We start from the raw sequence: 72089 nt of genomic DNA, 5'->3' as shown, positions 1-72089 counted from the left end.
TTTGGTCTAAGGACAGCTTCACGACTTCCCTATCCACCCGTGGTGGTGGTGGCGGCCTTGGTTGCGTCACACTTTCTTCTTCCGAAGCCTGGGAAGTGGATTCCTTGTGCCTTACGTTGTGTCTAGGCGGCATTCTGATTCATTTTCACTCGAGTTGTTAGCGTACTTATTCAAACCCAAAAATAGTGATGTGATGTACTTGAAAGAAAAATTTGATTTTTTTCTACAAGTAGGGTCCAAGGAATGACCACACAATAGCATTGTAGGAAAACAGCTGCGCAAGAAAAGACATAATATAGTTGCACAACAAGATGAAAGATACTTGGAAGAAAAATAGAACGGACAAGTACATTCACGCAATAAGGTAGAAAAGAGTAGAAATAGCTCATTGCAAGATAAGATAATAAAAAAAAGGTGCGAATTCCTCATTAAATCTCAAAAGGTCTTAGTACATCGAACGAAAAGGAGTAAAGCAATGCGAAAGAAAATGATAAAGTAAGTAAAGGTTTTAGAATTCTCAAAACATGGGGAAAGGAAAACAAAAATCACTATTCGATCACTATTCATCTCCGCCCTCATCCTCTTCCGGTTCTTCCGACTCTCCGACACTTTCCGCGTTTGAGCTCTCTCCCTTCCCAGATGGTCCCATCTCCTCGTCTTTCTGCTCGTCGCTTAAGGGCGAAGGAATTGAGGTGAGCATCTCTTCGACCTCCCTTTCGACCCTTAGAAGGGCCGAAGTGCGCATCCTAAGTGTCCTCCTTCGGGGAACGCGAGCAACGTGCGGCTCCTCGTCATCGCGATACTTCATCCGGCGCGCTACTCCTGGCGAGTACTTTTGCGTTGGCAGATGGAGTGGAGGTCCGTCGGCTGCAGCTGACATGGCCGGAAGTAGGACTCCTATTAAGCCAACGAAGTCTCCTCGAGGCGTGTACTTGGGCGGGCTGAACCAAGTGTATGACACTGCGGCTTGGGTTGTCCACTCGCTCCAAGGGGAGGGTAGCATATGGATAAGTCTCATGATCCCCGCGTGATGGGTGGTTCCATACGCGTAAGCGTCCAGCCAGTGGTCGTAGAAATCGGTGACATAGTTCAGGATGAACTGTTTCCCGTCCCACTCCAGCTCCTCGTAGCGCTCCACCGGAAAATTCATATTTTTGGCGTAACGGCGACGCATCAGGGCTTGATAGGGTTGAACCATCTATAAGAAGAAAAAGTCAGCATCGTCCCAAAGGGGTGGAAAGGAATAACAAGTGTGTGTGTGGTTCCAAATGGAGCGGTGAAAGGATGTGTATAAAAATCAAAAGATGGCGCGTTTCTAAGGCAGCTATTCGCGCGTTTCCTTTCACGTTTCGTCGAGTCCTTACATACATTAAGTGCCTCATACTAGTCATTCCGCGTTTCTACTGTTGATATAAGCGCTGTGATCGTATAGCTAAGTCATGCTAGGTATCAAGTAATTCAGGCCCATGTTTTGCAACCATTGTAACATAATCTCACGTAATCACATTCGCATTTCACAGTTTCACAAGTTCACACACAATATTTGACGGATCACCATTCGGGAAGCATCGCTTCACATTTACACAATATTTCCAAACTCCTAGGAGTCATCCTATGGCATGCTTTCTATGTTCACAAAAATAACATTTTCCACCGAAATTTTCAAGAGCAATATATTTCATCCAAAAGTCATAGTAATATTTTGTACCTCTTTCTTCGCGGTTGAACGGGACGAGTTGCGGTGTTGAGCCTTCCATATTTAGTACGTTAGTAAATGGGTACAAGGATAAATTTTATTTTTTAAAATTTTGAAAAGACTCTTAGGTCCAGAGCGGAAAGAACTGAGGCTCTGATACCAACTGTAACAGCCTGGGTTTCTAGGGTATAATAAATACGGCGACTGCTACCAAAACGGACTTAAAAACAATAAAAACATAGGCTAGGGTTTCATTTAAAGAGATTTGACCAAAGTATTAAAGAAACTATCAAAGCAATAAGTCAACGGTTTAACCTAAAAAATCAATGAAGAATAGATACCATAACTATGATAAAAAAATCAAGGGTTCGACATAAATTCAACAAAACCACAACATGTCTCAATCTTCTAAACCAAAGGGAACCAGTTCAAAATAACCAAATGATACTAAATTGTTTCAAAAATTCAGCGAAAACGACCAAGAGAAAGTGAAGCCATGTATGAAGACACGACTACACTCGAAGTTCACAATATCCATCTTAATTAATTAAATGTACTCAACACCAGCCACCGCTCGTCGCCGTTCAACCTGCACATAAGGAAAACACATGCAGGGCTGAGTATTTTGAAATACCCAGTGAACTCGTTGCCAAAATATTTAATTAGTTATGCTACCCTTACCATAGTGAACTCGAGTTTTACAAAATAAATATCATCGAGTATCACAAAAATATTTTCATAGACTGACCAGTCAAACAAACTCCCCACTTTCTCAACAATCCATCAATCACAACATTTCCATAGTGCGACGAAAGTGTGGCCACACTTTTCGCCCACGAGACCGGCCGACTAGCAAGGACGGCTCCCGATCCCACCGTGTACACAGCCTGGTAGGGTTTGCGGCCCTACTCAGACCCGAATTCGTTTATACATATCCATAGCCCTATAGCCCAATGGAGCGAACTCTCAAACTGGGCATCAGGCGCACAATATCATAACAAAACAGACATAGGCATGGCATAACAGTTGAACCGCCCTTATCTCTCCACATTCATAAATTTGCACATAAAAGAGTTTAAAAATAAAGCCCACCTCGGCTGCTTAGATTTCAAGTACGTTTCTCTCTTTCGTTATCCGGCTTCGCAATTGAGGTTTCACCTTTTAATCACATAGGCACAATCACAAATCAGTTTCAACATCAACTCCTAAATCATGCATGTCTCAACGTTTCCCCTTTTCCCACCGATCCGATTTACATTTATCAATCAAAACAAGACATATTCATCATATATGTTTATTCACTCTTAAATCTTAGATCTAACATCAACTTATGTCACACATGAGTGTCAATCACACGTCACAAAAACACGCATGAACACACGCACGCATACACACACACACATACATTTTCTATGTCCCACATATCCCACTCTCGCTCAAACCAGATGCATGAGGGTTCAAGAATACCGATTAATCGGTTAGAAAGAAGAAGATTAATATGTACGTACCTTTTTTGTCAAAACGAACGGTAGAAACGAAGTAGAGACTTGATTCTTCAAAAATCTTGAGGCTCAAACTCTAACTCTTCTCAAAAGATGAAGGATTATTGGAGAAAAGTAGGAGAAATTTGAGAGAGGGGGAAAAGGGAGGGAGGCGTGTAGTTTGGGGTGCGGGGCGATTTTTTTGATGGCTAGGGTTAGGTGTTTCTCTTATTTATAGGGTTTGATAAAAATCTTTAGGTAATTAGATAGAATATTTGGGAAGATTTGATTCTACACAATTAAATAAAATAAATATTGTGAAGTAGAGAAGAAGATACAAAATGGCGTGAACTAGAGTTGGAGAATATGAAATTTTCGAAAATCTTGGCTACTTATTTAGCCAAGATTTTGTTTGATATATTTTTCGGAGTAGAATAAAATATCACGGAGCAAAATAAAATAAAAATCCTCCCATTGGAAAAAGGTAATAGGCGTGTATTATGGGGTTCCTCCCATATAACTAAATAAGATATGGCAAGATCTCCTTGAGGTATGGTAAGATTTGGTAGAATATTTAATTCTAGGTATGGAAGGAAATCAATAAGGGATCAATTAAATAATAAAATAATTCTTCCTTCCCAAGAATAGGTGATTTTCGAAAATCACCTTAAAACAATCATGGGTGTCGATTTTTCTCATTAAGAAATAGAGAATAATTGGGTTTTGGATTTAATTTGGATAAATATCCCAAGAATTAAATTAAATCCGGAAAAATAGGATTTTCCCCCAATAAGGTCAAGGGGTTCGAAAATTTCAAAAAGATAAATGTGGTTATAGTATTTATGGAAATATCCTAATAATCCCACTCACCCTTAAACAATTAAATCGCCACATAATTCCACTTTTAATTCAAATATTCACAAGCCACGTCATATACTCATCAAGTTTTACTTTTCAAACTCCGACGCAACCCTAGACACAACTTGGTCATAAGAGCTCATGCATTAAATTCATTCATCAATTAATTCACGTCTCCCACGTCATCAATAAAATTTTACGGCTCTAAAATTAGGGTTCGTAATTTCGGGATGTTACAATTACAATGCAATAACCTTGGGAAACTAATGACAATAGTGTAGTATAGAATTACACAAATCTACGGTGAGATGAGTGTTTCTTGCTAAATACCGAAAGAAATGATCCAACAAATTGTTTATTTTGGAATCCATGTATATAATATTAAACATAAATTACTACTTCATATGTCCTATAATAGATATCACACTTTCTTGTTCTATAATAGATGTTACATTTTCGTTTTTGAAAAAAGCTCTCTCACACATTAATATAAAAAATACTCTGTACTATTTTTTCTCTCTACAAAACATCTCCGAAAATCACGTGTCATTCTCCAAGTGTGTCATCTATTATGGAACAGATGGAGTACTAATATGCATTGTTTTGACTTATCAATAGATGTGTGTTTTTCGTAACCTAGTAAACTTGATATCTTGTGCAATAGTAGTAATTATGTCTAGTGGTGCTAGGAATATTATTGCATGGAGAGTGTAGGTTGATAATATCACTAAAAGGTGTTCATAAAGATTTTATTATACATAAACTTATCTGATTGGAATTTATTCAAAGTATAATAATTATGTCTTGAATTATATTACTCTTGGTAAAAGATACTCCATCTGTCTTAAAAAATAAATAGACTAGTATTATCATTTTGGGTTAACTCCTAAAACTAGACTTAGTCTAAATATGAAAGTTTTTAACCAATTACATATCACTAATAATGTGAATTATGTACAATTCATTAACCCTATATCAACTATCTTTTTATCTCTCTCTTATTTTACCAAGTTTGTCTATTTTTTAAGAATGAAAGAAATATTAATTAATTAAAGTCAGTTGCAAACTTAAATCAATTAATAAATGTTGAAATTATAAACACAAGAAATAAATTAAATCAGAAAGGAAGCCCCAAGTACTCGTAGTTCGGATTTGGCCGAGCACTCAGTATTGATTTTTATTGCGGTTCAAAATAATACTGCCTCCGTCTGTCCAAAGATGTCCTATTTTGCTCTTTTTGGATATCCGTGATTTAAAGTTCCATTTACTCGTTTTTATTTTAGGTAAATGGACTCCACCATTCAACTTACTTATTACAATCACGTTCTATTATAAAACTATAAAGTACTCCTTCCGTTTCATGTTAATTTAGTCATTTTTATATTTTAGGAAGTTTCAAGATAATTGAGTCATTTGTATTTTTGACATTAGTCTTTATTTTTTTATTTTATTCTCTCTTAGTTTATTCATCATCCATAACATAGTATTCTTAATATTCTTATTAAAAAGAAGTGCATTTATTTCCGGAAAAACGGAGGGAGTACTCCATGACAATCCTTTTATTAAAAAATTAGATAAACGTACGATCCAATCTAAATGGATGTGGAAGCAGCCACGTCTCCCTAAATGGATTCGCATCTGTGTTAAAGTACCACCAGTGTATCCATACCCAATAATTGGCCCCACATTTATTTCCCTCACTCCCATCTCCGGTTTCGGATAATTTTCTTATAAAATTGAATTTGTTGTGATTTTTATTACCTTCGTCCAAAAAAATGACACTTTCTTTTTTTTTCATTTTATAAATAATAATAATATTAATAATAATAATAATTTGGTTCGATTTGAACGGGCATAAACCGTGAACTAGACATTAATATATTTTTAATGTTTTAAATTTGCTTTGCCGCAATTTTACTTTTTATGTGGATGAAATAAAGACTATATTGTGTTTGAAAAGTCAGACTGCAAAATCAATTACGACCATAAATTTGTTTGCGTTTTTCTCGTGTGATAAGAATAGCATGGTCAAAGTGACTCTGTTATTGCCAAACTTAATAAGAAAAATTTTCAAGTATAAATACTTTCTTCTGATATTATACTTTTGAAAGACTTTTCTCTTCCCAAACCCATGAAACAGTTCACAAATATATATAGCATACAGACAACATATATTATCTCTAAAAGGAAATAAAATTGCTAGGTTTCAGAGAGGATAATAAAAGAAGAATAAATACCAACATTGGAATATATATGCCGCGAATCCCGCTAAAAATTTATAAAAGTTTTAATAATTTTTTTTTTTGTTGAATCTATGGAATCCAACTATATTAAAATGAGACCGATAATCATATTTGTCTTTAATAATCAAATTTATGTTATTTTTCAGTGGAAACCATATCTGATGTAATGCGATGACAAATGAGATTTAGCCAGATTCCATAGCTAGACGAGAAAAATGAACAGCTATTTAAGTTCGTGGTATCATATGTCAAGTTTAAATTTCATAGAAAAAACAATTTTTTAAAATATTTTGTGATAGTCATTACACATACTAATATTCTTCTAATTATTTGTTCAATTAAAAAAGGGTGGAAAAAGAAAAAGAAAAAATGCGGTGACACGGAATACTTGGAAGAAGACGTGTGCCGTTCGAAATGTGCTAGTGCATAGTATTGTCACTTTCTTTGAACACATAAGACAAGAAAAATCAAGAAATATCAGATACGTATGATATTATATATCAGTATTAATTACATTTACAACCAATTTTTAGTATCTTTGTAATATTACATGCTGTACCCTCAACTTATTTGAAATTTCGTTGTGCTTCACTAATTCTTTTTACGAACCACTTTTGCCATCAAATTATTTCTTAATTTATGAGAAAATCTCAGGGTCTGTTTCAGATATTACAAATTCGGGGTTTTGAGCTATTTTTTGCTTCTTAAAAAGATTTTAGCAGATAATTTCTTTTAAGATTTTTAATATAACGAAGTCCAAATTCATACAATAATGCATGTGAATAATCTTTTATCAAAATCTCCATTATAAGATACAAAATTATTACATGAACAGTAAACATCAGAAATTGATCACTTTTTGGATATGAGAATTTTGATAAATTCACGTGTTTGTGTTGTGTGTGTGAGTAAACACATAGAATTCAAATCAATAATTGGAAGAATCAGCCAAATCATGATAATACTGAGAGAGCCATTTTGATATGATGTGGACTTCTCTTTTCCTTACTTCCTTGAGCCATTTTGGATCTTCATTTGTTGAGAATCTAAGGTCCACGTGGTGCGCACCTGCAATAGTATCACCATCAACTACTTGTCATATACTATCTTAATACTATAATTAATGAAAACAATTTTTTAACCTATATTTTCAGATCATTTTCCCATTTTAAATCACATTAACATGTTATGAGCCGATGAAGCCCAATAAAATGCCCAAAACAATACTTACCTTTTTTAGCAACAATAGCAACCACAGTCTTTGAAATATCTTTTAGCACCCTGCCATCAACAAACGTATCACATAAAAAACATACTATTAATATTTTGAAAAAAGGCAATGATGAATAAATTCATTAAATAATAAAGTATAGTACCCTCCACCACTCCATGGATCCCTTAGCCCATTAAAGAAGATGATGTTGCTACCAAAGCGTTTCAGAACCCTGTGAATATGCTGTAAAAAAGAAATATTTTTAGAAAATGAATTTGAATGGGCCAGAAAGTATAAAAATGGGCCGGAAAATGGTTGTTACACGGGCTCCAAACTCTGTGGGGGCCCAAGTGGGCCTGGGCTCAATGTTGAACCTATCTTTGCAAAATTGAAGTCGATCGTTGTAGCTGTAATTGGACGGCGGGAACATGCTATCTACGGTGTTGCCGTCTGTTAGTAGAATCATCTCAGTACATGCCTGAAATAGTTAAATTTCACCATTTATTTAATTTCATCATTTTTTTCTATAAAATATTTCTAATTAGGATTTTCTACAATTTTTAATGGGTCTAAAGTAATTGTTGAATTTATATGATCATGGTACATACCTGCCATGTCCAACCACCGAGGCCGTGGGGATCGGAATCATCAGCCAGATCGAAACACGTGGCATCTCCACTATAGTTGTAGTAGATGTTCGCCGCACCATATAATTTCTCGAAGGTGTTGTTTCCAGTTTTCGGATCGTCAATTGCTTTGCACATCTGTTTTCCAATATTTTCGTGATTAGTAAAACCAAACCTTATCCTATTCCATTCTAAGACCGGGTACACTAAAACCTAAAATAGAATAGGTATTTTACTCCAATAGTATTAAAAAACCTATTCTATTTTTGGTTTTTGAGAAAAAAATACTTATCTTTAGGTTTACATTAAACCAATACTTAAATTTTTTTCAAATTTTGTGAGTAAAAAAGGCATAATATAGAAAATATTCTTTTAAGTTTGAGTTTAGTATAAATGGTTGGAGTAAAATCAATATTTAATGTGTGATTTATACTAAAATGAGTTTGAGTTTAGTGGAATGGTTGTAGATGCTCTAAGCATATTGCGTGATTATTAAGTCTGTACCACGTGGGGTTATATTTTCAAAGTTAGTATTAAAATTACATTTTATTAATGCTCATTGTCTGTAAAAAGGATGAAAAAAGAGCTCGCTTGATATTATTAGTCAAAAGAAATTTGTAACTATAAAATAAATATTACTTTGAAAATACTGTTCACTTTTTCCGTCATTTATAATCCCATTTTGACTCAGCCAGAATTTTAAGAAATTGTTTGACTTAATGAATAAAATAGAGCAATGAGTTTATAAAATGTGAATCCTACTTTTATATATTTATTTTATTATAAAATTCGAATGTAATGATTTGATTGAATAGTTGGATCTATCTATCTTAAAAGGAAAAAAAAAACCAAATTTTACTTTAAATTATAGACATCCAAAATAAAAATACTTATGTTTACCTGTTTGACAGGATAGGCAGGCAATGGGTTAAGGAAATTGGTGGGAGTTGGATAATCCGTCATTGCTGTGTATGTAAATGCTGTACCAAGCCAACCTTCAAGATACCCTGCACTTATATAATTCCTATATATAACATAGTACCACATTATTACATAGTAGTATAAATATAATATAATTTCTAATGGTAATTGATAATTGATTCGAAAAGCATTCTTAAGGTAATTGATAATTGAATAGAAATGCATTCTTACTTGCATATTCTGAATGCCTTTCTGAGAATTTCCAATCCACCAGGCTTTGCTGCCGTGTCATCAATTTCTTGCCACGATCTTTTGATCACTTTGTAACAATTCTCACTCTCACTCTGCAGTTTCATAAGTACCAATCCAAATCATTCATTTTCAGATAATTATTTATATCACATTCACAAAACCCACAAATATACATACACAATTATACATGGTCCCAAAGAAAGACTTTCTAATTGATTCTTTTGTCGTTCATTTTGGACCAATGGCTCATAACCTTATCATGCACTCATCTTTAACAATTTCAATACACATCAAACCGGTCTATTTCTTTTTCGATTAACAACACGACATAGACTAGTACCAAATCACAATTATCATTGATCACAGTGTCTCGTTTAGAAAAAGCTAGTAAAACATGATGAATAGATGTAATTTACCCTGAAATCTTTGGTGATGATATCATTGAAACTAAAGGGAGAAGTGATGTTGTCAAAATTGAGGATTGGTGCAGAAGAGGACAATGCCCCAATAGCTACATGAGGATACTTCAATCTAAACCATGCCGCCAGCACTGCCACAACATATGTATAGTAATGTACTAATTAATTCGGAATCTGAAAAGTATAAATTAATTGGAGAAGAGATACAATACATACTTCCACCATAGGAGCCTCCGAAGACAATAACAGGGGAATCGGTCGCAGACAAATTGTGCTTGAGATCAAGCACGAGAGTCGCATAATCTGCCAATGCCTGCGTGGAGCTCAACCAGCCCAGCGTGGACGAATTCGAATACGCTAGTGTTTTATTCCCGCCAAAAGGTATAGATTTTCCGTAGAATCTATGCTGCAGTTAATTTGAGTAAAAGCTTTATCGCGCACGAGAAAGAAGAGAGGGGTATGGAGAGATTAATGACAGTAACAACCTCGATGAAGACGAGAAGAGCATTGAAAAGGGGGGCTGTTTCGAACATGAAGCCGGTGTTCTGAGCGAACCATTCGATGTCGCCTTCGTTGCCGGTGTAGACGAAGATGGGGGAGTTGTTGGCGGCGCCGCCCCAGTGTTTGTGATTGATGAGATAGCGCTGCTGGAACGTGTGGTAGCTCGGTGGATTGTAGTTGAAGTGATCCAGTATCTGTGTGTAGAACTTTTCTTCGTAGAGTTTGGCTTTGGATTTGGATTTGGAGTGGTTCACCGATTTGATTGCTGGAGATGGAAAACCAGGCGATGTAATGATGGAAGAAGATGAGAGTTGAGTCAATGCTGCAAACCACACCACAACCACCCAGATTGCCATTCTTTACCAACACAGTGTGTTTGTGTTTGTGTTTTTGTGATTCATTTAGTCATGGCAGAGGTTGGGATTTTAGACAAAGTTGGGTATCCTTGCTGCTGGATGATTGGATGAGCCATCTTTTTAAAAAGTAAATTTCTAACTGCTGTCGACACCTTTATTCATTTTTAGGAGTATCTTTTTTATTAAAAAGATTATTTTAAGGCAATAAAAATCAAAATAAGAGAATAATTACTAGAATTAGAATATACTACTACTACTACTACTACTACTACTACTTATATCTTCTATGCATAGCTGGAATTGAATTTTAAAAAAGGTTGTGTAATAATTGAGAGAAATTCATTTAAGCCAACTTTATATAGCATAGGGTCATGTTAGGGTGATATAAATATATAAATGTCTAATGCAAAGATATAATTGATATGCTCATCTTATAAAAATTTTAATATGTTAAGTTGATTAATTAGCAAAGTTAGTACTAGTACAATAAACTAGTTAGTACGAGTATTTGATTACATCCTATCATATGTATTATGTAATATCAACAATAAAGACGTTGCTTCTAATTAATGGGAGTTGAAAAGTGTGCATCTATATAATTTAGAATGACTTTTGGCACATGTAGTTTTCACAAGCACCCAAATTAAACAACTGTCTAGATCTGTATCTGTCTTGTTTCATTCATCCCAATATTCAGTAAACAAGTTTAGGCGATTGATTCAATTGATCAGACTTACTATAATTAATCAATCTTGTTTTGTTCACTATAGACCACTCATATTCCAAAGTTTATGCTTACTATCTTCTTCTAACCATTGAAATTTTAAAGTCAGCAGTTCCACGCAAAACAATCACAATGCATATGGAATATCGATTAAAACTAGAGAGATATATACAAAATCCCAAAAATATATATGGAATTTATCCCATTTTCTTACATAAATAAAAATAAAACCTTGTTTTTGTTTGGCACTGAGGTGTATATTCTGTTCGCAGCATTTATTACAAGACAAATATGTATTCCAAAACGACAGCTATAAATTAATAATAAAACCATGCTTTCAATTCGAACTAAACAAGACATAAACCGAAGAGCGATGCCAAATGCTTTCTGTATTGTCGGTATCACCCGATCTATCTTTTTCTTAAATATTTGTACCAACGCAATGCAACAGCATCCTGTGATAAAATTCCAAAACAAGGCTATGCTGCGTCCAATAATTCTGACTCTCTAAATTATTTCACCTACATTGTCCTTCACTAAATATAACTACAGTACATATGTTAGGACAAATTTCAATGTTTTGATCACTTAATTTCCACCTAAAACCGTACAAGATATAGATTCAATATTAATTTAACTCTTAGAGACATAATTAAATCATTCCAAATTCAAATTCAAAATTAAAATCAACATACTGTGTAGTATATAACAAGTAGTACTTCCCTTTAACAAAAATATACACAAAGCAACTTACAAGAAGTGGAAGACGAGTTTGTCACGCCTTCTGCTACGCGGATGTCACGCCTTCTGCTACGCGGAACATGGCGCGATACCATAACATGATCGTGGAGGAGTTTCCATATGTTTTCCACAAATTAAGTCAACAAGATGTTGTTAACTTGTGTTGATATATTGCACGTGTGAGATTGCATCGACAACATGTCGATGCTCCAAAAACGTCACCATTTAGATCCCCGACTGCCTTCTGCTGCTCTAGACTTAGATTTCTCATGACTTCCATCTCTCGGAGGATATGAATTCTCCTTCTTCTTCGAGAGACTATGGTTTTCTATCCCTAACCGGGAACTTGATAGTAACTGATTCTTGAAACCTTTACTAGTTTTGAGCCTCTGCATTTCATCCACTTCATGAATTCCCTCGTTATTAGTGTGATGGTTACCTGCACCTTGAGCTGCCCATTCGACTCCATCAGACGCGCTTCTCTGCAGAGAAGTGCTCCCACGAGAGACCATTCCGGAGATGGAGTTTCTTGCTCTCGTATCATTACTAGCCGGTGTTCTCCTAGACATGCGTTCAACTGCAGAGGTGTGAGCCCATTTGCTGTGCCCTTTCTCAATACTATTGTTTTTATTCAACTCCAATTCGATGGAGTGAAGATCACTCTCTGCAGAGTCTTCTTCTTTGCTTTCCACACCATCCTCGACTTCTTCATCAACTCTGTCTCGTTTTGATCCTAGGAAAGCTTCGAGTTGCTTCCTTAGCTTGCTGACAGCAGAGCTCTTCTCCTCGAATTGATGCTTGGCCTCAGAAAGCTTCATTTGGGCTCGATCCTCATGCAACTTATCAGCCAATTCCAGCAGCTCGCGTTCCTCCTCCACTTGTTGATGAAATCCGACACATTCCCTCTCGGACTTGTCCACTCCGGCCCTATCCAGATCGATATTTCTTGCTAGCTCATCGCACACCTGTTCTGCTACCTCTCTTGCTCTTTTCTCAGACTCCAATTCTTTGACTGCCTTGATGAACGACGACTTGATCTCTGCAAGCTCTTGCCCTAGTTTCGCGTTCAAGCTCTCAAGCCGCCTTCTCAGCTTCCGCTCTGCATCCAGCTCACGGGCGATGGATCCGACAGCAGCTTCCACAGCGAGTTGCTCGTGGTTCTTCCAAGAGGCCTTATCCTCAGCAAAACACTTGATGAGGTAGCTGATGTCGTTCTTCTCGGAGCGTTGCTCTTGGATGAGGTGATTGACCTGCAAACGAGCTCTCTCGAGCTCAGAGTGGAGGGCTGAGATGAGAGACATGCTTGAAGAGGGCTGATCAGCTTGACCCCAGAGGCGGTTGATGATCTTGAGCAGCTCTTTTGAAGTAGTCAGAGCACTGCTTGCTTCCTTCAAACGATTCCTCCCACCAACGACGGATTCCGTGGAAATCTGGTGGCGTGATCGACTCTCAGTCTGAAAGTTGTAGATGTAGGTTTATGCAGCGCACACCAATCAAATTCGGTAAATCAGCAAATAAATAAATAAAAATTCACCTCCATATAACTTGCATTGCTAACACAATCAATGCTTCTATCAGCAGACATAAGCTTCTGCCTCCGGCGACTGCTTGTTGGCATTTTCTACAAAACACACTCAGAGGTTGAGATTCGATGCTTTGCTTTGTAGTTTGAGAACAGAAATAGACATTTAAGCTACATTAGGCATCATGGAATAGGGCATGCGAAATTGAAATTGAAATTGGAATTGGAATTAATATTTGGATTTGGATTTGGAATTGAATTATAATTTCAATTCCTGTCATTTTCACAATTTGAATTCCATATCAAAAGTAGATTGTTGAAATTTCAAATAATTATAAATTTGGATACCTTGACACACTACACACTCAAACACAATGCACACAGAACACACACTGTGAACTGCACACACATACACTCCCATATGATTTCGAATTGAATTCTAATTCAATTCCATATGATTTTAATTATAATTCTATTTCAATTTCAATTTCTCGTACCGAACAGACGCTTAGGTAATTGTAGTATTGACCTGGGAAACAGTGGGGCTGTGAGGCGGATCGGACAAATGCGGAGGCAAATAGCCCGAGCCCGAGCCCGAATGCAGCAGTTTGTCGCCTTTCCTGCTCCCGCTCTTCCTCTGCTGCCGCTTCCTCACCTCTAAATCACTCTCACTCATCTTCGGCGACGGCATCTCGTTCATCTCCCACAGCGTCGCAGCCAGCCTCCGGGCCGACACGGGCCGGGCCGATCTCCCGCTCTGCGAATACTTGGGAGTCTCAACGGCGGCGCTTGTTCGCCACGTCGGCACAGGGGTGCTGGATCGAGACCTCCCCTTCCCCACCAAGATGGCCCGTTTGCTCAGCCTATAATTGTAAATTCTCGACGATGAAGACGGTGAAGATGAGTTTCCCCTTTTCCGAATCTTGGTGGGCTCATTCAGGCCCGACATCATCCTCCTCATCAATCACACTTTGATTTTGCTCTCTTTTGTTTGGGGAAATAGATATATCAATCAGTCCAGATACGGAATCAAGCACATAATTGAAGAATTAAAGCACAAATCATTTATTGGTGGGTCAATTGAATCAGAGGTTTCAAGAAATTTTCCAGAAAACTTTCCTTTTCCATCTGCCTATAAACAAAATGATTTTCAGTGGGAGCAAAGTGGTGTTTTTTTTTTTCAAATCGAGAATCTTATTACAGCTGGAATGTGGTTTCAATAAAAAATGGAAATATAAATGTGCATAAGAGCATCCATTATAAGTGGACAAGTTTTGGTGAATAACTTTTTTTTTTGTCCATAGCCCCATTTTATTTGTTCACAGCCCCAAAAAAAAGTGTCCGCAGCAATAGTGGACACTTTTTGGTGGACAACTTTCACTTTATTTTTCTTGTTGTATTTTTTAATTCAATTTTACAATTAAAATTATCGGATTAAAAATAATTAAAGAACAAGACAATAAATAATAAAATTAAAAAGTGCGATGAGACCAAATATTCGTTGTATTCATGGATACCGGAAAATTACACAACGAACATTTAAAACAAAAACATACAAAAACAAATAAAAACACCGCCACCATCTACTCGGTGGCGGAGTCGGAAACATCGGCCTCATCTTCGTCGCCCACTCCCCCCGGCGCCGCCGCCCCTACCCCCGTCGCCCCCGGTGTCGCCCCTGGACCAGTCAGCCCCAGCTCCTCTCTGATCCTACACATCAGCTCATAGTATATCGACTTGGTGATCGGGTCGGTGGCCGACTCGTAGAAACGGCAGTTATCTTGCAGTTGTTTCATCAACTGCACATTCAGGTTCCTGTTCAAGACCACATGGGCCCCATGGTCCACGGACTGAGCTCCAGAAGGCGCCTGCGCGCCCCGCGATCCAGACGCGGCCGCCGAGTAGCGGGAGGAACCTGCAGACATCCGGGCGCTGCGGATACTGGCCTTCTGCCCCGGAGGGCGTGAGCGCCTGGTGTGTGTATCAGAGGGCTCCTCCGCTTGGGCGTCGTTGAGGTCGATTGAGTGTCCGCCGCTGCTGCTGCTGTAGTTCCCGGCTCTGTTGCGTCTGTTGCGCTTCGCCGCGTGACCCTCGGTCTCCTCTGCACAGATGGCCTTGAATTTCGGGCAGTTCTCGAGAACGCGGAACTCCTCCCACTGGGTGAACTTAGGCTTGTATAACGCGTTGTATTGGGACACGGAGAGAGCCTTCACGTCGGCTTCGTTGCGGCCACTCTCAGCGTTGATAAGGTTGTTGCCGTAGATGCCCGCGAACTTCCTGGTGGGTGTCAGAATCCTCCCAAACTTTTTCCGGATCTGTTCCGCGTCACGCGGTTTGGCGCCTCTCGGCTTGAACTCATTGTAGGTCAACAAAACGCGCTTCCAAAAGCCAATCTCGGTCTGATCGGTGCCAACACAGGGGTCGGATGTGACGGCATCCCATGCCCTCGCTACAGCAATCGACTCGTCTTTGGTGTAGTGCACGGCCCGACTTGTTACCAGCGAATCGCTACCGCCGCTGCCATCCCCATCGCCGTCGCCGCCGGCCCGTCCCCCACCGCCGTCGCCACCGCCCCTCCCCCCACCGCCGTCTCTCCCCCCACCGCCGTTGCCGCCGCCCCTCCCACCACCACCGTTGTCGCCGCCCCTCCCACCACCACCGTTGCCGCCGCCTCTCCCACCACCGCCGTCGCCGCCAGATCTCGTCGGCGGGGTCTCCGGAAGGCCCGGACTCATCATCCCCATCATCTGCTCTAGTGTGAACCTATCGAAATCAGACAAAGGAGTCTGGGTGCGCTGGAAAGAGTGAGAAGGGGTATCCGGCCGCGGATGGTTGGGCGAGTCCATAGTGGGTCGATAATCCCCAAACGCCGAACGACCCAAATTCCTCTGATGAGAAGATTGAGCCCGATATTGGCTTTGTTGCCATGGCGGGGATGTCGGTGACCACGCCTGGAATGGAGGGGGACTGGGACTCGATCCCCGGGGGGTGGGACTCGATCCCCACAGCTGAGATGGCTGGGAAGAAGGATAGTATCCATATCCCGATTCTTCCGTGCCGGGTGAATCTTCGTCTCTCCCGTGCATCTCGGTAAAATCTAGGGTTTAGGGTTGTGAAATTGGGGGTGGAGTGAAAATGGGTGTGGAGTGGAAGACAAATTGGTGGGTATTTAATTTAAATGGGTGTGGAGTGGAATAAATTAAATAAAAAATCGAAATTAAAAAGAAAAAAAAAAAAAAGGCGGAACCGGCGGTGTCGCCGCGCAATAGGTAGGCGCGGCGACCGCCGCTTTTCTCTCTCCAGCGGCTCGTCCTCGCCGCAAAGCCGGCGCTACCCCTTCCGCCCCAACAAATTCGTCCGCCCCCGGGGCGGACGCGTCCGCCACTATACGCCGCCGCGGCGTAGCCGGGAAGGGGGCGGCCGGCGCGCCGCCCCTATAGTGGATGCCCTAAAGAGTAAACAATAGATCTATGTGACCAAATTTTGTAAACCAAATTCTTGTTTATTTGACAAAAAAATAGGTTTATTTATGAATTTAATTAAAATATTAGATACATATATAGTACATGGAAAGTGCATAATATTGTGGTTATATATTTATGATTTTTTATAATTTTTTTATTTTTTTAGAATTATATATGTAACTAGTGTCTACTTTAATTCAAATTTTAAAAATAATAGAAAGAAAATTCAAATATAAATATAAAAAATGAGGTTAAAGGCTAATAAGTCTTTTTAACCTATTCACTTATTATATTTATAATTTTAATATATAACTAATATATCAAATTATTAATATAACTTTATTTTAATTTTATAAAATTTAGTTGTTTATGATTGTTTTTTATAATGGCAAAAGAGATTTGAATGAGGGGGAAGAATGTGTGGGATAAATGATGGAATTCTCGATTTTGTTTACGATTTGATATGATTTGTGAAAAAGCGTGCAGACTTGACTTTGATTATGAATTCAAAGCTGATAAATCGGGGAGTGGAATGGAGGTACTAGAGGTGATGCGCAAGGTACACGTATGCAAAGCGGGAGAGAGCATGTGAGGCAAAACGTGGTGGGTGATGAGTGGGGTGTATAAGAATGGCTTTTTTGGATATAACGACGTGTAAATCTGGTCTGTCTGCAGAATTAATATTGGTTAAATAATTTGTTTAATTTTTGTATGATTGAGGACGGCTGTACAAAATTCTTTATCCAGTCAGACACTGAGATGCAAGTAGTCTGACTGCTTTAGAGCGGGCCCTTATTTTTTACTCCCACCGTCCCACTTTAGAAGTTTCGATTTACTATTTTTAGTTGTCTTACTTTAGAAGTTCCGGTTGAAATATTCCATTATTGATAATATGCCTCACATTCCACTCACTTTTTCTCATTCACATTTTATTATAAAACTAATATATAAAAGTAGGACCCACATTCCACTATCTTTTTTCACCAACTTTCCATTATATTTCTTAATATCCGTGTCGAACTCAATCGGGACTCCTAAAGTGGGACGGAGGGAGTATTATTTTCACATCATCATTTTATTTCCACATCATCATTATTTTATTTTAATTTTTTTAGCATTTCTATATTTAATAGTATGTTAAATTAATTAAATTAAAGAGTGAACTACAAAAATAGTCCCTAGACTATGCATTTATCTCGTCAATGAATGCATTTATCTCGTCAATGAACCCTGAACTTTAAAAATATCTCCAAACAACCCTGGACTAAGCGTTTATCTCGAAAATGGTCCTTTTTCACTGTTTCGTGACGAAAGTACCCTTTTAGGGGGTTTTGGAGGGTTTGGGCAATTTGGTCTTTTTACATTTTAAATCTGATATTATTTCAATTATGTACTAAATCTGATATTTTATCAAAATTATCATTTTTCTTCCCTTTTGTCATACTTCGCTTTGTTTCTTTATTTTAATATTAGATTTAATTTTATAAAATTAAATTTTAAATTTTGATTTTTAAATATCAATAAAAATTTTTAATTATTAAAATTACTATAAATAACAAATTAATAGTTTTAATCAATATTTGATAGTGTCTAATATTTCATCAATAAGGTACGACGACACCTTAGATTTAATCAATATTTAATAGTTTTAATCATAAATAGATCATATAATACGATTTATTCCGAAATAAATATGCATCTAATGTATAGGAGAATTGACTAAAAATATTATGAAGTTGACTAAATCGTGTTATATGATCTATTTATGATTAAAACTATTAAATAAATTTTAATTTATCTCAAATATTTGACAACATATTAATTAACTAAATGAAAACCTAAATTAAGTCTATTAATTTAATAAAATTAGTGGTCCATTAATTTATAGTCCATCTATTTAATAAAATTATTGGCCCACTAATTTATAGTTTAAATATAAATTATTAGGGTTAATCTTCCTCATCACAACCGCCGCTTTCTTCTTCTTCTTCTTCTTCTTCCTCCATTCTTCTTCTTTCTTCCTCCATGTTTCTTCATCTCTCTCATTCTGTTTCAGCACAAAAAATAAAATAAAAAAAGATCAAAGGGCCGACCGGCGGCCCTTCCTCCACTATGGAGGGCCGATCGGAGGGCCCTTCTCATCGGCTAGGGCCGATATATCGGCCATATGGGGGAGAGAGGGAGGGGGCGCACGGAGGCCCTTTTTATTATGGTGGGGCGATGAAGGCCGATGGGGAAGGCCCTCTCATCGGCCCTCCATTGCTAATGCTCTTATTCAATTTCTACCTTTGTATTCATAGAACTAGTATTAACACCCGTGCTATGCACGGGACATAAGAGTTTCGAATAATGAATACAAAATATAATGAATACATAGAGCATAAAAATTCAAAGCAATGTGATAATTTAGAAAAACAGAAATTTACTTATCGTGGCTCACTATAAATGAAGAATTTACTACTCCCTAATAAATGTAACATTTATACAATTTTAATTTATGATCTAAGTGGAGTGCAAATAATAAAATTAATAAATAAAGAGAAGATGGATGACCAATGATCAAAGAATATGAGTTAATTAGAATAAGATATACAAATAAATAAATATGGGCAAGTAAAGATCAAAGAGTAAAACTCAGATAATTGGAATAAGAAATGTACAATAACAGTATATATATTAGATAAATAAAAAAATATTTTAATTAATTATTTGTAAATTTTTGAAAGTATATTAATTAGAGCACTTTAAAATATCTAATACAAAGAAAGCAATCACACTCCAATGACATGCTACAACACTATCAATACAAATTGACAAAAATAAGAAATATTATCATTATGAAGACTTTTAAGAACTTGTGTTAAATGAATTTAATAAAAATAAAATAGATATGATAGATGAATAAATTAGGAGAGATAAAAAGAGTAAAGTAAGTGATAAAAATAAGATAAACTTTTAATATTGGAAAGAATAAATTTCTTACTTCCTGCCGCATATATGTATAAAAAGTAAATTATCACTTAAAATAACGATAATAATTTATGCATCTTGTTTGTTTTGAATAATATGACAATTACCACTACTCTTTATATTAAGAAGTTATACAAACTTTATAAGTTAGATTTAATTTAAAATATAGTATATAATTTCACCTTATTTTGCAATTTAATTTATAAACTTAGTAGTATTATTTAATTAATTAGAGACTAATTAATATATAAGTATTAAAAACTATAATTGAGTAAATATAGGATGAAAATTGTAAAGATTTACCTCCCGTCATAAAATTTTCAAATAATGAAGATAAATTCTAAGGAGAGTGGACTAAAATAAAAAAAAACCAAGAACAAAGAATATATAATGATGTTTATAATTAAGAATATGTATTCATTACAATAACTAATATATTTTAATATAGAGTGAACTGCATAAAAGGGCCTTAACTTTTTGACTTGTTGCACCGTTGACCCCTAACAAAATATAATCCCACAATAGGGGTCTGACAAAATATAAAATCACAAACCTTGCATATTTTGCCATTTTTCAGACGAAAATGCCCAAATGGCTTGAAGGGCAATTTAGTCTAGTTATGCTTCAAACATGCAGAATTCTGCACACCTAGACTTTGACTACAAGCTGATGTATAAGAGATGTCAAAAATCAAAAGTTATTTGAATCACCTACCTGTTTCCATTGAAATATAAAAATCATTAATTTATGTGTTAATAGTGACTTGAATGTGAATTTGTTGTCTTGCTGTATCGAAATTTGACAGCAAAGCCTTTGCTTTCTCACAAATTGATTCATTATTTTATAGTACAACAATAATTATCAGTCAAAAACCTACTTATATTCTTATTTTAATATTTTTAGCTAAACTTAGACCTCAACATTCTCAAATGTTAATCCATTAACTACCAACAGCTAAAATTATTTAAAATAAGCAACCATGATACTATTATTGTGACAATTAATAGAAATATATTATTTAAAAACAGAAAAAAAAAAAAAAAACAAATCAGCATTTATTTTACTAGTATAAAATTTCAACTAAAGCAAATCAAGCTTTTTGGAGAGAGAGTGAGCTCCCTATTTTCTTTTGTTTTTCTTTTAATTTCAAAATCCCCAGATTGAAGATTGAAAAATTCCACAAACCCAAAGTCCCCAAATCCAGAAACCCTCCTCCACCATGGACGGCCACCGCGATCTGCCGCCCGCTCCTCCGCCACACCACCACCGCGCAAATCCTCCGCCACACCTCATCATTGTTCTATTCCCACCTCCTCACCTTCGTGTTCCTCTCCTCTCTCCTCCTCACCTTCCGCTCCAATGTCCAGAGCGCCTCCTATTACCTCTCCTCCCTCATCGACAACAACCCCTCCTTGAAATCCCTCCTCTCCCGCCTCGATTTCTCCGCCTCCTCCCATCTCCACCACCGCCACCACCCCAGCTCCGCAGCCGCCGTGCCTTCCTCCACCTCTCCCGCGTTGGAACCCTCGACGGCGACTTCTTCTCCAGCGATTCCAATTTCGATCGCTCGTTATTCTACCCTTCATCGAGGAAGCAAGTCGCCAATTCCACCTCCGTCGTCCTTTCCTATTCGGAAAACCTCTCGGAATGCTCCTCTGTTAGGGTTATTTGAAAATTATATAAATACCAAAATTAAACAAACAAATATAACATATAAAGTCTAAAATCACAGCACCAAACGGGAGTGGAGTGAGATGAGAGAGCGAAAATGACTACAAGTGAAAGTGAATAGGAGAGAAGTGAAAAATATGTGATTTAATTTTTATAGAATATCAATTCAGGTACACACTATTTTCAAGGGAGAGAGAGGAGATAAGACATGACATTTCAGTCACATCATTAGGTGAATGTCAGCCAAACTGCATATTGCAGGTGTATGCAGACAGCTCTGCACTGGCGGCGTCGGTAAATAGGCGAGAATGCCCTTTCAGGTCATAAGGGTGTTATTGTCCGAAAAAACCTGATTTGTGATTTTATATTTTGTCAGACCCCTATGGTTGGATTTTTTTTGGTTAGGGATCAACGATGCAACAAGCCGAAAAGTTAGGGTCATTTTATGCAGTTCACTCTTTAATATATGTCCTATAGTAAATTAAAATAACATTGTATATTTAGATACGATTGATAACATAAGTAAATACTAAAACAGAATTAATTTTTATAAAGATAAAATAAACAAGAATATCATTTTAAAATTGAAGTGTATTATTCATTTTGATAAAAAAATTTGTTTAGTTGTAGTATAATTTTTTATACAAATTCTGTAGTCTTTTAAGAAACTAACCTATAAAATGGGGATATCGTTCGCAATATAATTGAAAATGTACTATAACCTCGCCGCACAACTGAAGCTGCTGTGTCTTCTGCTGTGTATTAAATGCAGCCTCCAACAAATGAAACGCAGGTATGTTTTTTTCATTCTTTTTATTTCCTTTTCCTTTCTTTTACAATTTCATTCTTTTTTTTCCTTTCTTTATTTAAATAAATTACAAATGAAGATTTAATATGGATATTTTTGCCTGAATTAATAGCCGACATAGACATTATTAAACTCACTTAAATTATGCAACTACCATAAATTCATACGAAAATATATAATAAAAGAAAAGGAAAAAAGAAATGAAATTGTAAAAGAAAGGAAAAGGAAATAAAAAGAATAAAAAAAAAATACCTGCCTTTCATTTGTTGGAGGCTGCGTTTAATACACAGCCGCTCCTGTTGTGCCACAGAGGATCCGATTCCTCAAATTGTAGGCGCCAAAGATGATATATAGGACTGCACTATTAAAGTTAATCGTAAAATCATCTCTATCCTTTTAGACCAAAATCCAAACTCAATATAATTCATATTCACCGAGTTTTTATATTTTTTAAATCCTACCTACCTATTTATATAAACAACCCACGACACTTTATCAATAATTTTGTAAGAACTAAATATATACGATATACTACTTATAATTATATTTTACATTCAATAATCATGTATTCAATAAAAAAAATACATTAAGTTGGAAATTATAATATTACTTACTATTGAACTCTATAATAACATTCACTTATAATTATATTTTATATTCAATAATCATGTATTCAATAAAAAAAAATACATTAAGTTGGAAATTATAATATTACTTACTATTGAACTCTATAATAACATTCAAACATAAATTAAAGGAAGCCTATTTATAACCAACTAGTTTTACCACCCGTGCTATGCACGGGCCAAGTAATTTTTAAAAAATAAGAAAATATATTTAAAACAAATTAAATAAAAATAAGGAATATATAAATAATATGTAAAAATTATTGAAAATAAAGAATAGAAACTATTTATATTTAAGCCTTGGAAATAGTCGAGATGGTGGAATCGAATTAGACTGCGTTCATATTTTTCTAATTCAATGGGGATTTTGGATTGGTTTGGGTCGAATGTTTAATATCTAATTTAAAACAAATACCCAAACAAAAATACTAAATAATGAAAAAAATATTAATACTTTAAACTTCATTGTACATAATATACCAAATTACATAATATTATGGCTGAAATAAATAAAACAAATTAAATACACCTTATACACAATTAGATGGCCAAACACAATTTAAAAAATTCATACTACTTATTACATATTCATAATACACACCTAAATAACCCAGCACATTAAATAGAATTTCATACTTATACAAAAAATTTCAAACATTATTTAAAAATAATTGTTCATAATATTACTAATTACATGAAATTATAAGAAAAATACATACCATAAACTTTATAATTAACCTATAAACTAATAAAAAATTAAAAATTATCAATTAAAATAAAATTTAATATTTATATATATTTATATATAAATATTAAACAAAAATATTAGATAATAATTAGAAAATGTTATATTGGCCCAATAAATTGAAAACAATACCAAAAAAAAAAAATTATTAAAACCCAAAACGATTTTTAACTTAGGCCCAATAATTTTGAACCGAAGCCCAATTCTTATATAAAATACGTTATTGGGGAATTAATTAAGATTTCTAAACTATAGATTAGTAGTATTAATTAACACACTTAAGGATTAAAACAATACCTTAAAATATATATATATATATACACATTTTCGAGAATGAAAATGTCGGCGCCTTAGAGAAAGCCCTAGTTCACAACCATCTCCTTCAGCGGAAGACGACGTCTTCTCCTCTCAATCGGCGCTGACCGGACACCACAATACCTTATCGACTACATACCACAACTAATCTCCAGATTTGCAACTAAAATCTACCAAAACAACCCTAAAATCTACAAAATCGACAACGAAAAAAAATCGCCAACAATTTCTTCGCCGACTGCTAAGCGTCGCCTCCGTCATCGGTTCAAGAATTGCGACAGAACGGCAGACCACAGATCGAAATCGGAATCTATTACAGGTATATTCCAACAAAATTTCGCGAATATACCAAAATAGTCGAAGATTAGGTCTATTCTAACTTTATCAATTGTTTTTTTCACAGTATCGGAGAAGGATTGGATGCCTTTCGAAGATTCAAATCATAGATCCAAAGTATTGCAAAGTCAGACAACAATTATTTCGAGAATGATGTTCAAATCTACCAGACTGAGATAAGTTACCTCAAACAAAGTTCATTTTTTTCAGATTGTTGTCAATTTCATTCAGCAATGTTGTTAGTAGACTATATTCAAGCATATTTTTCATTCGGAAAATAGAAAAAAAAGGGATATCACTATTAGGTTTCAAAATTTAGCAAGTTATTGAAAATATGAAGATTTTGATAAATTTCAGAAGTGATATAGCACTTGTGTTTGATTATTCTGCTGTGAAATGGAGACTACATAACATTATACTTCAAAATGAAAGTTATATGCATATTAAACTGTTATGCATTTCTGGGGTCTTAAAAAAGTACTTACATTGTTCATTGACAGGAAAAAAATTGAAAGAAAGTGAAATATGCAAGAAGAAGGAAGATAAAAGGGGATTAGAAGGCAGTTCAGCAAGAAACTCAGAGGTATAATACTCACTTGAAGCATCAGATGATACACCCTGAGATGAGCAACCCTTTATGATTGTAGAACTCTTCAACTTTTTCATTGCAAATAGCACAAAATCTGTTTAACTTTCTCTCTTCAAAGTTGAATGATATATTTAAAGAAATTGTGTTCTTAAAAGGTGTTCATTCCAAAAGCAACACAGATTTCAACATGACCTTTGAATTTCCAAAAAAAAAAAGGATTGATGGTTCTTTTAGGTGTTAAAAACACCTGGATATGAATATTTAGAAAAAATATTGCAGAATTTGTAACACATGCTGATAGCTAAGATCTGTTTATATGAATGATAGGAAAATTTAAATACTATGTATAATGTTAGTGAAAGATAGTTTCAGAAATATTTTTAAGAGAATATCTGTTTGAATTTTTTTTTATTCTATATGATTGTAAAAACAGATGCATGCAATGTGATAGTATTGAATATAAATCAAGAATTTTGGCTCCATTAAGTAGATTTGACACAAATAAGTTATTAATTTGAACCTACAACACTTATAATTTTTAATTTTCATGAGATTTACATAATTTAGAGGAAGTATTATTTGGTTTCAAATAATACTTATTTGTAGTATGGTATATAGATATATCAGAGACTGCCTCCTTTTGCTGCAGAGAGTTACTAATGTTGTCCTATAATAAGGTTTTAGGTTGGCTTATACTTGACTGACATAAAACATGAATATATATTAGAAAAATAGTTTCGGATGTCTTTAGGCTGATTTAGAAAGAGAAAGTATGTCATTTCTGATTGAGTTAGAAAGTTGAGTTAGAAAGTTGAGTTAGAAAGTTGAGTTAGAAAGCTGAGTTAGAAAGAGATGAACATTCAAATTAATAGGTACAGAAGCCTTTAAAAAAATTACTAATTTGAAGGCATAATTTTTAAGATACTTAGGATTTAAGTATGTCCTTGTCTGAATATGCTAAACCATTTTATAATTCTGTATATTTACTTTAAAAACCCTTTCTTTACACTGTCTATTAATATAACAGAAAAAGAGATAGTGAAAAACCAACACAGTATATGGGATTGCAAAAATAAAGATTAAAGAGAAAGAGTGCAAAATCTTTCTCTTGATTAAACAAAAATTAGAATGCCTTATCCTACATCCCCACTGGAATGCAACAAAAAGATACAAAAGTGATGAAAAAGACATAAACCATCATTACAAAGAACTACCAAAAGAACACAGAACTGATAAGAGTTGTAAGATAGTCCACTAACAATCCACCAATTAAACCAACTAACCAAAATAGAAGTTCAGATAAGTTCAAAAAACACTTCAACTAACTTAAAACAGTTAAGAACTTAAAACATGTCTTCAATTAATCAGCACCAGATAAATCCTGAGTGTAGCTAATTGCTTCCTCATAATCATCATCTTCAATGACATTCACCTTCTTCATTTTCTTCTTGATCTTATCAGAACAGATTACTTCCTCTGCATCAAATTCATCTAACAAACATCGCTTTACACTTCCTTCACCGATGTTTTCATAACCACTTTGCTTAGTAACAGTTGAGAAATCAGGAGTGACAAATTCTTTGCTACATACCTAAAATAATAAGATAATAAGAATTTCAGATGACTAAGAAGATAAATAACAAAGCTGAGCATAATTTCTCAAAAAAATACCTCAACAATATCAGCTCCAAAGAGTAAATCAGCAAGCTTGACATCGGTATTGAGAACTTGTGAAGCAATATTCTTAGGAACATATTTCTCAACAACTTCTGGAATATTACAAATCTTGTTAACCGTATATGGATATCTACGGTAAAATTCCTTGCTATTCTTGTTTTGAATCTTAAACAAAATTTCTTTCCCCAACAAAAGCTCCTCAATTTTCTTAGGAAGATACTCCATAACAGAATTCTGGAACAGAAAAAAGAAAGACAGAGTAAAATATATTTGGATAACACTAATGAATTTAAGATATGTCACTAATTTGTAATTACCTCCATATTACTCCCTATCATGTCACTGACCCTTTTTCCAATAAGTTGAACCACTTCTCTGTCCCATAATAGAAGTGATGCATTACTTGAGTCATCAACAATGTTCACCACAAACCTAAACCTGAGAAAGAAGGGATTGAACTTAATAACTTCATTAAAATTCAAATAAACTGTAAAGAAACACAAATCTTCAGAATTAAAAATGAGAAGATGAATAATACCTTTTCACAGCAACATCAAAGTTCTTAATACAAAAGTCACATCTATACTTCTTGTCATCCAACACTCTAAGTTTCTTAACACAAGTCTTGCATGCTAAATAATACCATTCACCAAAATGAGGCTCAATTGATTCCACTTTTCCAAAAACCCAATATGATCCATCCTGATGACCAAAATAAGAAATATACTATTCCAAATTTAGTACTTCAAAAGTAAAAATTCTGGATATAAAATGACTATCTGACCTTTAATAAGATTTGCATTTACACTACAAAACTATTTACAAACAGGAAATTAAAATACCTCCAAACAGCCAATATCACCAAGGGACTTCACATCAAGATCATCGAACTCTCTACTAAGTTTTACTCCAGATTGATCAACCATTCCTTGTGCAACAAATCTATCATCATGCTTTATCCTATAGATTACATTTAAAATTTGTTATAGTCAATCACTAAACAAACTATTTATATAGCATTGGGTATTAGGTAACAGTACCTGCTCCTAAATTCCTTCACAACATCAAGATCAGCATTAATCAAAACCTTGGAAGCTTGATAATGAGTAGACACACCAACCTCACCTAAAAATATAATAAGGAAACATTAAACCAATACATCACTTTTACAAAACTACAAATAAAAAAGATAGAAACAGACCTCTGAATATATTAGGCTTACAAAACTGTACAATGATTATAGGAACAGTCCCTTCAGCCTTAGACAATTGAGACATATAAGATTCCACATTGGCATCCCAAATTGTACAGAATATCTTGTTATGGCTGTCAAAAAAGTAGCAAATTTAGTTTCAATATGAAAAAAAGAAAAAAAAAATAGCAAACAAAAAAAATGAGCAGCAAGTATAAAACATACTTCTCATCACTGATTTGAACTTCAATTAGTCTGTATCTACTTTGCTTCACTACACTACCTGGGGAAGTGATGACACCAATGATGTCTGCAAAGTAAAATGAAATACATGATCAATAAAGTGAAAAATAAGTTCAAAAACAATAAATATAAACAAAGAGTTATACCAAAAAAAGGTGCATGCTCATCAATCTCATTGATGTTTGATATATCCCCAAATGGTTTAAATGAATACACTATAGGTGGAAAATCATTGTCTCTGACTTCATACATCTCAGTCTTATAGTTCATAAAGAGTCTAAAAAGATGATTAGTGGCTCTGTTTCTAAGTGTGTTTTTCCTAACAAAGAAGTTTTTGATATAATAGATCCCTCCTTCTCTAGGCTTGTGTTGAAGGTTCTGTAGAACCATTTTTGGGAATGTGGCTTGGATGTAGGTACCCTGAAAATAAGAGGAATAAGCCCTTAGATATAAGCAAGATATAAGACAATAGAAATGGAAGAATATAATAGATAATAGATATTACTACTGTTAGAATTATTAAACTTATTACACTTAATTAGACTTATTAGACTTATGTCAGAAACATAACACTTCAACTAACTTAACTGTGCATTCTTTTGTAGGTGATTATTATTACATTCCAGATTCCAAATTCCATATTCCATATATGATAAAGGGTAATGACATGAAGGATGAAAAGGAAAACTACTAAATGACAGAGACATGGTAAATTTCAGGCATACCATCATGAAAGACAGATTCTGTGCTGATATCTCTATTGTCATCCGGAAGACCTCCAAACACACGAACACAATAGACCTTGATGACAAAATTAGTAATGGCTGTATGGAGATTCTTGAGCAAGGTAACATAGGGGGCCATGGTGGACACTGATATATCACTGTAAGATAAATAGATAAAGTTCAGAATCATAAACATATAGACTAATACATATGCTTATTCTTTGCAAGTGCTAAGCATAAACATTCCATAAGATGGAAGAAGAGAGGAAGGAAACTATAAAAAGTTGCTGACAATGAAGCTGAAACTACTCAAAAAAGGTGGTGATCAAAACACAAAAAAGAAGAAATAAAGAAATGACAGAGACACAACACAGGTAAAATATATACAAAAGAAGTTCAGAAACTTCAATATAGTAGCTACAACTGAAATAGTAATATAGAAGAAAAGAGTTTTGTTGGAAAGAAATACCAAAAAGAACTATAGAAACTGCATGTAAGATTAGGAAGAAGAACTTAATAAGTACAATTTTTTGAGTAGTTTCAGAAGTTCAGAATTCAGATGTACATAGGTGGGAGAAATAAACAATGGAACTACACCATACCAAAAGAACAATGGAACTGTATGATAGAGAAGAAGCTATTGCAGGGTAAGTTAAAGAGAGGTAGAAGAGAGTATTTATAGTGATTTGGTGAAGTTATTTAGCAAATAAATAATAAAAAAAAATTACTTGGGAAACAGAAATAATGATAGCTGAGACCTTTCAAGTAATCAAATAAATGGAATAACCTGTTTCATTTCGATTACCAATAAATGCTGAAAATATAATATATATTAGTCTATAGAAATACTAAATATCCATATGCATATACGTATATACATATATTCAATAAATGTGAATTTTATGCTTTCTATATTATTTATTAGGAGCATTTATTGGGTCTAATGACAGCCATAATTAATGTCTGTTAGTTAATGTTCCCCTATTAATAATGAACCTATTTTGCAGGGATACCAAAACAAATATATAAACCCTAATCTGAGAGGAGCCGCCCTACTTTCTAAGAAGGAAGAGAGAGAGCCAATGCTAGAACCAATAAGAATAGGATCCAGACAGAGGAGCCACGCCTATAAGCCTCTTCATCTCTGCAAATAGGTGGCTTTGTGAAGGAGAAGGAGAGAGAAAAATATAGGCAATGATTACAGAGAGAACCAAGAGAGAAGAAGAAGAAACAACTTATAACAGGTAACTTGTTCCATTTATTAGCTTAAATAAATACATTTTGCACATATAATGAATATAACCATAGCTTTATTTTGATTGCAGATTGCATATTGCAATATACATTAAGAGAAGAAGAGGATGAAGAATAATTTCCAATTATTGGTATGTGCATTAATGACAGTGACTGTTAATACCTATTTTAGTTCCAAATTAAGATTTTAATCAACAAATGATTACTACTGCAGATGTGTGAATTTTAATGGAAGAGAGATAAGAACAACAAAACAGGTAAAACTCTTCAATTACCTGATTTTAATACAATGCATATCTATTATAAATAACATTAAATGAATGATCTTTAGAAATGGAGCTTAACATAATTTATATAGCACATAGATAAATGGATAAATCAGCCTATCCTTTACGAATAAATGATTCCATAGAAGATATACAGATGCTATCCAATTCATAATTTTTACATTATTAAGATCTCATCAACTTCCTCCTTTGCATTTTCAGAGTTCTCTTTTGTGTCGTGTGTAAATATTGTGTGTGACTTTGAAACAATATTATGACTTTTAATTATGTTTTATGTGTGCATCTAATGTGCATGTTATATTTTGGACAGATTCCAACAAATTAGGTTATATGGTTGTCAGATTCGAATAAATTATGGTATATTTTGGACAGGAGCTTATGAAAAATATAATACTAACATTCTGTGATTTATTAATGAGGTGCTATTAAATTAATATGTTTAGTTTCCAATCGTTAATATTAGAAAAATTGAGAATATACTTATTCTAATGTATTTTTATACTTTTCAGGTAAATAAAGCTTTGGAAACAAATGAAGAACTGAATCTCAATCATTTTAGAAAAGTGGGATTTATTTGTTTAATACATGATGTAAAAAAGCAAAATATAGTGAACTGCACAAAACCAATCAAAATAAAGCTAAAAATATGCAATTAAGCCTAAAAACACAGCAGCATTGGAACCATAAATGATGGTAAAAATATTCACAGAAAAAACCAAGAAAAATACGAAATAGCAAAACTGCAGAAACTCATTTTCCCGCCAAAATGCTGCCAGGTGGCAGTAAAAAAAACTGCCCCTTTATATATTGATAGATTCTGCATTGCTTAGGTAGGAATCCCTTTATAACCATGAAAACCTAATTAACTAATGCGCCATTCAATTACTCCTCCTTTCTTCCCCAATCCAATTCTGCATTTCAGATGATTTTTTTTTTCAAATAGCAACCTTCGTTCCTCTTCAAATCAGATACAGATCTTCATATACATCTCCCCGTCTCCCCTCCAAACGCGGCCCCCATCTCAAAGCCGTCAGCCATCCCCCGCCGTTGAGTGCCCGGTGGTGGCCCCCACTGCATGCGGTGGTTGAGTATCGCCGACGCCTTCTTCGCTGATCCACCCTCCTCCATCGCCAGCATTCCTTCTGCCCTGCCATGCCGCCGCACTCAACACCGACCTGCCTCGCCGCTTTGCCGCCGCCCGCCTGCTGCCCTCCCTCTTCGGGAGAGGATTTCGGCGATGATTTCTCCGAAGAAATTGGTGTTTTTGGAGGATTTTGGTGGGTCTGCCGTCTGCACAGCCGCCTAACCGGCGTTCTCTCTTTCTACCCTTCCTCTTCTTTTTCTTCTTCTCACCTTTCTCTCTCGTCTCTTTAACGGCAAGACAAGACTTCCGGATCACCTAATACTTTTCCTACGACACCTCATGCTATTAATGGGGCTTTATTATCTGTAGCTTACTTGATATGCTATAATCTTAGTGGACCATTTGTTGTCCAATAATTTTTGCCTTTCAATTCGTCTAGGGCTGGCAAATCGTGCGGATTAGGTCGTTATCGGGTCAACCCGATAACGACCCAACCCAATAAGGCCAAACCCGAACCCAACCTGTTAAGGAAACCCCAAATCCGAACACGAACCCAACCCGCCACCTTCAAACCCGGACACGACCTGGACACGACCCGAACACGATAACGACACGAACCACTTTGGGTTGACCCGACACAATAAGAACACGATATCGACCTGGACACGATAAGAACACGATATCGACCTGAACACGATACCAACACGAACCACTTTGGGTTGACCCGACACGATAACAACACGACAACAACCTAAGCACGATAACAACACGATTACATATTGCTTCAAAAAATGATCAAGACTTTAAAAAGCCATATAGCATGAAGATGTTCCATTTTAAACAACAAAACTCCAACAAAATCCAAAAAAACCCAACAAAATACATAATTTTTGTTCCAAATACATAACTTTTGTTCCAAAACCCAACAAAAAAATTTGAAACAAGATAAAAGAACTAAAGAAGTAAAAAGAACAAAACAAAAAAGAGTGAAAATACTAAAAACTAAATTAAATTTATTGAATCAAAATAAAAAGAATATAATAGTAAAATAAATTATATTATAAAATTATTTGTTGATTAGTTTTGCTAGTATATAATATCTGAATTAACGTTTTGTATCTATAAGTATAAACTTATTTTTCATAAATTTATTCAAATTATCCTTTTATTCTAAACGCTAATTGATTTAGTTTTATTTTTCACTTGGATCTCTCACGTACATTGTATTATTTCATTTCTTTCGACTACTTTAATTTTTGTAATTTGAAATATAATTTGAAGCTTGTAATTTCAAATATTTTCTATATATTATAACACATGAAGAAATATGCAAAGTAGGGTCATTACATGGTCATTTAATATTATTATCCAAAATTACATGAATGAAGACATAATTATATATTTTGAATATATTAACTAATATACTTGAAGTGTCACACGCCTAGACGTTGATAGCAACAACCTTCTATCGTCGAACTAGCTCTTATGTATCATTTATAACATATTATTAATCATAAATTAATTTTATAATATGGGTCTAAAATTTGTTGTGGTTTATCATAATATTTAAATATATAAATTTATATAGCAGTCATATAATTAAATGGTATGTTACAACTTACATGTTGGGTTCCACATGTTATCATCATACCATCTCTATTATGATATTATTACGCACTATGAAAATAATTATAAAAGTAATATTAAAATAATACAGTAAATGAAATATTGAAAATATTGTGATTTATCATATAGTAATACTATTAATTTTTCATGATCTTATCAATTTTTGGAGCAAGTGCTATACATTTGAATGTTGTATTACTATTATATGTGTTGAGTCCAACAATGTCTCATCATTGAATGACCCATATTATAATGTTAATAATTTTAGATAGAATAATCAACCAATATGTATAATATTATTTTCAAAATTAAAAGTTAGAAATTAATGATAAAATATCAATGGTTTCAAAAATAATATGAGAGAATTTCCTAACAAAAGAGTGTTTTCCTAATTTATACTTTGTAAAAAAAAGCAATTTATTTATCTTTATATCATTGTGATAGTTTAAATAAAATGAATAAAAGTTTATTCCATTATTATTCCATTAAAATACTATGGATGGTTATTCTCTCTAAAATTTTATCTTTTAATAAGGGTCTTGGTACATATTATACAACAATACAAATGAAAAATGAAAAATTATAAATAAGGTCAAATTAGTCACAAAAATATGTAATTAATGATGCTATCTAATCAAAATAAATTAATATTATCCTTTTTAAAATTTGAAGGGCATTTTGTGTATACAATTTTTGCAAATTTATCTTTACTCAAAATAAAAATAATAATATTAATTTTTAACGGGTTACCTGACCCGACCCGCATCCGACCCGATTTTTTCGTGTTCTTAGTGGGTCGACCCATTAATGACCCGCATCCAATAAGACTTGATCCAAACCTAATAATTTCATGCGGATTCGTGTCGGATTATCGTGTCGTGTCAAAAATTGTCAGCCCTAAATTCGTCCAGTGGTTGTTTTTTCTGCTTTAAAATAATTGTGTAATAGTTCAACAGAATTTGCAATTTTTGTTAAAAAAAAATAATTATACAGTCAGCTTCTCATTTTTCCTCCAAAAAGGGTATAACTAGTGCTGAGGAAAAATACCGAAATATCAAAATATCGGCCTTATCGTACCCAAAAAATATCAAAAATACCGAATTTTTGGTATACCGTGACTTTCGGTACAGTATGATACCTTACCGAAAGATTCCGGTAAGGTAACGGTATGAATTTTCAAATACCGCGATATACCGCTGCATACCGAAATTCGGTATATACCGTAAACTAAGGTATATACCACAAAAATATAAACACAATTATATATAAAATATATTTTATATATTTTTAAATTATAAAATCTATTGTGAAATATAAATATAATTATGAATAAATTATATTTAATTTATTTTTAAAGTTATAAAATCTAAATAATATTCTAAAAACTCTAATTTTCTATTTTAATTGATGTTGAAAGTCAGGTATAGCGCAAAAGTAAGGTATACCAAACTTCTGTACGGTATACTGAAAATGGGGTACGATATCAGTATGGAAATTCGTCATACCGAAAATAAGGTATACCGAAAACTTTGGTAAGGTAAAGGTATGACTTTTTCGCATACCGTATTTACGGTAAGGTATACGGTATGGTGGTTTCGGTAAGGAATACCGAACCTACCCACCACTAGGTATAACAGTATTTTCACCCAACTGTCACTTTAGATTATGATAGATAAGATTGAACAACTTAGATGTTGATTTTGGAGACGATGTTGCTCAAGGGTGGGTTTGATGTGGGTGTTGGTGTACTTCTAGAAGATTCACTTTCCTGACAAAGTAAAGTCCAAGTTTGCTTCTTGAGCCGACGGACTTTTCAAAATCGGAAGGAGAATCCATAACGGTTACGTTGTTGATCTTTCGGGTGAGTTGTGTGAGTACAATGTTAGAACGACATTCAACTTTTCGGATTTAGGTCCTTTTGATGTTTCAGGAGCCATGACCCAAAAATGCAAGATATCTTAACTACGCTCATCTGGCGCTTAAGCATCAAAGAGGAAGCTCAAGTGTCTTGAGATCGAAAGTCAAAATTATTGCTTGAAGTCATGTGGGAACGAAACGATAAGCCACCAGAACGCAGGAGAGGAGCAGGCAATCCAAACGCCAAGTTCATCACTTTGTCGAACCCCAACGACTCACCAACTCGTGCAAAAGTCTAGTAAATCGCTGAGTTTACCAACATGTCGAACCCAACGACTCGCCGGAAGTTGTACAAGCACGTTGTCCAATTTTTAGCACATTTTGTGTGTCTTTTCCATTCGTAGTATAAAAATACTACTTTAACGAGATTTTTGTTTAAATGTAAGTAGTCTGAGTTGTCCTCATTGTTTTGAAAAATATCCAATAATCCAAATTATTTATCTAATTTATAACACTTTCATCTCCTTTACCATCACCTTTACCTCTTGTCACTATTTTTATTGTCCTATTTCTTTAGTTATGTTTAATTGTTTCTCGAACTTTCCCTAGATGTGTAAATTATATTGAGCAACCTAACAATAACGTTGTATAAACGATAATATACCTGGAACAACATAGTGATTATAGTTCATCAAAGAATAATATTGACCTTTTCACTCTAAAAATTGAGTGAGTAAGGAATATACTCCCTCCGTCCCATCCGTCCCATAAAAGATGTCACACTTTCCTTTTTAGTTTGTCCCACTAAAAATGAAACATTTTCAGTTTTAGAAAAAAGTTCTTTCTCACAATAATATAAATATTAAATTTTCTCTTTCCACCTAACACAAAAAATAAAACCTCCTAAAATTCTGTATCGTCCCACAAGTGTGATATCTTTTATGGGACGGAGGGAGTAGTATTTACTGCTCCAAATTGCATGTGACATCTTTGAAATAATGTACACATATTTACATATATCATGAAGCATTTTGCATTAAGAAATAAAATACCATTGAGTAAAAATAAGTTTAGTAAATATACGACGTAAAGCTTTAAATTTTTTGGACGTAATATTGAAAATAAAATATAAAATGTTTATTTATCAAATCTACCCGACTTTTAAACCCCTTCTTAATTACAAGTATTATAACGGGAAAATAAAGTTTACATAAAATTACCGTTGACCATCAATCAATACCATACTTCCTTCATCCAAAAAAAAAAAAAAAAAATTTAAGTTGTAAATAATTTTAATGCTCAATTGGTAATATCATTCTCCTCTCTCTCTCACTTTATCATTTTCTAATTAAAATTTATGCCGTCCACTAATGAAACCATTTTTTCGGAATGGAGGACTAGTATTTAATTGTTAAAACTTTTCATATTTAAAAGGGGTAACTGCTTTTAAAGTCACCAACTTTCCCTGAATTCCGGTTTTTCCCACGAACTTTAAAAAGTTCGTGTAATGTCACGAACTTTATTGTCGGTTGTCATTTTCCCACGTCAGGTTTTCCGGTCTGATTCAAACTGTTCGTTTCCTATTAAGACAATGTCCAAATTCTTTTATCTTACTATCATTATCTCCGCCTTTGAAATAGCTTCGCGTGGGTACCTTGTACGCCTCAATTGGCACTCGGATGAAGAAGTTATGGCCATTATGATAGTACAAGGTCGCACAAAGTTCACAGCCTTCATCAAATGGCCATAACTTCTTCATCCGAGTTCCGATTGAGGCGTACAAGGTACTCACGCGAAGCTATTTCAAAGGCGAAGATAATGATAGTAAGATAAAAGAATTTGGACATTATCTTAATAGGAAACGAACAGTTTGAATCAGACAGGAAAACCTGACATGGGAAAATGACAACCAACAATAAAGTTCGTGACATTACACGAACTTTTTAAAGTTCGTGGGAAAAACCGGAATTCATGGAAAGTTGGTGACTTTAAAAGCAGTTACCCCTATTTAAAAATATGTCTAATTTTGGTAAATGGTCCAAAATAATAAAAAAAGATATTTGTACCTAATATCATAATACTTTCAAAAAGTTGAATTTTTTCCACGAGCTTTAAATTTGGCAAATAATATCATGAACTTTATCCAAGTTTGTTATTTTCCACCGATGAAACAATTACGAAAAATATTAATGGATTGAGGAACAAATTTTGTAGAGTAGTACAAGAAAAACTATGCTCAAATGTTGAAGAACTTGAAGCTCTCGAAGTTGTTGTCGAGAAATTATGAAAAAAAATCAGTATCATGATAATATTGCCGTAATTTTTTTACCGGTGGAAAATAACAAACTCGGATAAAGTTTGTGATATTATTTGCCAAATTTAAAGTTCGTGGAAAAACACCCTAACTTTTTGAAAAATCTATGATATTCGGAACCAATATTGATAGTCTTTTTTAGTGGACGAGAGAGTATCAGGATTTATGATGACAGAGAAATCTTTGAACAAGAAAATATGAAATATCTAAAGTCATGCTTTTGAAGTTCCATGATTTCAAATCAATTTTAGAATACAATACAAACTGAATGTCACAAGGAATTAATTCAATGATCACTTACTCTGAGCTATTATTTTCAAATATGTTAGAATGAAGTATTAATGTAGGATGGCTTCAAAAGAACAGCCTGATCAGTTGTACCAATGGCCCCGCCCACTTTGACACCTCCACACAAGTTGAGAGGCACTAACTAACAACATTAACTTTTGAAAAAGCACTTCTTTTTATTCTAATATGCTTTGAAGAATAATGATTTCGATCACCCCACACAACAAAGTAAAAAGGCCGTAGAGAAGGATAATGAGAGTTACCTAACAATCATTACACGTAACTCTGTTCAATCACTGAGGCCCAATCAATGGCATTAAAGGATGAGGGAACATTGTCAAAACCTCTTGGTTCCCATGAATGTAGGAGAGCATTACTCGTCTCAATGACATAAATCGCAGATGATTTACATTGGAGTCTTAGTTATCTTTCAGTCGTTTAAAGGGAGAATATTCTTTCTTAAGTCATATTATGTGCTGAATTGCTGAAATATAACTGCTTGTTGAGAGAGAAGGTGATAACAATATCAATGTTGGTGGTCTTGCCATGCGTAGGAAGGTGGAGGGGCTTAAGCCCTTGCATGATTGACATTTTAAACAAGCCAAATCTAGGCCTTAAAAATAGAGCACATTCATTTATGGAAAATTTTCAATAAATAATAACCATACACATCATTCCACTAACACTACTTCTCACTTACTTTTTCTCCTTCTCTTTTATTTTTTTCTCTTCTTTCTTACTTTACCAATTATACATTAAAACCCGTGTCATGCACCAATTGCCCTATTTTTTGTGAACGAAGGGAGTATATGCATAAGCATGTGACATGCATATTGTTGCCCCCTCATACATCAAACAAGAGAAAATATATTAATTGAGGCTAATAAAGAGCATTTTCAAATCTAAGATTACTACCAAATGAATTGATAAAAATCAAATGCTTACAAAATAGATAGCAAATACAAAACCTTTCTCTTCAATAGCAAGTATACATTTATTTGTTAAAGCAACAAACGTAAGTAGGGGTGAGCGAAATAACCGAAAAGCGAATATCCGATCTGAATGAAGCCGAGATTTGAAATTTAGTTCGGATTTTTTTCAGTTTCTCGGTTCGGTTTAGTTTTATATTCTGGCTAATTTTGATTTTTCGGTTCTGTCCGGTCCGAATCGTAAAAATCCCAAAAACATGAATTTCTTTTTAATAATATTATACAATACATTATACCTAACAATAAACTCTATTTGTATTGAACTATATTAATAAATTTAACAATATTTAGATTTCATAAAGATTGTAATTGTTTGGATATGTCAATTGGTTGGTACCCTATAATTTTTGTGTTAATTATAGAAAATTGATTTTCGGATTTTTTTTTTTGATATATATTGTCACACCCCAACCCTTATGACTTATACACTTACTATAAATAAATTCAAATTTTCAAAAGCACACATATTATATAATTTCAAAAATAAACCTTTATCAAGTACATATTTCAAAACATTCTAAACGGTAGTGAGACTCCCTCACCACTCTGTATACTATACATTTATCTACATGCAAAAATAATGAGGAGGAGAAGGTTGACAAAACGCGTCAGCCGCCGACCCTGATAACATATAGAGTTCCTATGACTCACGTCAACCCAAAAGGTTCACTTATATCTTTTTCCTGAAAAATATTAGTGGTTTATATGAGCCACAACTCAGTGTCTATAAACCTTACCTTTAATTCCACAGCTCAAAAATCAAACATGTTCTTTAACCAATATATATAACAATAATCAACAAATATTAAAATTAATTCCATATACATATGCATATGCCACTCTGTTCAGTTTATTATTCTGTGACAGTTCAAGCCTGGTATCTGCCCGAGAATTCCAATATGCCACTATGATTTGACCCGAAGGTCCCACTATGATTTGACCCGTAGGTCCCACTGTGAATTGACCCATAGGTCCCAATATGATTTGATCCGAAGGTCCCAATATGATTGACCCGAAGGTCCCAATATGTCCACTATGATTTCAGATCCAAGACATGACTATCACAGATCCTCTTTAATCAAATGATTCAATTAATTCCAATACCATATGCAAAACATATCTATTGCACCAATCACATATCCACATCATATTTCACCATCAATATCAAATAACACATAATTATATCAAAGTCACATCATATAATCAAATTATTAACTTTATTTAACATCTAGCAAAGAAGTGCGTAAAATATGTAAAATTAAAAGTGTGATTTATACACACCTCAATATAATATATAATCAACCGCACTTCTGATTTTGTTTCCCCAATATATAACTATTGATCCTCCTCTTTCTTCTCTTAACTTTATTTCCTAAATATTTCTCCTTTTTCCCTTCTGTGTTTTCCTACACTGAACTCCCTTTTTAAATTCATATACTGTTTATTTATTTAGAAAGAATCGGCTAAACCGACTTACATAAAAATAATTAAATGTTAATAGTCTCTAGACTAGGTGATGAAGAAAGGCTAATTATATGGCTTAGTCACATTGCATGCAACACGTAACACGTGTACTATGGTGTAATTATCATGAGCAAAATATTTACAAATGGGAGATATTAAATTGGATAAAAAAAAGCATATACTGTATTTGATCATTATCCGTAAACTACACATAATATCAAATACCCATATATTTTCACCTTTCTTATGCATAACACTACCTAAACTAAATAATAAAATATATTTTTTCCATGTACGTATGAACACATACACCATTTAATATGAATTAGGTAATTAGTTATAATATTTTAGTTTTCGTATTAATACTAACAACTTAGATAACATATATAATTATTTTAACTCTCATGATTAATTAAAATAATATCTTCTATAATAACCCCTTAATATGTCTATAATGTTAATGATGATAAATAAATATATGCAACAAATAATAAATATGCCATGATAGAAAAATGTTAATATGTAAAATGATGCATGTCTCAGGTTAAGGATGTCACAATCTCCCCCTCTTTAAGAATTTTGTCCGCAAAATTCAGTTCTTTCTAAGTTTATGTACTCAAGAAAATTGCTAACCGGTGAACAGATGTGGATAATTTTTTCTCATCTTTTCCTCAGTTTACCAAATCGCTTCTTCAACTCCTTAATTCTGCCAAATAATATCAACTATCAGAGTATCTTTTCTTCACAGTTGTCTGATCTGACGACTCACTATATTGATTGGTTCTTCTATATAACTTTCTTCTGTACATCAGTATTTTTCAGAACATGCGAAGGATCAGATCGATAAAGCCGAATCCTACTGACGTAGAAAATATTATGAATCTGTGTCAACTCTGGAAGTAATGTTAACCTATACGCCAATGGTCCAACTCTTTCAACAATATCTCACGGTTCAATATAATGAGGACTCAACTTACCTTTTTGCTCGAATCGCATGACTCCTTTCTGAGGTGAAACTCACAAAAAGAATTTATCAAGACTGAGATAGTAAATCGCGGATCTCCATCAATATATAAGATACTAGAATACCATATAAACGTTCTTGCAGATAATGATGCCAAATCTTCAAAGCAAAATAATGTCGCTAATAACAGATTTTGAATAGAATAAGAAACTCCCTGTACTTGCGATTGTTACGACGCATAAGTAATAAACTTTCCATTAAGTCAAAAGATAATCAAATCCATGTTTCAGCGCATCATTATAAATAACATAATATCTTGTACCCACGAAGATAACCAAAATAGGTGACATATTCAACCGATGCTTCCACTCATTAAAACTGTTTTCATATGCTTCACTCCATATAAAAGAAGAATTCTGTCGTACTAACTTCATTTCAATTGAATAATAGTAGAGAAACATTTCCAATCGAAAACCAGTTCAATCTTTTGTAGATCCATTTCTATTCCACGACCTGACACCACGTGTCCCAACAATACCACATGTTCTAGCAAAAACTCACCTTTACTCAACTTAGCATAGAGTTGTTCATCTCGCCGGACTTGAAATACTGACTGTAAGTGATTAACATGCTCATCTACAATTCATGAATATACAAGCAAGTCGCCAATAAAACGAACTACTAACCGTTCTAGTAATGGTTGAGAGACTCTGTTCATCAGTGGCATAAAAATTGTAAATGCATTTGTTGATTCGAAAGGCATAAGCAAAACTCATAATGACTGTATTGAGTTCGAAATATTGTCTCTTGAAACTGATCAAACAAGTCTTCGATTCTCGGTAATGAATATTTATTCTTCATTGTCACTCGATTCGACTTCCAATAGTATATATAATGTCGCAGTGTATCATCTTTCTCCTTCAAAAATAATATTGGTGCTCTTCAAGGTAAATCATTAAGTCATACATATCTCTGACAACTCTTGTAACTGTTTCTTCAACTCTTGAAACTCTAATGAAGACGGTTGATAAATATAAATAAAAATAAATGCAGTGCTCAATAGAGAATATGTCTCCCGATAAGGTGAAATTCCAGATAAATTTGCACTTCCAATAAATCAAAAAGCCGATCTAGATAATATAAGAAAACCTGGAACAATATATTGATTACCGTAAAATATCACTCGATCCTGTCTCGATGATTATATTACCATTTCCTTTACTTGACAAGCTACCTTGGTTCGATGAAGTGAAAACCAATCTATACCCATAATAATATCAAAAGTTGTGTATGAATAAGAGAATCAATATCCGCTGGTAGCTCAACTGAATTAACTCGCAACACATTCTCTAGAAAACCATGTATATTGAAATAATGCCAGCTAATAATCAACAAGCTAGTTCCTTGATTAAAGACAAAACCTTCTCTGCTTCTTAGCACAATACACTTCTTTGCATATATTTAGCATTGAGTTCTCTAAAAAAATCGTCTGAACTGAATACCAGAAGTTGTATCATAGCTTGTGGGACTGTTTCCCACCAAGAGTAAGTATTGCTTCAAAGAAGAGATACCCTATAATCAAAACCTTCTTCTGACATACAACTTATATGATTGAACACCGGTTCTATCACTTTTAACTATATCCCAGCCTCAGTCAGATTAGTCCCATAAAATCAATAACTTCTACTTTTCCGAGCTCTTTAAATTTTCTGCCTCTTTACCTCATCATTGGTCCATGTACTCTTTGTTCTAAAAAGCCTAGGCATTTACTAGAATTCCTCATATGATGCAGCATGTATATGAGATGTTTCTACAATTAATTGATGATGTAGGGCGGCTGACCCTTCTCTCTTCAGTGACAAATGTTCATGATAATTCAAATGCATGTGCAACTTATAACTAATATGTATCGTATAATATTTATGAATGTCATGTCCCAGCGGGATTCTATCCCCGCTCTGATACCACCTAAACTGTCACACCCCAACCCTTATGACTTATATACTTACTATAAATAAATTCAAATTTTCAAAAGCACACATATTATATAATTTCAAAAATCAACCTTTATCAAGTACATATTTCAAAACATTCTAAACGGTAGTGAGACTCCCTCACCACTCTGTATACTATACATTTATCTACATGCAAAAATGATGAGAAGGAGAAGGTTGACAAAACGCGTCAGCCGCCGACCCTGATAACATATGGAGTTCCTATGACTCACGTCAACCCAAAAGGTTCACTTATATCTTTTTCCTGAAAAATATTACTGGTTTATATGAGCCACAACTCAGTGTCTATAAACCTTACCTTAATTCCACAGCTCAAAAATCAAACATGTTCTTTAACCAATATATATAACATTAATCAACAAATATTAAAATTAATTCCATATACATATGCATATGCCACTCTGTTCAGTTTATTATTCTGTGACAGTTCAAGCCTGGTATCTGTCCGGGATTTCAAATATGCCACTATGATTTGACCCGAAGGTCCCACTATGATTTGACCCGTAGGTTCTACTGTGAATTGACCCGTAGGTCCCAATATGATTTGACCTGAAGGTCCCAATATGATTGACCCGAAAGTCCCAATATGTCCACTATGATTTCAGATCCAAGACATGACTATCACAGATCCTCTTTAATTAAAATGATTCAATTAATTCCAATACCATATGCAAAACATATCTATTGCACCAATCACATATCCACATCATATTTCACCATCAATATCAAATAACACATAATTATATCAAAATCACATCATATAATCAAATTATTAACTTTATTTAACATCTAGCAAAGAAGCGCGTAAAATATGTAAAATTAAAAATGTGATTTATACACACCTCAATATAATATATAATCAACCGCACTTCTAATTTTGTTTCCCCAATATATAACTATTGATCCTCCTCTTTCTTCTCTTAACTTTGTTTCCTAAATATTTCTCCTTTTTCCCTTCTGTGTTTTCCTACACTGAACTCCCTTTTTAAATTCATATACTGTTTATTTATTTAGAAGGAGTCGGCTAAACCGACTTACATAAAAATAATTAAATGTTAATAGTCTCTAGACTAGGTGATGAAGAAAGGCTAATTATATGGCTTAGTCACATTGCATGCAACACGTAACACGTGTACTATGGTGTAATTATCATGAGCAAAATATTTACAAATGGGAGATATTAAATTGGATAAAAAAAAGCATATACTATATTTGATCATTATCCGGAAACTACACATAATATCAAATACCCATATATTTTCACCTTTCTTATGCATAACACTACCTAAACTAAATAATAAAATATATTTTTTCCATGTACGTATGAACACATACACCATTTAATATGAATTAGGTAATTAGTTATAATATTTTAGTTTTCGTATTAATACTAACAACTTAGATAACATATATAATTATTTTAACTCTCATGATTAATTAAAATAATATCTTCTATAATAACCCCTTAATATGTCTATAATGTTAATGATGATAAATAAATATATGCAACAAATAATAAATATGCCATGATAGAAAAAATATTAATATGTAAAATGATGCATGTCTCAGGTTAAGGATGTCACGTATATTGTGCATCTTTGGTCTTTCGGGTTCGATTTTTGTAGTTTGGATTTGGGTTTTCAGATTTTTTTGAATATATTTATGATATTTCAGTATTTTCAGTTCAGATTTTGATTTTCTTAATTTTTGGATAATTCGGTTCTGTTTTGTTTTATTTTCATTTTCACAAAATTTCAATTTTTTTATTCGATTTGGCCAGAACCGAAAATCAAATGCTCACCCAAGCTTAACTAAGATAATGCATAGAGCAACTACATCTGTATTATTCAAGTAATAACAAAATAATGAATTAATCAAAAGAAAAAAAATCATCCAATCCAATAACAAATCCTACAAAACAGAGAACAAAAAATCAAACATACCGTGTTTTGGTATACGAAACATACAAAAAAGATTCAAAGGCTTTCTAAAATTTTAAGAAAAATTGTAGTAATCAAATTATATACTCCCCCACTGTCCCTTTGTAGTAGATAAATTTTAAGAAAATATGTGTTAAGTGTATTAAGTGGAGATTGAATAATGTAGATAAGAGAACAAAATAGCTATAATGGGATAACTCATAAAGGAATACAATTCAACAACCTTGGTTGCAGTATAATCTTATAGACTTATTTTATGTTAACGATTACTTTTTCCCCAAGCCAGGTGAGTTATTAGTTAAATCCAAAATGTAACGTCAAGATTGGTCAGCACTCGTGACATTGGCAAGAGTGGGATTGACAACACTATAGCCTCCATCTACAACAAGATTCAACCCACTCACATAGCTAGCCTCCTCACTAGCCAAGTAAAGCGCCGCCTTTGCAACATCATCCGCTGTCAGAATCTTCCCCTTGAGATTCCCCACTGCTGACATGACGCCATCGAACATCAACTTTGCCTTGTCGTCTCTCGCCGCCATCCCCGTCAATACCCCAAATGGGGAAACACAGTTTGCTCTAATTCCGTGCGATCCTAGCTCCACTGCCAAGCTCTTCATCAGCCCCACGATCCCATATTTCGACGCCACGTAGGCGTGCCCCGCGATCCCGGCGACCTCGGTGCACGCACTGGCTGTAAATAGTATGCATCCTTTCCTGGCCGGGACCATGACCCTGGCCGCGTGCTTCGCGGCCAGAAAGGCCCCGACCAGGTTGATGCCAAGGGTGCGTTGGAGCTTGCCCTTGTCTACGTCGACGATAGCATCCATTCTTTCTGCGATGCCCGCGTTGCTATACACGATGTCCACGCGGCCATGCTTGGCCACGGTGGCGTCAACAAGGCCGCGGACGTGGTCCTCGTCCGTGACGTCGCAGTGGATGTAGGTGACGTCGGGGCCGAGATGCTCGGCTAGGGTTTTTCCTAGATCGTCTTGGATGTCGGCGATCACGACCTTTGCACCGTGGTCGTTGAATAGGCTCGCCGCGCTTGCTCCGATGCCGCTTGCGCCTCCGGTTACTATGGTCACCTTTCCTTGCAACCTTGGTCATGTCGACATATAATGCTGTTACAAATGTATGATTGCAGCTAGGAAATAACTTTACTAATCAACAAAACTAATACTCTCCCCGCCCACCAAAAGTAGTATCATTGTGGGACTATACATGTTTAATAATGTAAAGTACCATGAAAGAAAAAGAGATGAAGTGGATAATACCAAAGAGAAAGATAAAAGTGTGAGCAATGAATTGAAAATGATTTTTTCATTTTCAGTATGGAACTAATTTTAATGGACGGAGGAAGTATATAGTATATGAAAGAGATACGGTCCAATGAGTTTTAAAATGAGAATAATGTTCAAATATATACAAATTTATGAACAAATGAATACACATGCACAACAACATGAATAAAATTCTCGTGGTCTGAAAATATTGTCGCGTGATGTGTCTAGTCAATCACTATTACAGAAATCTCGGCTAGAAACACCATGCAGCGATCTGGACCACCAAATTTTAACTTTGAATGACTGTGTTGATTTGTGGTTTGTACATGTTTGACATTTATTATTCATATCGAATTCATGAATTCTACTTATTTGTGCATGTATTATCATTTTCCACCCTAATACCATTCCTGCTAAATCACATCTCTTTATATGCATAGCCAGAATTTTGGACTGGAAGACCCAAATGACCTCTCCTTAATCCTTATTATAAGTACAATAACATAATAAATTCAATTTTTATGTGTATTGCAAAATTAATTTCACATAAAAAGGAGATGCCAACACCAAAAGATTGACGAAATGAAGCACATTAATTGTGATATGTAAACATATTTCTAAGACCTCACCTTGGAGAAACAGCGCTGTTTCCACTCATCTTGAGATTCAAAGAAGACAAGTTTATGCAGTGTTTTGTGTTTATGGATCGATGCAAGTGGTGGAGTTGATGGATCGGTAAACTAATTCTACTTATAGGCAGCAAACCATATGGAATCATACAATTGGGCAATAACTACAATTTGGCCGTATTTGGTGCCATATGGTTTTAACTAAGAAAGAAGCACTCTTTAAACACTTCAATAAATTAAGTACTAAATTAGGTATTAACTGCAATTTGTAGTTTAGGACAACATGCAGTATGAGTGTGGTCCAGATCCGGGTACATAGAGACTCACAAATTCTTTACTAGGTTGATGATGAAATGGGCTATAAGTATATGGGCCTCAATGAGCAGGCTCCTTTTACATAATGAAAATTATAGAATAATGAAGGACAGTTATGATTATAATTTTCTTCAATAAACATTAATTCCATTGCATTATATTTAATTTTGTATTTTTTTCAAACTTATGATAAACCTTTAAATAATTATTTAAATATTTAAAAAAAGACATTTAGAAATACATATTTAAGTCATAAGATAAACAACTTAAACTGTACAATCTCTACATGACAATAATGTTTTCCACCTAACAATAATGTTCATTTTACCATTTCGGTATGCCTAGTAATAGAAGTCTCCTTCTACTAATATTAAAAATGATAAGTAGACCTCACAATCTAGGTGTGTGCACACGGTTCAAAAACCGTCGGTTCCAGTTCGGAACCGGCGATTCACGGTTCAACATTTTGATGAACCTGAACCGGCCCGGCAGGGTCCTAGGCGGTTCCGGTTCCAGTTAAAAAAACAGGCGGTTCCGGCGCTGGTTCAAAACTGTCGGTTTTCGGCGGTTCGAATATTTTTTTTCTTTTTCTTCTTTATTTATCTATGAAATTTGCGTAAAAAAATTCAAACAATCACGATGAAAATTGCAATAAACAATCACGATGAAAATTGCAATTTTATTGATATACACTTAAATGAGACTACAACTCTACAACAAGTTACAACTCACAAGTCTTGCAACAATTACAAATTTACAATTCACTAAAGACTTGAAGTCTTTAACAATAAATTTAAATACAACGAGACTACAATGAAATTATTTACAAATTACAAAAAAAGACTTGAAGTTTTGAACAATAAATTTATAAATATATATTCTTGGTCGGCGAAGGAGATGTTTCTACATAACTAAATTGAGGACACCCTTAGCAATTCAACCTTAAATGTTGAGTTTAGTCTAACAATCAACAATTATGGTAGAATTGTCAAAAGTTTCCCAGATTTAGTCTTATAGAGAAGTCTCCTTCACCGACTAGAGTATTTACAAATAAAATTATTTAATTGTATTTGCATATTTTTAAAGTTGAAACAATTGAAAAAAAGAAATAAAGGAGTTAAGACTTGAGCTCAACTTAAATTTAAAATTTAAGTTGAGGTGTCTACGTATCTTCAATGCTCATTTGCATTGGGGAATCAAAGCCCACATAGTTCTCTTACCTTACTTACCTATTTGGCTTGGCCAGCGGTTGACGGTTGTCTTACGACGCTTCATCCCCGGTGATTCTTCAACGAATTCCTCCGCACGAGTATCCCAATCAGGTTCTTGTTCTCTGACGTCAGCTTTGGCCCAATCATCAAGTAATATCACGACTTCTATATTTCTCGCAGAGAGTTTACTTCTTGTTTCAACCAACACACGTGATCCAACACTGAAAGCGGACTCGACGGCGACAGTGGTAGCCGGAACCGAAAAAATCTTCTTGGTCCAACACTAAAAGCAGACTCGACGGTGACAGTGGAAGCTGAAACCGAAAAAATCTCCTTGGCCATTACGCAAGTATGAGAAAATCTTTCTCGTGTTTTCCCCACCAATCGAGGACATCGATTTGGGTGGGTGTAGGACCTTCATCACTAAAGGAAAAGAGTGAATCGCAATATAAATCCAACTCACTTACCATACCTAAGGCCGACCTCCCACCGGTGTTGTAGTTGTATAGGTCGGCTAATTGGTATTGCGCGTCGGGATCATCATAAACATTTTGAAATGAGAAACTATGTTGTAGAGGGGGAGGTCTTCTGACTTGGTGGGTATTGTTGTACTTGGTTGCATATTCGGTGTAGAGAGAACACAAGTTGTACTAGAAGGTTAGTTGGACAACTGACCAGTTCAGGAGGTTTAATTGAAATGTTTCGGTGAGGTCTACTCTGAATTCATCACTAGTATCCTCTTGCAATGCTTGAAGTGGACCAAGATCAATAGACCCCAAATTGTTATATTAAAAGTCTAAAAACTAATTTTCATTTGGGATCCAAGACCTTTACAATCAAAAACACTGTTGGAATCTCACTGAAATACTTGAGCTATTTGTCAATCATATAATATAAAACACACATCAATTCAGGAGAAGAAGCTGCATTTTTCATCGTTGTTTTAAAACCAAGTGTATATACATGCAATGCTCTAAAACACGAACATCAGCGCAATAATAAATACCTGATAATTCAACAGTTGCATTTTTGAAACATTTGAACAATTTAAATAAACTCAGGCTTTGCTCCCAATAACTATGCGACAGATATAAATCATGAACTGGATAAGTTCTAAAAAATCACACAACTCATCTATATGCCCCAAAGTAGAATTCAAACAATCATATGTTGAATTCCATCTATGAGACACATTCATGATAAAGTTCGTATACCTTACCTTCTTCTGATGGCAATACATTTTCCAAGCTTTGCCAATAGACGGCTTTTGATGGATCACTCTAACTGCAGTTCTAATAGAAGAAATATGCTTTTACCATAATTCAAGCGCATCTTGTACACATAAGTTCAAAATATGACATATGTATCTTTGATGAAAATACTTACCATTGATAACCGGACCACAACCGCAATCAAATCACTAATACTTGCAGTGTTAGCAGGAGCATTATCAAAAGCCACAGAAAATATCTTGTTGCATAGTTGAAACTCATTTAAAACTTGAATAATTAAAGAAGCAATTTCGGGTGCAGTGCGTGGTGTGGGAAATTCTCTAAAACCAATCAACGCTTGTTCAAAGTCTAACTATTGTCCACAAAATGAACCGTAATGTTCATGTATGAATGTCTGTTAAAACAATAAGTCCATACATTTGAGCAAATGTCCACTTTGTGTCCCAAGTTGAGTAGATAACGTGCTAACTCTACCTTTTTCTCCGTACATTGTTGAACGGTAGATCGTTGAACGGTTATTCGACTTATTTTTTTGACCGCTACGCTAAAAGCATAGTAACCTCATATTTTTTGTCATCATAAACATTAAAAGGAAAATGCTTCATTGTAGCCCATCTAGTAAAAGCTTCACTAACATTTTTAGGATCAAATTTAAAAGGAGCTGGCGCACCTGATTGAGACAAACCTGAGCCACCAGGCTGGAAGTTTAGTTAGGTTTGGGTAGCGGCAGTGCCACATTCTACCGGATGCTTTGTCACCAAATGATGACGGAGGCCATATCCCCCACTACTCCCAAATTTGTAGACTTTCGGACAATAGTTACAATATGCTTGATACCCCATGTCACTTCTTGAGAGAGGGGATCATTTGGATTTGGTATTACCACCGGTACCTTCTTGTAATGTTTAGCAAAAATATCAGATTTCAATGCTTTTTAGCGGGTGGAGGGGGAGGAGGCATGTCCTCATTACCGCCGGTGCTAGACGGAACCCGAGAATGAGTTCCTAATCCATCATCATTGTTGTCCGAGTCCGACGATATAACACGTCGTCATCATCTTGTTGGCGGTAACTACCACTGCCCCCGTCACCTTGATGCATTTGAGTGAGTAGCATGACAGTCCTATGATCTTCTTCAATCTATAAATATTATATAAGTAGAAGGTATGAATTAAGAACACAAAAAAAAAAAAATGAAAAACTCAATATTATAAAATTATGAATTGTTAAAATAAAATAAGAACTTACATGCAAACGTTCAGCCTCCCGTCGGGAAACCTAATCCAAAACTTCTCGACGACTAGGTCTTCGTCTTTGAGAACGAGTACTTTGATCTTGGGCAATTCCTTTGCCTCGATCACCACCAAGAGAAGAAGACATATTGCAAAGTAAAAGTAATATAGAATATGGATATGGAGAGTATGGATGGTAAGCAAATAACAACTTAAATAGAAAGAGAGCACCATCACAACAATAAAGTAATAAGCAATTTGAGCAAATTAGAGAGAATGAGAATAGAGAATAGAGAATAGAGAATAGAGAGATTGAGATTGAGAAGAGAAATCCTTGTTAACACAAGAATGGGGTAAGTAAAAATGATGGAGGCAGTGGGGTATTTATAGGAGAAAAGTTGGAAGAAATGAAAAAAAATTCAAAATTCGAATTTCGGCTGGTTTACGCTGGACCGGCGGTTTAGTCCACCGTTTCTGGCAGTAAACCAGTGATTTCTACCCGGTTTTCAGGCTTATACACTGCCGCCTATCCTGAAAAGCACCTGAACCGTCGGAAACCGGCGGTTTCTGACGTAAACCGCCGGTTTTCTGAAGCAAACAGCTGAACCGTCTGCACCCTTAGCCTGCAAAGCCTGAAAACCTATGACCTAGTCGGAATCCTACCGTTGGAACTATTGAACTGCCGGTTTGAACCGGCGAACCGACGGTTTTGAACCGCTGGTTCCACTTTGTGAATTTTGTGAACCTGAACCGGCCCGCTAGAACCGCCGCTGCCGGTTCCGATTCGTGAACCGGCAGTTCGGTTCGGTTTGTGCATGCCTCAATCCATAAGTTTACAATAATTCATATTTTATATAAAAATAATTATTTACAAATGAGATTTAGATTCCATTTTTTTTTAACTCACATTTTTTTTTAAAGTTCATGTTGAAAAAAGGGATTTCAAATCATGAGTGAAGGGAGTCATATTTGTTTACATAATTATTTGAATATATGTATATATAAAAAAATCAAAATTAGAAAGTGCACAATGGCTCAAATGGAGCCCATGTCAATCAATGAGCTCGGGGCAGGCCCGCTTCGTTTCAATGATGGGCCGGGCCTGGACCGACCTGGGTCGGGCTCTAGTTCCAGTTGACAACTCTAGTTACCCCTACTCCATTAGTATGGAGTTTTTAAAGAAGTTTTTTAAAGTAAACCTGTTACTCAAAACGAACAATATCAGATTAATATGAAGTTTGGGTGTATACTCTAATAATTAGTTATTTCTTTTTTCCTTATATAGTAGAATAATTAAAATTATCTTTATCTTTATAAAATTCTCTCTAAAATTCGAAAGAAACTCGAAGAAAATGATAGTTCCAATGGAGATATGTTATTATTCAGTTGATACAAACAGCTAGATCATATGATGAAAAGGAAGATGCAGTGGAATGCTTGTTGGAATCGATGATAGGTTAACATGGTTTAATCAAGTTATACAATTGACACAATGTTTGCTTTTATGAAATTAACGATATGTTAATTTCTCTAAACCGATTCTTAATGCATAAGAAATAGTGATTTAAAGTTTACCATCTAGATATGGAGTTTGTGATTAAAGCATAAATGTAATGCTTGCCCCAATGCTCATATATGACATTTATTGTTCATGGTTCTATGGGGTTTCATTATTACATCGAGTAATTATGCACACAAGTGATGGGCTATAAAGCTTAAACACACAACGCGTGCCATAGGATGGGGCCGTCGACCTTGGGAGCATGCCTAACACTTGGATATTGGTTATTAGTCTTTAAGGTAGTCTTTGGAGTTTGGACTATTTTTTTTGCCAATTCGTTGGTCTATATCTAGAGATGTCCGCTCAAGCTACTACTTGCCGAATTCATAAATTTGTTTGTACAAGGATCAAGTTGGCCTAGCACCTCAGTAAGTCCATGGTGCATAGAAAAATCTATTTAGGTGCATCTCAGACTTCAAACATCGATTGAAATCATAAAAAACTTATAGTAACTCGAGGGTGTTAACCTAGCATTAATAACCAACCATGAATGCACTGGCTATAAACTGTTTTTCCAATTGAACAAACTTTTACAATTTAAGGGCGTGTTCATGTTACACAAGATGTGCATATATGGGCAGATATGAGCCCATATCTTGGAGTTGGTGGCTGTTCAGGTTACTCCATTATTTTTGCCAAAGCCCGCTGATAATATATGGGCCCGCACTGTTCAAGTGAAGAATGTGCCTAATTCAAAACAGCCGAAGGAGCTGCTTTTTATTTCTTGTCTTGAAAATCGGATCCAGATTTGTGACAAAGAATACCCTTTTGCCCTTGTTATTTGAAAATCACCCCCAAAATTGATATAGCTCCTCCTCATTTGTAGCTTTCACAAAAAAAGGCACGCCAACCCTAGATCTGCGATTCAACCTCATTCAAATCAACTCAAAAAATTGGTTCACCTCATATAAAGTTCGTCGGAGTTTGGCTTTCCCCCGACCTCACCGGTTTACCGAGTGACGCTGACGGCCATTGTTCCCCTCCGATTAGCTCCGTAAGTAAGGCCTTGGTCACCTAAACGAAAATATGATTTCTTTTAGCTATTCCTCCCAAAATATGATTTTGTTTAGCTATTCCTTTGAAATATAATTTGGGCAAAATCTGTTTAACACTTTCCACAATTTTGAAGAACCCCAAATTGAAATGAAATTTACTTCACCCTTTTGGCGGAATATAATTTTGAGAAGGGAAATTTAGACAACATACCGTGTGGGGTGCTTCAAATAAATGAAAATAAATAAATAAAAATTCCATTTACTGACTTATTGAAGAGTGAAGGTGTGAGTGTTGTGTGTTGTTATGTAAAATGGAACTTCCCTGATCCAGAGAATCCACTAAACACTGGGTCTAGGAACTCAGAGAATCCTCGGGTTACTTGTCATTTGGCACACAATCACTTCCTTCTCCTTTCAAAACCCTAACCCGCTATGCTAAAAAGATTAGTACAGGGAAGCAAGGATCGAATCCATAGAGACAGATGCGTAAGTAAACATGCTAAAAGACCTGGAAACTATTTTTGGCTGCTGCCACATAATTTTCTCGGGGTTGAGATTTAATTCATAGACTCTGGAAATGAAATGTCCTATCCTAACAGCTAGATCTAGGCAGGGATAACAGAACATACATAATGGTGACCAAATGAGCTTGAAATTACTACTAGACTGGGTAAACGGCTTCCTAAACTAACCTAGACATAGGAAAGAACAACATGTGAGGACCATTTCCCTAAACGGCATAGTACGACGAAAAAAAGCTACAGATTAACCAACTAAAGGAATAACTAACAGCGACATCATCTTCTCTAACTTTTATCATGAAATAACAGATGAAAAACAGAGCAAAGCAAGGATCGAAACAGGGCAAACGAAATTAAACTGATTAACACAAAGAACTACTGAAACTAAAGCAGATCTACGATTACTAGACGAGGTAAACAAGTAAACAAAATTTAAATGTCACAACCATGCAAACATGAACAAATCTACACGCTGGATGCTTCATCCACTCCGGATCCAAGCCATCCACAACAATCCAACACCATTTCCATTTCCGATCTTCACAGATTCAACCAGATTCAACCGATCAACTACAAATCTCCATGCAATTCAAACTCCACCTCAAATCAATCAACAATATCCACCAAAAAGAAACAGATAATGCAACAATAACATAACTGAAACCAAAGTGGCAAATTCCATAGCAAAATTCGCAATATCCAACGAGAAAGTAGCAAAACACGACCGAGCTTCGAACAGCGAAGACTCGGGGAATCCGAAACACAAACAAAAGCAAATAAAGGATTGTATCTTCGCCTCCCGTGGAGTCGGTGTTACACAACAACGGAGCTGAAACGTGAACCCCTAAGATGAGTCCCCTAAAAGTGTGTGAAGAGAAATGGAAAAGCTAAGCTAAGAGCTGATGATGCAAAAGGAGGACTCTCTTCATGTTGAACGCGTGCTCTTATTTATAAGGGGCGGAGCTTCTAGACTCTTCCTGGTGTTTCCCATTTTTCCCTCCTCGTGGATGCTTCTTCGTCTAGTAACTCTTCCCTTTTTCTGCTCACTTTTTCCCGCCAGCTTCTTCCTTCAGGTAATCCCTTCTTTCTTTCTGGGGCTGGCATTTTCTCTACACACCTAGCTTATAAAACTTTAGACCCAGTAAATCACAGAATTTATCCCATAACCAATGCATGAAATTAGCCTTATCACTTATCTCTGAGAACTTGAACGCTAGAATTGCTCAATACATAACAGGTTGGAACAATACAAAATCTTGACAAGATTATATTAGGGACATCCCATATCAAATAACATGTACACGCCCTAATAGTTGAGGTTTATAATTTGTAACGAAACCAAAAATTTTACATTGGAGACAAAAAAAAATGTTTATCATTGTGAGATTATTTCGGCGTCACCGACAATGGCGCTGAAAGCAGTTGTAACATGGGGCGCATGAGTATCTAAAGGTAAAGATGGTTATGAGAGAGAATTAATTAGAGAATTAGTGATAGAAATTAGTTATATATGCAATGACTGTCGTTAAAAGAACCTCGATATCGAAAGAGCAGACAATAGTAGAGCAATGGTGACACCATAAAAATTGCTATTAATAATATTCTTCATTAACGACTAAGCATTTTAATACTAAATAAACTACTACTATATGATATTATTTTTTTACAGATCTATTATTCAAAATTTATACTCTCTTTATCTCACTATAAGCAAGTCACCTTTTTTTGGGATGTCCCATCGTAAATGGGTCATTTCTTTTAATGAGCAAAAAAATAATATCTTTCATCTCTATTACTTATTCTCCTTCCTACTATATTTTCTCTTATATCCTTGAATTTTTTCTCTCTCATAATTTACTTCCACTTAACTTTTTAAATATTAATATTTTAAATTGTGTTCCCAATAGAAGCGTCTCATTAATAGCAGGATGGAAGGAGTACAAAATTCAATTGTTAAATAATACATTATTAAAATGAAATTTTTTGATTTCATATGCTATAATTTTTTACTATTATATACTCCCTTTGTTCCAAGGAAGATGACCCATTCCTTGAGCGGTACGGGATTTTATGTAATTTTATTTTGTATGTTAAGTGGAGATAGTAAAGTAAGAGAGAGGAAATAAAGTAGAGATAAAGATGGTTCCATTTTTAGTAACGGCTCATCTTAGCTGGGATAAACTAAAAAATAAAGTAGGTCATTTTCAGTGGAACATAGAAAGTATATATTATAGGAGTACTATATATTCCCTCCGTCCCAATAAATATGAAACGTTTGCTTTTCGGCACGAGATTTTATGTAGTGTTGGTTTGTGAGTTGAGTGTAGAGAGAATAAAATAAGAGAGGGAAAAAGTAGAGATGATGCTTTTTCTATTTTAGGAAACGTTTTATTTTTAGTGGGACAACCCAAAAAGGAAAACGTTTCATTTCTAGTGGGACGGAGGGAGTATATTTTTAAGATAATCAAAATTGAAAAGTGAACGATGATTAGCTTAACACTACAATTAAATCAACTAGTAGTGTAACTGAAAGAGCGACTAATTATTTTCATAAACAAAGAGGGATTTTGCACTATATGTTGAATATTTGCATGAGAAGATGCGTGTTTTGGTAGGAAAGGGAGCTTATAGTTTGGATGCAAAAGGAATTTTTAGTGGAGTGATGCAAAAAGGAGGCAAATGTGCAAGAATTGGAAAAAAAAAATGGAAGAAAGCCAAATTGCTGTCGGCTTGGCCAATCTGAACCCGACGGAAAAATTGCATGAAGCTAATTAAGCACATTATTTACAAGACAACTCCCTTGTTGCTTCATGTGTCTACATCCGTCCCTAGGGGCATGAGGAAGGGGGATTATCTTTTTACTTAATGAAAAAAATGTAACAAAATACTTAACTTAACTTTTCCAAGGAACCACATATCACTTTAGCACTTAGTTTAATTTAGTTAATTCCCACTATAGGAAACTTTTCTCTCGTTTTTAAGAAGAGAGATTTCAAACTTATGGCTGCCAAGATCTTTTGTTCACCATGAGTTGAAGCTTGTAGTAGATTTTAGTTTCTTTAATGCTTTAGTTTCTTTGGAACACTTGTATTTATTTCCCACATCTTAACTCCTAGTTAATGGTTGTTCGAGGCTGATTTTTAAGATCTTTGTTGTATTTATTTCACTAGTGTTAAAAGCATTTACTCTTAGTTCTTGTGTTCTTTAGGTGAACATCCTTGTTTTCAAGCTTTAACTTTCAATTATTGTCTGGTTAAATGTTTTTAATGTTTTGCTTGTTTATTGAGTTGTTTTAAGCTTTTAAAATGTTCTTTAAAGGTTGCTCTTGTTGATTTCGACTTATCAGTGGGAAAAAGGAAAAAAAAATAGTGTGTTTGGTAAGTAGCAATTAGTTAGTGATTTTCTTTGTCTAGTTCTTAATTTTACGTATTTAGTGTCGCACTTGTTGATTTCGTTTTTAATGTATTTCATTACTATTGTTGAATGTTCTCAGTGTTCTTTATCTTCTATATGGAGTGGTTAGGTTTCAAATTTTCATTTGGTGTTTTCAATCATGTTTAGGTAGTTTATTAATGATTTTGTGTTTCTCTTGCATTTTTAATTATGTAGCAGTCATATAGTCATTTATCTCACTTCCTTATTGTTCCTTTGCATAGTTTGGTAGCTATAATAATGGAAGATTAGATTATTTAACCTACATTATTGATCATTTGGCATCATAAATTATTTATTTCTAAATCCTATGATTAAGGATGGGTCCAATATAATATACTCTCATATTATAGATAAATAATCTAGTCTACATGGTCTGATTATTTATTTCCACCAATTTAAAAACTTGACAAATCTATTTCTTACACAAATACACTCATATTAATATATATACATTTTACATAAATATCCTTTGTTTTTAGTTCTTTACATCCGTCTAATCCATTTAAATTTCATGAAAAAATTCATTGAGGATATCCCAGGTTGGTCTAAGCCAGTGCCACCAGTGCTGATTCACTGTGATAGCCAAGCCGCTATCGGGATGGCGAACAATGGCTTCTATAACGGTAAGTCTCGACATATTCGTCGATGACATAATACCGTGAGACATTTGATCACAACAGGCGTGATTATAATTGACTATGTGAAGTCAATAGATAATCTAGCGGATCCGCTAACCAAAGGGTTGCACCGTGATCAAATGAATAAGTTGCTAGAGGGAATGGGTTTGAAATCCACAAACTAAAGAATTGTCATAGTGGTAACCCAACCATGATGACTGGAGATCGCAAGAACTAGGTTCAATGGGAAAACTAAGCTATGAGAGTTCGTGTGAAACACTCATCTACATCTATTCTCTAAAGAGCAATAGAGTGTTGAAAACTTGCCTTGTGGTAAGGATAAGTCTATGACTTTTAATGATTCCTAAGGATCTCAAGGAGATTGAGTCCTCAAAGAGACCGAGTAGGGCAAGATACTCGAGTAGGAATCACATATGTAAGTGTGAAGTGTGGCCGCTTCAAATTACACACTTATGAATCCAAAGTGGTGTCCAAGGCCGCAAAGGACACAAAACGTGAGAAGGGATGAGGTTGAGGTGTTTAAGTGTTAACACCATTGTCTCGGTGCACGCCGTAGGGAACTAGTTCAAAGCATCGCGCCACTAGGCCGCCTGTGTATCTGATGGCATTGACTATGGAAGGTTCAAAGCTAAAAGCTACCTATCCTTATGCTTATATACCTCTTGAGGGTTGAGCTCGTGTCTGCATGCATATGCATTTGGCTATTTCCACTCATGTGGGGGATTGTTGGAATCTATGTTGGCCAATGGACTTTGAACAATTATAATTTCAACGAGACATTTAATTTTGTGAAACTAAATGATATAGCATCGATCTACGTTCGGAGTAGATGACCGTGGTATATTCATTTTCTCAAATCCGATTCTCGGTGAGTGAGAAATAATGGATTAAAGTTGTGCAAAATTGCAAACTCAATGAGCTATAAGAGAAGCTTATGGAATAATTAAGAGAGTTAATTATCCCACATTGGAATTTACAACCTTATTAAACTAGTATTTAATAAGAAGGATTATTACATGTAATAATTATAGTGGACTAAGATGGGCTGTAAGAGCCCACACGCGCGCCGCCTGCCCCGCTGCGAGCCGCGGGCTGCATGCCATGAGCCTCGAGCCTCGAGCCCGAGCCCATGCTCGTGCTCGTGCCCGTGCTCGTGTCCTTGTCCTTGTCCTTGGATTTGGACTTGGACTTGGACTTGGACTTGGATCTTGGCAATTGGTCTTTGGGTGGTCCTTGGACTTGGACGACTTGGACTTGGACTTGGACTTGGATCTTGGCAATTGGTCTTTGGGTGGTCCTTGGACTTGGACGACTTGGACTTGGACTTGGATCTTGGCAATTGGTCTTTGGGTTGTCTTTGGGCTGTTCTTTGGGCTTGGTCGTGGGCTTGGTGCTTGGGCTCGACCCAAGGCTAGTGGGTCTAATTCTTTTTAGACCACCACCGTTTCCACGTCAGCGAGCCAAGTGGGATGACACCTCGTAAGTATGACGCGGGAATAGTCCACATCATGATCGAATCTAGAAGCGTCTAGATTCAACCTCTCTACCTCTGAGCTTGTAATACCCGACCGTTACAGCTTGTAACGCCTCGTAACCGACGACCGTTACGGTGTAGCATTGACGACAGCCATCAAGGCTGCGTTGACCCCTACAGTGGACTGAGCCCATAAATAGGCTAGTCATTCTAGCATTCTACACACTAGAAACCAGAATTTGCATCATACACTCTCGCCTCTCTCTGCATTGTTTTTTTGTCGAAAGCTCTGCCCTCCCCTCCATCCAGTTCGCCGGAGCTCTGCTGATAGCGGTGCTGCTTCACCAGAGACGTAGCCATTTTATCTTTGGGGACGAAACGCCAATCCAAAGAGCACTACTGGGGCGTATCTCGTCTTGCGGAAAGAGGCCTCCTTGACTCGGCTAATTCTTTTACGGTTTACAGTTTCGAATTTGTATTTGTATATCGTTTCAGTTCTTCTTCTGTATTCCTTCTTTTGGGTTGTATTACGCCCGGTTTTCATCTCTTGTAAATCCAGAAACCAACAACTAGTAGTACATGCTTTCTTTTCACTTTTGGCAGCCATTTACCTTAGTTAATCTCAACACTCAACCTCCATTTACATCTGATTTAGTTTAGCTTAGGAGTCAATTAGTTTAGCCACTTTTAAAGGTAACTATCCTAGTTCTCTAGCTTTCTTTTAGGACTCAACACTTAGTTTGCAAGTTGCTGTTTTATTTTTATTTTTGAAGAGTTCCTATTTTCTCCAAGTGCAAAATATATTCTTGCCTGTGTTTGAGTTGCCTAGTTTCTCAACTTGCCCAGTCTACATTCTAGTTTATATGCTCTTTTCTAATTGCATTTTATTTGCACTTTTAGTTCCTACATTAGTTTAAGTCTTGTTTTACATTTCGTATTTTCCTACTCCCAATTTAAAGCGTGACGGCACCGCCAAAACTTCTAAGTGTGGAAATACATAACGGATGCTACCATTCCTCGCGGATTTGACACCATAACTTACCATATGCTAACTAATGCTAGTATTTTGGAAAGTGGGAACTTATAAATATTGTTGAATAGGAAGGGACACGTGCAAAAGACACGTGATAAGGCTAATTTCATGCATTGGTTATGGGATAAATTCTGTGATTTCCTGGGTCTAACAAGGTTTTATAAGCCAGGTGTGTAGAGAAAATGTCAGCCCCTGGGAAGAAAGAAGGGATTACCTGAAGGAAGAAGCTGGCGGGAAAAAGTGAGCAGAAAAAGGGAAGAGTTACTAGACGAAGGAGCATCTACGAGGAGGGCAAAATGAGAAACACCAGGAAGAGTCTAGAAGCTCCGCCCCTTTTAAATAAGAGCACGCGTTCAATATGAAGAGAGTCCTCATTTTGCATCATCAGCTCTTAGCTTAGCTTTTCCATTTCTCTTCACATACACTTTTAGGGGAATCATCTTAGGGGTTCACGTTTCAGTTCCGTCGTTGTTTAACACCGTCTCCAAGGGAGGTTAAGATACAATCCTTTATTTGCTTTTGTTTGTGTTTCGGATTCCCCGAGTCTTCGCTATTCGAAGCTCGGTCGTGTTTTACTACTTTCTCGTTGGATATTGCGTATTTTGCTATGGAATTTGCCACTTTGGTTTCGGTTATGTTATTGTTGCATTATCTATTTTTTTTGGTGGATATTGTTGATTGATTTGAGGTGGAGTTTGAATTGCATGGAGATTTGTAGTTGATCAGTTGAATCTGGTTGAATCTGTGAAGATCGGAGATGGAAATGGTGTTGGATTGTTGTGGATGGCTTGGATCCGGAGTGGATGAAGCATCCAGCGTGTAGATCTGTTCATGTTTGCATGGTTGTGACATTTAAATTTTGTTTACTTGTTTACCTCGTATAGTAATCATAGATCTGCTTTAGTTTCAGGAGTTCTTTGTGTTAATCGGTTTAATTTCATTTGCCATGTTTCGATCCTTGCTTTGCTCCGTTTTTCATCTGTTATTTCGTGATAATAGTTAGAGAAGATGATGTCGTTGTTAGTTAGTCCTTTAGTTGGTTAATCTGCAGCTTTTTTCGTCGTACTATGCCGTTTAGGGAAATGGTCACCACATGCTGTTCTTTCCTGTGTATAGGTTAGTTTAGGAAGCCGTTTACCCCGTCTAGTAGTAATTTCTAGCTCATTTGGTCACCATTATGCATGTTCTGTTATCTCTGCTTAGATCTAGCTGTTAGGATAGGACATTTCATTTCCAGAGTCTAGGAATTAAATCTCAACCCCGAGAAAATTGCGTGGCAGCAGCCAAAAATAGTTTCCAGGTCTTTTAGCATGTTTACTTACGCATCTGTCTCTGTGGATTCGATCCCTGCTTCCTTGTACTAATCTTTTTAGCATAGCGGGTTGAGGGTTTTGAAAGGAGAAGGAAGTGATTGTGTGCCCAATGACAGGTAACCCGAGGATTCTCTGAGTTCCTAGACCCAGTATCTAGTGGATTCTCTGGATCGGGGAAGTTCCATTTTACATAACAATGCACAACACTCACACCTTCGCTCTTCAACACGCGTGCAAAACCCCCTTCCTTTCATAACACTAAATAAACCTGGAAGTATACATATAATATATAGTATAGTTAAAGGTCAGTACCGGAAATACTAAACAAAATGTAAAGTTTATGATATTTTAAACCAATTTAAATTTGGTGGGAAATACTATATTTTGGGACCAATATTAGAGGTCATGAACCATGAGCTTAGACAATTGAAATAAATGAGATGAACTTTCTTGATGAGTTTAAAGATAAAACTTATTTCCCTAAAGTTGATAGTTTTAAGGTTGGTGGAAAATACTAAATTTTTGTCAAAATTGATAGTTTTAAGAACCAATATTAGGAGAAAAATTTTCTCTAGTCTAAACATACCTAATGATATAATGAGTTAGTATGTCCAACAAATAGTTATTTTATAAATGTAATTGTAAAAAACCATATTCCAACTATATGAAAACTAATTAATACAAATCCAACTATATTACCCACGCTTCATTGTTTGTTATATAATTTATTATATATATATATATATATATATATATATATAATAACTTAACTTAATAAGTGAAAAAAAAATGGTATGTCATAAAATTCTAATTTAATAACTACACAAGGATGAATTTTGTGTATTGCCATAAAATGATGCATGGAAGGAAGTTCTTATACATATACATGTGTTATTATAAGGGAGTGATCAATTGCTTAACTCATCATTTAATTGCTAACTACAACCAATTTAAGGCCATATGATTTTAGAAAACGTGTGGTCTATAATTTGCCACGTGTAATTTTCGTAGTTATTAATAAAATAAAAAAAGATAAAAAATAACTTCAAATTAGGGTTTTGGATGAAAATGTCAATATAGTGTTTCGAAAATATCAACACAATACTTTGAGAATGTCAACACAATGCTTGAAGAATGTTAACCCATTGCTTATATTGATATTCTACATGTATTAGTATATTGACATATTTTATATAGTATGTTGACATTTCTGCTTGTACGAAAAAATTAAAAAAATTCAATTTTTTTTTTAAATTTTGACGTCGGAACATATGCATGTAGGATATCTTTGGAATCCTTATGAAATTATCTTTAATTTGATATATGTTATATGAATTTAAAGTTTTGAAATTTCTGTTAAAAGTTAGTTATAACTAAACATGTAGTTAATTGACATTAATACCCCTATTGATATTTTTTGGAATTAATCCTATGGCCTTATTGACGTTTTTCGTTGATCGTATTGACATTTAGGGATTGATGATCTAAGCCCTTAATTTAAATATCTAATGGCTATTATTTAGTTGTAGTTAGCAATTAAATTATGAGCTAGCAATATAACATTCCCCTGTTATTATATATATAAAAACGTATTCTACATAAATAATAAAGTTTAGCTATTAATTTTAAATTTTAGATATATCATTAATTATTTTTAGTTTTTTTTACTCTTTTGATAGCATGAAAAATTTATAGTTACACGCATATATTACTCTCATTGGCCATTAGTAGAAATGTCAATCGGGCTAACCCGTTCGGATTCAGACCAATTCACTCAAGTCGCCGGGCTATTTGGGTGCAGGCTATTCGGGTTACGAATTTCTCGGGTCATAAATTTTCAACCATAACCCGCCGAGTTTCGGGCTAACACATCGGGCTATTCGAGCCTAAAAACTTTCGAATTTAATCCCTTGTATCAAAATTTGACTCTATAAAATGATTTTGAAATTTAGATATTTTTTATTCTTATTTTTGAAATCATATAAAATTTTCAAATTTTCATAGTTTTCTTCAATAATAGTTGGAGAGAATGGAGCCTTTCATCTCGACCAACTACAAAGATAAATCAAAACTAAATCAATCAATTTGAATTAAAGCATATGTTCGTGTCATTGTTTTGGTATTGTTCATAAATGATTCTTTTATGAAAATTAAAAATCATATCTTTCACGAATCATTATTAAAATGATAAATATTTAAGAGTTTGATGGATTAGTTCTTAATTTTGTCTTGATTAGCTTTGGCGGTGGTAAGACAGTAGTGGCACTGATGGGACAATGGAATAATGAGTCGAGGTAGAACTTGAAAGTTGATAATGTGGGATCGAGTAGAAAAGCGTAGTAGAAGATTGAAGAATACTAATGATTGTGCCACATGAAATTCAAAAATACAAAAATCCTCTAAACCTTAATACATATTTTTTAATTAAAAGTTGCAACCCGTCGGGCCGACCCACAACCCGTTCAAGCCAACCCGTTTAACCCTCCAATCCATTCGGGCAAACCCGTTTAGCCCGTTTTGTATTTGAGTTATAAATAAGGATGTCAATCTAGCCCGAAACCCGCGAGTCGACCTGAATAATCAGGTAAAATCATAGTGTTAGGGCCAGAAAATCACAACCCAAATGCAGAATTGGGCTACACGGGTTGACGGGTTATGTGGGCTGGCCCGAGTAGGTTGTGGGTTAGCCCATGGGTTGAACATTTAAAATAAAAATATACTCCCTCCGTCCCTGAAGAGTATGCACTATTTTCTTTTTCGTCCGTCCCCAAAGAGTATAAACATTCCAATTTTGGAAACTCTCTTCTCTCTAATGAGGTGGACCCATTCTCCACTAACAATACTTAAAAAAACTTTCTCTATCTATCTCTCTTTTACTTTACCAATATAATGTATTAAAACCCGTGTTGAACCCAAAGTTCATACTATTTGGGGACGGAGGGAGTGATTAAAATTTTGGATTATATACTTGTATGAAGTAAATATGGTAATATCAATACTATTAAAAATTTGATATGAAGTATATATGATAATTATGTCTTCTCTCTCAAATTGAAAGTTAGACTCAATGGAATATAGATGCCAATAATATGTACTTATATTAAACGCCGCATTACGTCTTTCCCCTCGAAGACAATAATCCGGTTGAAGCTTCAAAAGTTATTGGTGTAGAAGAATGCCATTCAACTCCATAGAGTTTATTTTTGACATACTACTATCTATTCAATTTAATTCACGTGTCCTACTAATTAACCATATGTTTATATATTGTTTCAATTTTCAATTGCTATTATTATTTTTTTCTCTTGATCACTTTAATATTTTTTTTACTATTTGCAACAATCTGTTTTTTTATAAATTAGAATATTGGATTAGATAGAAAGTAACACATACGATCACTTTTGATCCGAATAGCTCGTGGGTTAGCTCGAAACCCAAAGATTTAGGGCTAGGGCCAAAAATTTATAACCCAAAAAATTCACAATTCGAATAACCCGCACCCAAATAGTCCGACAACCCAAGTGGATTGGCCTGAACCCGAGCGGTTAGCCCAATTGACATCCTTAGTTATAAAATTGCAGCCATAACCCACTAATTTTATCAGGCTATTCATGTCAATTCACGGGTTTCGAGTTGAATTGATATCCCTAGCCATTAGATACAATATGCAATTGGGAGTATGGATACGAGGAAGGTTCAAAATAATTAGGAGAAATTTTCATAATTTAAAGTAATAATTGAATTTAGATTTAAATCAATTAATTTTCATGTATAGCTATATATAATTGGAATATGACTTTTTTAGAGTTTCATTTATTTAAGAATTATTTGTTGGATATACCAACTCATTATATCATGTGGTATGTCTAGACTAGAGAATTTGTTCTCTGATGTTAAAAGTCATAAACCATGAGCTTTAGAGTTTCATTTATCAAATAATTATTTTTGGATATACCAACTCATTATGTGGTATGTCTAGACTAAAGAATTTTTTTGTCCAGTATTAGTAGTAATGAACCATGAGCTTTGAACATTGAAAGATGAACTTTCTTAATGAGTTTAAAGATAAACTTATTTAGCCTAATTGAAAAGACAAAAGAAAGACATGAGTGCGGTATATTGCTAACTATTTAAATTGCTAATTCTGCTAACTTATCAATACGGCGTATTAAAAATGTCAATATGGTGACATCAAAATGTCAAAACATAATGTCAACACATTATATTGAAGTTCAACAAAATTATGTGTTGACATTTTAATGTCATCGTATTGACATTTTTAATACACTTCATTGATGAGTTAACAAGTTAGCAACTTAAGAAAGTTAGCAATTGATTACATCACAAGAAAAACATAGTCAAAATAATTAATTTATTTTATGTTCTATTTAAAGACCGTCAGAAATGGAATTCCCTTTTATAAATAGAGCTCTGATTAACCAACACATTAAACTTGCACTTAACAAATGAATCATCCAAGGCCCAAAATGCATACTTTTTCATGAAAATGCAGCGGAAAAATTACCACACTCCATATTTAGGACCTATACTTATCACGACGAACGTTTGCGGTCCCTATACTTACAAAATATCATTTGCGGTCCTTATACTTGTACTTATGCACGTTTTTAGGTTCTTTTCACTTTTTGATCTTTTTTTGGACAAAAATACCCCCAAAGAAAAAATTTATACACTATTTTCTCTCTTTCATCCTCCTTCTTTCTTTTTCCTTTGTCTATAATAAAATTAGAACTAAAATTATGGGTTTGTTAATCTTATTTCCGTGTATTCTGTTAAATTTTTTGAGAAATTTAATCATATGATAAATTTTATATTTTCACGTCATTTTTCTTCATCACACTAGACTAGAGTATTTGTGATTATGCTTCAAATGTGGAGTATTATAATTAATGATCCCGTAAATAAAAGATTAAAAATTTGAACGACGAATTTCAACAAGTGAATATTTGAATCTAATCAATCGTAAAGTGAGGAATAATAAGCGATAAATGGAATGTATGAAATTATGGTAATTTTGGTTGTGTGTATTTAGCAAGTGCGCAGCGCCCGCGACTTATGTGGGTTCTCACATTAGAAATTTCTCTTCGCAATTCTAACAAAATAATGTAAAATAAACTTCTTAGCTGAACATTTGATTTGTCTAATATCCTTCTTCAAATATAATCTCAAATTTTGTTGTAAGTATACAAGTCATTTACAAAAAGAAGAAAGAGAAAATATGAAGACGAAAGAAAAATGAGAGAAAATAGTACTCCCTCCGTCCCGCTTAAAATGACACGTTTTCCTTTTTAGTCTGTCCCAATTAAGATGACACATTTCCTTTTTTGGTAACTTTCTCTCTCCAATAAATACACTCAACCACTTTTTCTCACTACTATTAAAATATTCATCTTTCTTTATCTCTCTACTTTAATACTTCCACCCACCTTCTCTCTCTTCAATTAAACATTTTAACTAATAACTCCTAAAATCCCGTGCCGGCTAAGCAATGTGTCATCTTAGTCGGGACGGAGGGAGTAATATATAAATTTGCCCTTCATTTATTTGGGGGTATTTTTGTCCTTAAAAATGTCAAAAAAAAGAAAAAAACCTTAAAACGTGTATAAATACAAGTATAGAGACCGCAAATAATATTTTGTAAGTATAGGGACCGCAAACGTGCGTCGTAATAAGTATAAGTCCTAAATATGTAATTCACTCTTTATTTAATTCAACTTATTCTCACTTCGCTTTATTCCCATTCCCTAATTCCCTTCCAGTCTTTTTAATGCCTCAATTCAATCTCGTGTCTTCGATTCTCTCTCTACACGCCTGTCTCTTCCCTCTCTATCTCTGATCGAATCGATTGTGCTCAGAAACCCTAGCGCCCGATCCACGCCATCACACCATGACTCTTGGCTCAGGAGGATCCAGTGTCGTGGGTATTTGTCCTTCCTTCTCAAAATTTATAGCTTCAATTCTCTTTATACTGCCTGTATTGCTTTGTGATTGGTACATGAATTATTTGTTGTTTCTTTTTATGTTTTGTTTCAACCTTACAATTTAATTGCTAATGTGGAAACCATGGGGCATCGTGTTGTGTGTAATTTAGTGTTTTATGTGATGGAAAATCGATTGTATTCAAGGGTTAACCGTTGAATCTCAATGAAGAGATATTCCTGCTAGTTTGATTATCGAAGGTTAATTTGGTGTTTTGTTATTGAATCATTTCATGTTTTCCATATATCTAATGTGGTTGGTGCATTCTTATGTGAAAAGAGGCGTTTCTTTGTTCAGATCTTTTAGTTCGACTGTTGCACTTTTCATTTCATATTTATTCGTTTTGTTTACTTTCCAGTTCTGTGACCTAACTACATGATTTAAATAAAAAAATACCATTTAGGATGTTGCAGGTCATTTCGAGTTCAGTTTTTTTCAAATAGATTAATTTAGTATCTTATGATGGCTCAGTTATTTTACTTTCAAGTGGATGATCAAATAGGCTAGATTGTATGGTCAATTTCTTTTCCCGATTGATATATGTCGTTTTGAGTGTGATGGCCTTAGTTATAATGTAAAACTGCAATGTTATATGTCCTAGATGATATAATCAATTTAATTTGTTATGGTTTGTCGCAAGTTGGTTTCCACTAACTTTCTTGTCATACTGTGCAAGCTATATATTGAATGCATGGCATTGGTTGAGCATGAATGGGTGTACAATGAAATTTTGCTAAATAGCCTGAGTCCCTATGGCACTGTCAATGATGACTTGTTGATTGCTTCATGTAAAATCTCAATTAATTTGCTTTTCTTTCAGTCCCTAGAAATTTCAGGTTACTGGAAGAACTTGAACGTGGAGAGAAGGGAATTGGGGATGGTACTGTGAGCTATGGAATGGATGATGGTGATGATATTTACATGCGGTCTTGGACAGGAACCATCATAGGTCCACACAATGTAAGCATTCCCTCTTTATCTATACGCTGACAGGTTGTGTAGTTACAAAGTTTTAATGGGCATCTCTATGGTTTGATCTTAATATTTGTGCTTCAGTGCATGCCTTGGACGAAGTTTTAAATTTTGTATTTGTTCATACTTTTCACTTCTATACCATTTGTAATATTTCTTACTTCCATATACTTTTCCCCCATGTCAGTTTTTTTAAGTTATTCTGTGCTGTGCTGTGTATCGCAGCAATTGCTCTCAAATGCCACCATGCACCGCAGGCTTTGTTTAGGTTCCTTAAAAACTGCTGATAATTATTAACTTGTCATGATATTGAATTATTGATGTCTGTTTAGTTCCTATAGAACTTTAACGTTAGGGATGTCTATATTGATGACAGTGTCAATGTTCCTTGGCATGACTTTGTACGTTAGAAACTTAGAATGTATAGCACCTGCATCTTTAGTAGAACTGTGAACATTTGTTTTGATCGACTGTCTCCTGAAATGTACATCAGTAAGTGTTCCGTGCTACTTTCTTTTTCAGTCTGTACATGAAGGGCGTATATATCAGCTGAAGCTATTCTGTGACAAAGATTATCCAGAGAAGCCTCCAAGTGTTCGTTTTCATTCCCGGGTTAACATGACTTGTGTAAACCATGAAACTGGTGTGGTATGAACCTATTTTTATCTTGAACAGTTACCTTTTTAAGTAATTTTTGTATTTGCATTTTCAGCTATTGAAAGTAAATTAAATCTAATACTTCTTGTGTTACTCGCACTTTTCTATTTCGGCTCGTCCCAAACTGCTCACACTATTTCTATTAAGCAATAGGGTATTTAATGAATATATTAGAGTTAATTAAGTGTTCCCTTATTAAGTTAGTTCACATTACACTAATACTATTTTAATTACATTAAATCAATCCTAAATTTACGATCTAAAATGAAAAGTGCAAGGAACATGGGACGGATGGAGTACTATGTTTTATCCCTTTTTTGCTATATACCTTGAATAACTATTAATGCATCAGAAAAATCTGATATTGCTCTGCAGGTCAATTTTTATCAATTTAATTGACTCCTCCCACCTCTCAACTTCCTTAAATTGACAAGGAACAATCCACTTCACATGCTGTGCACCTTCATAATAAAGTCTTGAATTAATATTAACCTTTTCGATGTTGAACAGTTCACTTTTTCTTTCAAATATAACTCTATGAAATATGTTTATACTTGTTACATGAGTCCTGTGAGACTCTGTTTTCCTCCTTAGATGATTCATGATTGTTTATGTTGCTTAGTAAGTTTAGATATCAAGGAAGGCAACAATGAATCAATTGGAGTTGTAGAATAAAATAGAAAACACCTACCATGCTTTAATAGAGTTTCTGGTCAATTTCTATGTATGATTCTATAGAAAAAATTCAGATAATTTCCTTGTTTATTTCATTTTCAGAATTGCATATCTTCAATTCTCTTGACAATGAAACAAAATGAAATTGACTACTTAAACCTAGTCATTCTACTGGTTTTCTATTGTAATTGTTTAATGCATCTACCAAACACACCACAGGTTAATCTGATGTTAAGGGTGAATTTTTTAGGGATGATGGATACTTTCATGTAATGCATTTGAATGTATTCCCCAACCAATTTCTTGTTATTGGTAATGATGCTGATGGTTAAGAGATGAGTCAAGATGACTGATATTTTTGTTACTTGACTAGAATAAGATATGCATATGAAATAATCTGAGATGTTTATGGCTTTTAGGTGGAACCAAAGAAGTTTTCGCTCCTATCAAATTGGCAGCGTGAGTACACAATGGAAGATATACTGACACAGCTGAAAAAAGAGATGGCAGCGACTCATAACCGTAAGCTGGTCCAGCCTCCGGAAGGAACCTATTTCTAGTATAAAGATGTAAAGGTCTTCATCGACCGCAGTCATGGTTGATATTGTTTGAGAATGCTCCCGTCCTATCAAGTCTATTGGGCCATTTGCTGTTGTACTTGCTGTGTACTATGTTGTTGGGATGTTTGGTTGATGGGATTTTATTTGTGTGACAATCATTTAGAACCATATCAAAATCGGCTTAATACATTCATATGTTACTTATAGAATATTAGTTACCTTGATATTTGAATATTTATGCTAGTTTTATTTGGCCTAATAGATCTTGAGTTTTATGCATTGATGTCGTTATGGTTTTTGTTATGGTCCCTGTTTCGTTAATATGGAATTATTATGTTAATGTGTATGTTTTAATTATATTTTTACTTAGCTATTCTGTGCTCGCAAGAATTGGTTTTAATAAAACTTTTGGATATTCTTCCGTTAATGAATCTATGATATCTGTACAGAGTGATGAAAAAGTTATATGTCAGCTCATAAGAGTTCGCTTTGGGAGCCATGTTTAAGATGTCAAGCAGGGGCTTCATGGTGGGTTGGCGCAGTCAGTCCCACCAGGCGAACTCACCTGGAACTTGTTCGACAAGATACAAGATTTCTACTTTGCTAATCGTCAGGAATACCTCAGTGATAAGTATGCTGATTAGAGGTCTTTAATTGGTTGTTCGATTGATTACCTTCTCCGCTCAATAAGTTGTTCCATAAACTCTTTTCTTCTGCCTTGTTCTTGTTGAATTAAGGACGGGAGCTTCGGATTTTTAACCTTTTATAAGTAACTTCTTTATCATTATTCCCAGAACAAAAGAAAAAAGAGAGAAGATGAGAATAATAGTAGCTGTGTTACTTCAGTGACAAGCAGCTATTATATATGAGGGATAAAGAATTAGATGAAAGCTTATGCATGTTTTAGTATGGAAATTCTGATGTGATTATCCTATAAATAACTTGATGATTCCCTAGTTCTATCCTATGTGAAAGCTTAACATTTATACTTTCTTCCTACTCCAAAGAAATGTATACAAGGCCGAGGCAAATGACACCGAACTTGGATTGCTTGTAGTATGCATTTCTTCAACAGGTGCTGGTTTCATATTTACTGGTTTAATTTGGCTTAAAACTTGGTAAGTTTTGTTTGACAATCGACCTCTCCGGCCAGTTTTACCCAGAACATCCATAGTAGCTTATCTCGAAATCGAATAATAGGGGTCCTCATCATATAGAGTAGCAATATACTCCCTAAATATATATGCAAGTGGGCGTGAAGTAGGACCATCCTTATGCAATATTTACAACTACAATTACATGACCTTTGTACGACAAAAGACAAAAATATCATCTGGTCCCTAAATATATCTTCA

The 72089-nt window shown here is 34.8% G+C and overlaps 6 protein-coding genes across 6 annotated transcripts; 1 reads left to right on the top strand and 5 right to left on the bottom strand.

The window, feature by feature from the left end:
• Positions 1-432: 432 nt before the first annotated feature.
• Positions 433-3346, bottom strand: LOC148923201 (uncharacterized). Its single transcript, XM_089060058.1, has 3 exons — positions 3205-3346; positions 2789-2854; positions 433-1198 (listed from the first exon to the last, which is right to left on the bottom strand). Exon 3 carries the CDS (start codon positions 1196-1198, stop codon positions 560-562), a length of 639 nt encoding a protein of 212 aa, XP_088916184.1. The 5' UTR covers positions 2789-2854; positions 3205-3346; the 3' UTR covers positions 433-559.
• A 3697-nt stretch (positions 3347-7043) lies between these two features.
• Positions 7044-10693, bottom strand: LOC125204508 (uncharacterized). Its single transcript, XM_048103183.2, has 10 exons — positions 10195-10693; positions 9926-10115; positions 9707-9840; positions 9270-9382; positions 9018-9141; positions 8100-8255; positions 7814-7969; positions 7655-7734; positions 7510-7559; positions 7044-7346 (listed from the first exon to the last, which is right to left on the bottom strand). Exons 1-10 carry the CDS (start codon positions 10564-10566, stop codon positions 7207-7209), a joined length of 1515 nt encoding a protein of 504 aa, XP_047959140.1. The 5' UTR covers positions 10567-10693; the 3' UTR covers positions 7044-7206.
• Positions 10694-11918: 1225 nt separating this feature from the next.
• On the bottom strand, positions 11919-14763 carry LOC125207653 (golgin family A protein). Its single transcript, XM_048107087.2, has 3 exons — positions 14083-14763; positions 13566-13652; positions 11919-13485 (listed from the first exon to the last, which is right to left on the bottom strand). Exons 1-3 carry the CDS (start codon positions 14512-14514, stop codon positions 12250-12252), a joined length of 1755 nt encoding a protein of 584 aa, XP_047963044.1. The 5' UTR covers positions 14515-14763; the 3' UTR covers positions 11919-12249.
• Positions 14764-26437: 11674 nt separating this feature from the next.
• On the bottom strand, positions 26438-28459 carry LOC148923200 (replication protein A 70 kDa DNA-binding subunit D-like). Its single transcript, XM_089061426.1, has 9 exons — positions 28336-28459; positions 28172-28256; positions 27956-28080; positions 27795-27879; positions 27597-27714; positions 27293-27480; positions 27072-27192; positions 26749-26988; positions 26438-26668 (listed from the first exon to the last, which is right to left on the bottom strand). The coding sequence occupies exons 1-9, from the start codon at positions 28457-28459 to the stop codon at positions 26438-26440; spliced, it is 1317 nt and encodes a 438-aa protein (XP_088917552.1).
• Positions 28460-45149: 16690 nt separating this feature from the next.
• LOC125203409 ((+)-borneol dehydrogenase 1-like) lies at positions 45150-47029 on the bottom strand. Its single transcript, XM_048101743.2, has 2 exons — positions 46912-47029; positions 45150-46097 (listed from the first exon to the last, which is right to left on the bottom strand). The coding sequence occupies exons 1-2, from the start codon at positions 46938-46940 to the stop codon at positions 45314-45316; spliced, it is 813 nt and encodes a 270-aa protein (XP_047957700.1). The 5' UTR covers positions 46941-47029; the 3' UTR covers positions 45150-45313.
• Positions 47030-67628: 20599 nt separating this feature from the next.
• LOC125203357 (ubiquitin-conjugating enzyme E2 variant 1D) lies at positions 67629-71013 on the top strand. Its single transcript, XM_048101683.2, has 4 exons — positions 67629-67812; positions 68691-68830; positions 69365-69490; positions 70594-71013. Exons 1-4 carry the CDS (start codon positions 67779-67781, stop codon positions 70732-70734), a joined length of 441 nt encoding a protein of 146 aa, XP_047957640.1. The 5' UTR covers positions 67629-67778; the 3' UTR covers positions 70735-71013.
• Positions 71014-72089: the final 1076 nt, after the last annotated feature.

The sequence above is a fragment of the Salvia hispanica genome, chromosome 6, assembly GCF_029641045.1.
Source record: "Salvia hispanica isolate PSC_SH4W2 chromosome 6, Shi_PSC_v1, whole genome shotgun sequence".
NCBI lineage: Eukaryota > Viridiplantae > Streptophyta > Magnoliopsida > Lamiales > Lamiaceae > Salvia > Salvia hispanica.
This window is presented reverse-complemented; position numbering and strand designations above follow the sequence as displayed.

Coding starts and splice junctions, on each gene's coding strand:
- LOC148923201 (XM_089060058.1), bottom strand. CDS start 1,198: ATGGTTCAACCCTATCAAGCCCTGATGCGTCGCCGTTACGCCAAAAAT.
- LOC125204508 (XM_048103183.2), bottom strand. CDS start 10,566: ATGGCAATCTGGGTGGTTGTGGTGTGGTTTGCAGCATTGACTCAACTC. Junction 9,383..9,706: donor TCATCACCAAAGATTTCAGG/GTAAATTACATC, acceptor ATGAAACTGCAG/AGTGAGAGTGAGAATTGTTA. Junction 7,970..8,099: donor TCGGTGGTTGGACATGGCAG/GTATGTACCATG, acceptor TAACTATTTCAG/GCATGTACTGAGATGATTCT.
- LOC125207653 (XM_048107087.2), bottom strand. CDS start 14,514: ATGAGGAGGATGATGTCGGGCCTGAATGAGCCCACCAAGATTCGGAAA. Junction 13,653..14,082: donor ACAGCCCCACTGTTTCCCAG/GTCAATACTACA, acceptor TGTGTTTTGTAG/AAAATGCCAACAAGCAGTCG. Junction 13,486..13,565: donor GCAATGCAAGTTATATGGAG/GTGAATTTTTAT, acceptor TACAACTTTCAG/ACTGAGAGTCGATCACGCCA.
- LOC148923200 (XM_089061426.1), bottom strand. CDS start 28,459: ATGAACTATAAGACTGAGATGTATGAAGTCAGAGACAATGATTTTCCA. Junction 28,081..28,171: donor GTTCAAATCAGTGATGAGAA/GTATGTTTTATA, acceptor CTTTTTTGACAG/CCATAACAAGATATTCTGTA. Junction 26,669..26,748: donor TTGGAGCTGATATTGTTGAG/GTATTTTTTTGA, acceptor TTATTATTTTAG/GTATGTAGCAAAGAATTTGT.
- LOC125203409 (XM_048101743.2), bottom strand. CDS start 46,940: ATGAGTGGAAACAGCGCTGTTTCTCCAAG. Junction 46,098..46,911: donor AACAGCGCTGTTTCTCCAAG/GTGAGGTCTTAG, acceptor GACATGACCAAG/GTTGCAAGGAAAGGTGACCA.
- LOC125203357 (XM_048101683.2), top strand. CDS start 67,779: ATGACTCTTGGCTCAGGAGGATCCAGTGTCGTGG. Junction 67,813..68,690: donor AGGAGGATCCAGTGTCGTGG/GTATTTGTCCTT, acceptor CTTTTCTTTCAG/TCCCTAGAAATTTCAGGTTA. Junction 68,831..69,364: donor CCATCATAGGTCCACACAAT/GTAAGCATTCCC, acceptor TTTCTTTTTCAG/TCTGTACATGAAGGGCGTAT.